This window comes from Hyaena hyaena, unplaced genomic scaffold (assembly GCF_003009895.1).
Source record: "Hyaena hyaena isolate Hyena2069 unplaced genomic scaffold, ASM300989v1 scaffold_1400, whole genome shotgun sequence".
In the NCBI taxonomy this organism is placed as follows: domain Eukaryota; kingdom Metazoa; phylum Chordata; class Mammalia; order Carnivora; family Hyaenidae; genus Hyaena; species Hyaena hyaena.
The window spans coordinates 300686-372774 of NW_024082029.1; positions in this window are offsets into that span (position 1 = coordinate 300686).

Here is a 72089-nt window from a genome sequence, read left to right on the forward strand (position 1 = left end):
GTCTAGTGTGGCCACATCTTAACTACATCTACAGTTATTTTCAAGTAAGGCCACATTCTGAAATTCTGGGGGAGAAATGAATTGATAGGGTGGCATGAGGAAAAACCATTCAACCCAGTACATCACTTTGGATAAACATTCTTTTAAGCTATTCTGTGGCTGTGGTGCTATCTATAATAGCAAATTAACTCATTACTAGAATCTTCTGTAACAACACTCAGCAGAAGCTTTAAAATAACAGCATTAATTTTTCCATATTCAAAATGAAAAATATACCCTGAAAGTCTGATTTTATATGCAGGTGATAACATATATGGAAATTTCATATTTTTTTCCATATGGAGGCTATTGCAAAACTCCCTGTTTTAATATATGGCCTTTCTACTACTCTCTTTGTAGCTTCCATGTAATTTTTTAAAAATAGTCATCCCTTTATTTCTAACAACTACTCTAAAGGAAGTTTAGTAAAAGTCATGATTTTCCTTTGTAACATTAACTACAACATGAATGATTGAATCTAAAATAGCAGTCTGGATAAAACAGTTTCTCAATATACTCTTTTTATCTGTGCTAAAAACAATAGTGAGTTTCATAAATTTACCTAGCATGTTTTTCCTTTCATTCCTTCCTAAACTTGTTTTTCAAGCCTCAAGATAAGTTCAGGTGCCTAGTATGTAAGTTTATAATTTACATATAATGTTTAAGGCTGTTGCCAATTTCTATCAGTTTATCCTCACTTATCTTCCCTCATCCCTTTCCCAGATCAAGTAAATTATTAACCTTAAACTCTGATTGCTTTCACTTTCCTTAGAAGAAAGTGAAAACTCTCACAAGTTTTAAGGAGGATATACGGTTTATGAGAGAGATTAATGTGGACCCCTCTTCTCTGTTGGGTTTCTATTACTCTTTCTGATGATGTCCACAGTCATGATGATGGCGCTGACTACAGAACAATGCATTTGTTTCTACATGGGGCAATGCAAATCCTGTCCCTAAATCATAAAGCTAGTTTGTGGCCTGCTCTCTTGTAAATATATACAGAGTTTAGATGATTTTTTTTTAAATTTTTAAATGTTTTATTTATTTCTGAGAGAGGGAGAGACAGTGTGAGCAGGGGAGGGTCAGAGAGGGAGGAAGACACAGAATCCAAAGCAGGCTCCAGGCTCTGAGCTAGCTATCAGCACAGAGCCAGATGCAGGGCTCGAACCCCCAAACCGCGAGATCATAACCTGAGCCGAAGTCAGACGCTTAACTGACTTAGCCACCCACGTGGCCCTAGATGATTTTTTCTTACCCTTGCTCATATTCAAAGCCAAATGAGACTTTTCTATACATACCTTGCCTTGGTAGCTCTTTCTGCAGCTGTATACCTATTTAAAAGGTGTTTTGTTATGCAGGAACTCCAGAACATATGGAGATTCGGGGTTTTGTGGTATTGTCCTTTTCCCAGATGAGGGTAAATAATTCTATGCCCATTAGCATCTGAGGAAGACTCTGCTATTACTTATTCTTATTTGTGCAGGAAAGTGCCTGTTCATCTTTGTTTTTCATAATTCCGTACTCATGACTAAACAAGCTCTCCCTTTCCCGACCTTAATTTAACAGTAATTCACATGCTTAGAATAATAGCCTTTGATGACGAACTTTTCAAAATCTAAATGAAGTCTAGATAATGTATATTCCCTAGCCTTAATTATTTTAGCTACCCATTCAAAGATCTAGAAGAGTCGAGCATAATTTCTCTTCACAAAAACTGGGTCTAGTTCCCACCAGAACGTCATACTTATTTAAATTTTCAGCATTCTTACCCTTTATCATGTAGATTTATCAGATTATTGGTTCCATAACTTTACACTGGATAAAACTTATTTAGTCCTAGAGATTTATTTACATTTAAAATGTTCATTGGGGGGGCACCTGGTTGGCTCAGTCGGTTAAGCGGTCAACTTCGGCTCAGGTCATGATCTCACAGTTCGTGGGTTCGAGCCCTGCATTGGGCTCTGTGCTGACAGCTAGCTCAGAGCCTGGAGCCTAGTTCAGATTCAGTACCTCCCTCTCTATCTGACCCTCCCCTGCTCGTGCGCTCTCTTTCTCTCTCTCTCAGAAATAAATAAAACATTAAAAAATAAATAAAATGTTCATTAGGGTCTTGAAATTGTATTTTTATATCATTACTTAATATATTATTTACACAAAGCTTATAAAAATATTTTAAGAAAATAAAATCACCCACACAATTTCTTCAGTAAAAGCCAAGGCATGAGAAAACTACATAAATGAAATGTTCATGGCAACATATTCAAAGACAGAATTCAAAGATAGAACTATCACTACTGAGAATAAATTCCTCAAGACTAGAGCTATTTTAAGCATGTAGTGACGATGAACCCAAAGTGTCCAAGATCGAAGAGTGGGAAGGAGAGGAAGAGCAAAGTAGTAGCAATGTATGGTGGTCACAATGTATGTTTCATCCTTCATCCCTCCAAGATTTTGTGATGTCACCTTCATCTGTCCAAGATTTTGTGATCCTATTAAATTATCCCCTTTTGTGTTTACAGTCTTCTACTGATCTCACAAGAATATAGCACTCTCTTTTTTAAAAAAAGGGGGGGGGTGCTGTAACTATAGTGTTCAATTTTGTTGCATTTTATATCTCATGTTATAAGTACTTAACTCCTTCCTAGGAAACTAGATTCTACTCCATGTGTTTTCTTATACAGTAACTTGAACATATTGTTTCTACCTTTGGTTGTGTTTAAGAATAAATGCAATGTCTTAAGTATAAAAGGCATTAGCATGTTTTTTTAAACAAAGTTGAAATTATTTCATGAATCATAGCATTTCCTTCTAAGACAAAAACCTGGCTGACAATGGAACAAATGTTTGTTTTCCCCTCATAATTAAATCTTTTTTTCTGCTATTTTTCAATAATATTTGTCCCCAAAAGGGCATTTGTAGTATTTTTTTTTCCACTTAGCATGAATACTCTAACATAAGTCTTCTTTCCAAACCACCATGAAAACTAATTGAAATAGCCAATTACTCTGCTCAATTACAACTCAGCAATTCATATTTGTATTTGCCACTAATTTACCATTTTTTCAACTCTCTTCATTATTTGAAATTTAATTTTGATTCCATCATTGTCCTCTCCCAAAACAAATTGACAATAAAGACAGTCTCTAATAACTGCCTAAGGCTTTAAATTCATAGTTTATTTTCCTGTTTTACAAGGCTCATACTAGAGTAACATTATTTTTCTTACTGGTCCAGTTACCAGTTTTCCTTCTGCACAATTACTCTTTTCATTATACTATATATGAATATGATTTTCATAAAAATTGAAGTGTTACAGAAGAAGCTAATGTCCTCTTCATATCATTGTCAATTCCACTCCTCTGATGTAATCATTATTTTTAAGTATTTGATTGTATGTATTTCTGTGTGTTTACATCCATATATCCACCCAAAGAAAATATGTAATAGTTATTCAGGTTTAAAAAAATTATAATGTCTTAAAAATCTATCACACTACCTCTTTCAGTCCTTAGATCATAACCCACAAAATGGATAGATCATCATTTATCTAGTCACATACTGGTGGACACATAGATATTTCAATTTGATTGTTTATCAACAACACTATAGTGAATATCCTTGCATCTGCTTTTCTAAGCTCACAACACTTAATATTCCTTCCCTTCTTTTTTTACCTGATTAAGTTTCTATCTAAATGTCATGCAAAGTATCTCAAATATTACTCATCTCTGACATTCTAATTGTATTTTTTCCACTTTCCTCAGAATGTGGTTGACCTTTTGACACTTAATATTGGCCAAGTTTTTCATTTGTTTGTTCTTACAGCTGTCTGCATATTCCTTGGGATAGTCCAGTGATTTTTCTTAATTTTTTATCCATTAACCAAATGTTTATGTGCATGTGCTATCCCACAAAGAATAATTCAAGGTACTAGGAATGCAACAAGAAACAAATTACTAGGGACTCTGCCAATATGAATTAGAAAGGACCATCTCCTATATCTTTAGCCTCTTCCAGTGCTGAGCACATGCTGTAATTGATATGTGCTCAATAAATCTTATAGTAAAGCTGACTTATGCACATGATATGATATAGATAAATAAGCTCAAATAACTATATACGTACTGTGATAGTTTTATGTGTCAACTTGTTTGAGCTATGGTATCCGGATATTATTCTGGATGTTTCTATAAGGGTATTTTTAGATGACAATAACAATTAAATTGGTGGACTTTGAATAAAGCATATTGCCCCCCTAAGTGGTGAGCCTCATCCAATCAGTTGAAGACCAGAATAGATCAAAAAGAATGACTTTTCCAAGCAAGAGAGGATTATGCCAGCAAGAGGCCCTTGAACTTGAACTGCAACAGGGACTCTTCCCTGTCTTCACTGTGGTGATCTTTGGAATTGAATAGCAGACTTTGGACATGCCAGCCTCCACAACCACATGTGACAACTCCTTAAAACACACACACACACACACACACACACACACACACACGTGCATGCCATTGATTCCATCTCTCTGGAGAACCCTAATACACCCTGGGGAAATAATAAAAGCATTTCTTTCTCTGAAGTCATGGATAGGCATTGTAGTAACCTCTATTATTGCTGCTTTTTTCTTTGGAAGGGCTGTCAAAATCAGGGTTGGCTATCTGTCTAGAGTGATCCCTTCCCACAGGAGAATTATACTTACCCATTCAATTCATAATATAAAGCTCATCCATGTGACTTGCTTTAGTCAACAACAGATGAGTGAATATGACTGGTGCTATTTGCAAACATATGCTATTTCCCTCTGCCACATGAACAGCACATCACAGAAAGAGATAGCTCCTCCATACTGAACCCCAAAGTGATTAGGCACAAGGACTAGAGCTGTGACTAATTAATAAGCACTGAACATAAATGTGAATGAATAAGTCTTGCTTGCTTTAATGATTTTGCAACTTCCATTACTATGACAAAACTAGCCTTAACAGACTGACACTGCCTTAATGGGTTACTGAACTAATGCCCTTTCCCATCACCAAAAACCTTTATATAAAGAAAAAAAAATGAAATTTGCCATTTGCAGTGACACAGATGGAGTTAGAGAGTATTAAGTAAAATAAGTCAGAGAAAGACAAATACCATATGATTTCACTCATATATGAAATTTAAGAAACAAATGAAATGAGCAAAAGGATGAAAAGGGGGGGCAAACCAAAAAACAGACTCTTAACTAGAGAACAAACTGATGGTTACCAGATGGAACAGTTGGGGGTTGGGTTAAATAGGTGATGGGGATTAAGGAGGACACTTGTGATGACCACGGATATAGTACAGAAATGTCAAATCACTATAGTGTACACCAGAAACTAATATTAAACCATAGGTTAACTAAGTAGAATTTAAATAAAAACTTTAAAAAGAAATGGGAAAAATAGATTGTGAGAGTATATAAATTAGCGAATAGGTTAAAAAAATGTATTCCTCCTTCTCCCACTTTGGAGAGAGGTTTCACACATCACTCATTGGATTCTCAAAGTGGTCTTTATATAAGAAAAAAAGATTCATAACTACTGCAAAATACAGGATGGAAAAGCAGATGTTCACAGTAAGTTGTGACAAATATCCTAAGGAAGAAGACTTCTGTTGTCTTCTGTATTATTCTGTTCTACCCAATTTTACAAGCTCTTAAGTGAGAAAAAAAATTCTGTGCTTGCTTCAGGTAGACAGCACTAGTAATTCATTTACTGAATAAAATATACACTGAGCACCAACTCTGCTAGACTGCATAGGAGGTACTAATGACAAAGATAGACATAGTCTCTGCACTACTGGAATTTCCAGAGAAATACTGTAGAAATCTAGACTTTTTAAGCATAGTAAATAACTCATAGATCTTAATTTTAGACTTCCTAAGAGTAATAAATTTAAGTTGAAACCTGGACATTTTCTACCAATTCTATCCATTTCCTGCCTATCCCTTACTGATTATCAGGTTGTGAGCTAGATGAAGACTAAGGTAACTTATATTTAGAAATAAAATAATGTAGGGGCACCTGGGTAGTTCAGTTGGTTATGCTTCCAAATCTGGATTTTGGCTCAGGTCATCAACTCATGGTTTGTGAGATGGAGCCCCATGTCAGGCTTTATGCTGAGGGCATGGAGCCTTCATGGGATTCTCTCTCTTCCTAGCTCTCTGTCCGCCCCCCACTTGTGCACATTCTCTCTCTCAAAATAGATACACTTTTAAAAAATGTAAATTTTCAATGAAATAAATATTTAATGTTTACTAAAATTTATATGTATGTAATTTCTGTATACTATGGCAATCATCGGATATATGATAAATAATATTCTTGGATAAATTTATTCTCTATTTATGTATCCAGTCCCTAAGAACAGTACCTGGTAAGCAAGGGCTCTAGTAACAGAGTTAGAACCCCATGAACTTAATCTATGTAAATTATATATATATGTTTACAAACTATATTTTATATATACATACATAATCAATTACCAAGTCTCATAGGCAGAAGTAGTGCCTTGAATTAGGCAGTAACCTTGGATTAGGTAAGAAAACAGTCGACATATTTCCGGGTCACAAATTCACTCCTGTTTTCTAGGAGTTTTATAATTTTACCTCTGACATTTGCATCTATTATTCATTTTGAGTTAGTATTTGTGTAGAATGGAAGGTAGTTTCCTGACTTCATTCTTTTGCAGGTGGATGTGATACCATGATATGATACTATACAAGCATAACCAACAAAAGAAAGAACAAATTATACATGATACTTAAAATTTTATGCAAAGGACACCATCATGAGAATGAAAAGAAAACACATGGAATGGCAAAAATGTTTGCAAATCCTATGTAATAAGGGACTTCTATGCAGAATATGTGTGTGTGTGTGTGTGTGTGTGTATATACATATATATATATATAATACTTTGCAGTAAAAAGACAAGTGACCGAAATTTTAGAAGGATACAGTGTTTGCATAAACATTTCTGTGAAGATCTATATGTAGCAAATAATTATAGGAAGAGTTCAATATCATCAGACACTAGAAAAATCCAAGTCAAAATCACAATGAATTACCACTTGACAACCACTAGCATGGCTAAAATAAAAATGCTAAGACAATGACAAGTGTTGGTGAGGTTGTGGAGAAATTGGAACCTGCATACATTGCTGTTGAGAATGTAAAATAGTGCAGCCACTTAGGTCCTCAAAAACATAGACATAGAGTTACAATATAACCCAACAATTCTATCTATATACTCAAAAGAAGAACCAATGCATTTCCACCCAAAAATTATACGCAAGTGTTGAAAGAAGTATTAGTTCCAGTAGTCAAAAAATAGAAATAAGCAGCATGTCCATGGACTATTGAAAGGATAAACAAAGAGGCATCTAGGTGGCTCAGTTGATTAAGCATCCAACTCTTGGTTTTGGCTCAGGTCATGATCTTACGGTTCCTGAGTTCGACCCTTGCATCAGACTCTGTGCTAACAGCATAGAGCCTGCTTGGGATTCTCTCTCCTCCTCTTCCTCCTCCTCCTCCTCCTCCTCCTCTCTCTGTCCCTCTCCCACTCATGCTCTAAATAAATAAATAAACTTTAAAAAAAGAATAAGCAAAACGTAGTCTATCCATGCAATGAATTACTATTCAGCAATAAAGAGAATGAAGTAGTGATACATACTGCAACATGAACAATCCTTGAAAATATTAGACTAATTGAAAGAAGCAGCTCACAAAAGACCAGATATTATATTATTCCACTTAAATGAAATATCCAGGAAATGTATCTCCATGGAGGCAGAAAGTTAATTAGTGGTTGCTAGAGGGTGGGGAGACTATAAGTTTGGAAGTCACTAATAATATGTACAGTTTCTATTTGGCTAAAATTCTATTATGATGATGGTTGCAAAACTCTGAAAACAATAAAATCCATCTAACTGCACACTTTAAATGAGTGAATTTTATAGCATATGAGAGATGTCTTAATAAAGCTGTAACAAAGGAAATTATTAGTATCACAAAGCAATCTATATTGCTAGGCAATGAACATAAAGGTTAATAGTCATTAAAAGCTCTATTAGACAAACTGACTCAATTTATGGAAAGACATTTTAGTCACAGCATTTAATAATTAAAGAGAATTTTAAATAGAAGTTAATGTTAAAAACACAGGAAGTAAAAATTAATGTAAAATACTGCTTTCATTAAAAGTATCTTAATTTTAATCATGCCACCAAGAATGTTTTGCTATAAATGAGACAATGGCATAAATATATATGTTCTCAGTAAATATTTATGTAAGAAAAAGTATATATATTGATAATAAATTCCACATAGCTTTGATTACCAAAACACTTATTAATTTAACCAATTAACATACTCATCACAGAAGGCAGAGTAGAAAATTAAAGAAGTGAATGACAGTCTACCACTGGCTTTAGTCCCCTATTTTAGTGCTTGGTAGGTGTAAGGTAGCATTCTTAATTTGAGACAGACCTCCTTCATATCATATCAAATATATTTAAAAGTGAGTACCTGTCGTATTAAATATATCAGCTATAAAATTTTGAAATTTTAAAGTAAACTTATTTTTCATCCCTTTGGTTGTGAATAACATTTATCATTGGCTATAATTTCCCAGTAAGCATTGTATGAAGTGAGAAATCTAATCATGAATTCCTTCTAAATGAATTCTTTTATGAGAACTAAAAGTAACACTTAATGAGACTGTTCAATTTAGTGATCAGTTAAATATTCATTTTAATTTTGAAGTTTTTACATTTTTGACACTTTTTTTGAGATGCTTTGAAACTCCGTGGCTCCAAAAACAGTATTTATAGTGTTTATTGGATATACTAGCATGACTATATATGTGACCTTGTACAGATTGTTTGCTGTTTCTAAAATAAGACTGAATAGTGTCTATATATGGTCGGTATGAGGACTAAACACTACCATACATTAAATACTTATTTAAATGCCTCACACATTGAAGATACTTATTAAATCCAAGTTAATGTGTTAATACTTTCAATTGTGCTTTGCACTAGAAATAAAGGAAGAATACAGGTAATACAGGTTTCCTTCTCTGAGGGACACCATTCAGCAATAAACAAATTATTTAAAATATAACAGGTATATTAGTAGAGATATACATAAAATTCAAAGTTATCACAGAATGGAGTAACTTTTACTAGGAAACAGGTGAAACAGATTTTAAAATTTATAGCATAGCTATTTGCAATAGCTCAATAGTTGAGACCTAAAAGCCCACCATGGCTAGACCTCCATGTGGGTGGATCCCCTCCCACTCACTACACCACAGATATTACTATTTACACTAGTAGCAAAGGACCGAAATGAACAGGAGTGTCAGAATCCAATCAAACTGATTCAAAATCTAGCCATTCCACAGATGCTCAAGTAGTCAAAAAGTGATTTGGTGTACCAGTGTGGTGAAGGATGGCGATAGTGGGGGATGCTATGTATGTGTGAAGATGGGGATATATGGGAACTTTTTGTGGGTTTCACTCAATTTTGCTACAAACCTAAAACTCTTCTAAAAATAAAGTTTATTAATTAAAAAAATTGATTCAGATTGTAGACTCCCATACAACAAGCGATATGAAAAGAATCTAACATAAGAAGTTTTTAAATCCTGATTTGACCTCTAACTAGAAAGAAAATGTTTTTCTACTTGGCAATATTCAAGTATTCCGATCTGAATCATTAAACATTTACTAAATGCTAACTATGTGCTAGATAACATACTATACACTGAAAATAGCACTATAATGATTACAACTTATCCCTGATAAACAATTGATGGAGAAGACAAGCATTGCATATGAACTCATTTTTAATATTAACTTAAATACGTATTAATCACAACCCTGCCTCTGCAGATTCACCTCATTTTTAATAAATTATCATATAAGCTATTTAGCAAAACCAGCATACATCTAAATCAGTCAAATCTTATTTTATATCAGAAAAAAATTATTCTAACTTCATTTTTCAATTCCAATTTAATTCTATACAACACACCAAAATAACTATGAGTACTCAGCTAGATAAAATACTAAAAGTTATATATCAAAAGTATTACAGATGTATTACAGATCTAATATAGTTAATCTATTTTTGTAATGTAGAAAAATACATCAACATGTTGTTTCTTATTTTATAATAAATCAGTAAAACAAGTAGCTAATATTATTTCCAGATGAGGCATTCCTTTGGAGTATGTACTTGTTTGCAGATACATTTGTTTCTCAAAAGTCTTGAGTTCAGCTTTTATGAATGATGAAAAAGGAAAAACAAAATTATCAACTTCATTTCATGAAATGATTGTACTTTTCTATTTTTTTTTAAATTTTATTGTAGTAAGAACATTTAGGAGATATACTCAAAATGTTTTAAGTATACAGTATATTATTGATTATAGATACAATGTTGTCTGCAGTTCTCTAGAATTTATTCATCTTACTTAACTGACACTTTATGCCCCTTGACTTGTAACTCCTCATGTGCCCCTCCACCCAGCCCTTGGCACCCACTATTCCACTGTTGGATTCTATTAACTTGACTAGATCTCCTATAAATAGAATCATCCAGTATTTGTCTTTCCCTGACTTGTTTGTTTCACTTAAAATAATGCCCTCAAGGTACATCAATGTTGTGGCATGTGTCAGAATTCCTTCCTTTTAAAGATCAAATGATATTTTATCATGTGTATATACCAGATTTTCTTTATCCATTAATCTGTCCTTGAACATCTAGATTGTTTCTATCTCTTGGCTGATTTTAATAATGCTACAATGAGCATGGGAGCACTAATATTTTTCAGGATTCTAATCTCAATTCTTTTCAAATCCTGAGAAATGGGATAGTTGGACCATGTGGTAGTTCTATTTTTAACCTTTAGAGGGAACTCCATACTGTTTTCTATTGCAGCTGTAACATTTTTAATCATCACTAATAGTATACATGCATTCCAATTACTCATCCTCACCTGCACTTATGTTTTGGAGTTATTATGTTTCTTTTTTTTTATTTTAGAGAGGGAAGGAGGAAGAGATGAGTAAGTGAGAGAGAGAGAGAGAGAGAGAATCTCTCCATGTTCAGCACAGAGCCTGATGCGAGGCTTGATCTCAAGACCTTGAGATAATGACCTGAGCCAAAATCAGGAGTCTGATGTTTAACCAACTGAGCTACCCAGGTGCCCCAACACATCTTTGTTTTTGTTTTTAAATAACAACCATCCTGACAGGTGGGAGGCAATATAGCTCTGTAGTTTTAATTTGCATTTCCATGTTAACTAATGACTTTAAAACTTTTTTCATACACTGTTAGCCATTTGTAGATCTTCTTTGGAGAAAAGTATGCTTAGATCCATAGGCCATTTTTAAACCTGGTTATCAATTTTTCTGCTACTGAGTTGTCAGATTTCCATGTGTGTTTTAGACATTAACCCCTGACATATAGCTGCAATTATTTTCTCCATTCCATAGGTTGCCTTTCCACTCTTGTTTCCTTTGTTATGCAGCTTTTTTTTTTAGTTTGATGTGTGTCCACTTGGTTATTTATTTATTGCTGTTAGCTGTGCTTTGGGGTTTATAATCATGAAATTATTGCCAAGACCAAAGGTGGAAGATTTTGCCATTTTCCTTCTAGGAGTTTTATAGTTTCATGTCTTACAGTTAAGTCTTTAGTCCATTTTGAGTTGCTTTGTGTATAGTATGAGTCCAATTTCATTTTTTTGCATGTGTTTTTTCCAACACCATTGAGAGATTATTCTTTCCCCATTGTCTGTTATCGGCACCCTCATGCAATATCACTTGACCTTACATGCCCAGGTTTATTCCTGGGCTCTTTTCTGTTCCATTGGTCTACATGGCTGTCTTTATATCAGTATCATACTGCCTTGATTCCTTTAGTGTTATAATAGTTTGAAATTACGAAGTTTGGTATCTCCATCTCTTTTTAAGGTTCATTTGGCTATTTACGGTTTTCTATGGTTCAGTGTGAATTACAGAGTTATTTTTCTGTAAAAAATGCTATTGATAACTTGACAGGAATTGAATGGAATCCACAAATCACTCAGGATGGTGTACACTTTAACAATATTAAGCCTTTAAATACCTGAGCACAGGAGGTCTTTCCATTTGTGTCTTAATTCCTGTCCATGTTTTGTGATTTTCAGCATATAAGTCTTTCATTTCCTTACATTTATCCCTGAGTATTTTAGTCTTTTTGGTGCTACTTTAAGTTATTTTCCTACTTTCCTTTTCAGAGTTTGTTGTTACTACATAGAAATGTAACTAATTTTTGTGTGCTGATTTTGAATCCTGCAACTTTACTTGATTTCTTAATAGTTCTGATGGCTTTTTAAATGGAGTTTTTAGGTTTGTCTCTATATAAGCACATGTCATCTACAAACAGGGACAATTTTACATTTTTGTTTAAATTCCAGTTGGTATACAGTATAATATTAATTTCAGGTATACAGTATAGTGATTCAACACTTCCCTACAACACCCTGTGCTTATCACAGGACATTCCTTAATCCTCATCCCCTATTTCTCCCATCCCCCCAACCACCCGTCCTCTGGTAACCATCAGTTTGTTCTCTATAGTTAAGAGTCTATTTCTTGGTTTGCTTCCCTCTTTTTTATGTTGCTCATTTGTTTCTTAAATTCCACATATGTGTGAAATCATATGGTATTGGTCATTCCCTGACAGACTTATTTCACTTAGCATAATACTCTCTAGCTTCATCTAGGTCATTGCAAATAGCACGATTTCATTCTTTATTATAGCTGATTAATATTCTAATATACACACGTACCACAACTTTATCCATTCATCAGTTGATGGGCACTTGGATTGTTTCCATAATTTCGCTATTGTAGATTATGCTGCTATACACATTGAGGGTGCACATATCCCTTTGAGTTAGCATTTTTGTATTCTGTGAGTAAATATCTAGTAGGGCAATTGTTCTTCTTTGCAATTTGGATTCTTAGAGGGGTTTTTTTTCCTCCTTTTTCTTAGCTAATGACTCCCTCTAGGAATTCCAGTCCTATGTTAAATAAAAGTGATGAGAGTAGATATCCTAGTCTTGATCTTGACAGAAAAGCTTTCAGCCTTTCACCATTGAGTATGATGTTATCATTGCAATTTTCATGCATTGCCTTTATTATGTTGAAGTAATTTCCTTCTATTCTTAGTTTAAAAGTTTTTATCATGAAAACATGTTGAATTTTGTCTAATGTCTTTTCTGTATCTGCTTAAATAATTATGTAATTTTATTCCTTATTCTGTTAGGGTGGTATATCCCAGTTGATTTTCATATGTTGAACTAATTTTGTATTCCAGAAATAAATCCCACTTGGTCGTGGCGTGTGATCAATTTTTGCATATACGCAATTCAGGGATAATTTTCTTGTGGTGTCTTTGTCTGGCTTTGGCATTGGAGTAATGCTGGCCTCATAAAAGGAGTTTGGAAGAGTTCCCTCTTCTTCAATGTTTTGATGAGTTTGAGAAAGATTCACAGAATTCACTAGTGAAGCCATTTAGTCCTGGGTTTTTCTGAGAGGCTTTTGATAACCAATTCCATTTCCATACAGGTAAAAGTCTATTGATACTTTTAATTTCTTCATGGCCTAATCTTGGTAGATTGTATAGTTTAAGGAATTTATTCATTTCTTCTAGGATATCTAATTTGTTGGCATATAATTGCTCATAGTAGTCAATTATGCTTATTTCTGTGGTATTAGTTGTAAAATGTCATGTTTTATTTTTAGCATCCTTTTTTAAAAAAAATTTAACGTTTATTTATTTTTCAGAGACTGAGAGAGACAGAGTGCAAGCAGGGGAGGGGCAGAGAGAGGAAGACAGAGAATCCATAGCAGGTCCCAGGCTCTGAGCTGTCAGCACAGAGCCTGACATGGGACTCAAACCCACAAACCTCAAGATCACGACCTGAGCTGAAGCTGGATGCCCAGCCAACTAAGCCACCCAGCAGTGCCTCAGTTTCCTTTTTCTTAAGTTACCTAATGGTTTGTCAGTTTTATCTTCAAAAAGCTAATTTTCTCAGTTTTTTCTTCATTGTTTTTCTCTTTATTTCTGCTCTATTCTTACGTCCTTCCTTCTGATAACTAAGTTTAGTTTATTCTTTTACTATTTCCTTGAAATAGAAATTTTACATTGTTTTGGTCTTTTTTTTTAAATGTAGGAATTTGCAACAATTGTTCCTCTATTACTTTTGCTGTAGCCTGTATGTTTTTGCAAGTTGTGTTTTCAGTTTTGTTTGCATTAAGGTATTATCTAATTTCTTTTTGGTTTCATCTTTAACCCAATGGTGTTCAAGAGTGTGTTATTTAATTTCCACGTATTTGTCAATTTTCCAGTTTCCTTTCACTACTGATTTTTAGTTTCACTCAACCATAGTCAGAAAAGATACTTGGCATATTTTAATATTCTTAGATTCAGTCTTCAAAAATATTAACTTTGTTAAGCTTTGTTCTGTGACCTAAGATGTTATTTATCCTGGAGAAAGCTCTATATACATTTAAGAAAGTTTATTCTGCTGCAGTTAGGTCCCATTTATTCATGTTATTGTTGAAGTGCTATTTCCTAGTGCTCTTTCTGGATGTTCTAGTTTTCTATGTTGTTAACCAAAGAAAAACTATAATGTACTGAAAATATTAAGTAGCCAAAAATTTGTGCTAAAAGACTTTTTTAAAAAAGCATAAACTATTAAGCAATTAAGAGAAGGAAATGTAAAGTTTGATGGATTAGAACATCCCATGATATGATTTGATAAGATCAGTTTGTGCTTATTTTTAAATTATACATATTAATTCTTGAAGAAATAACACAAATTTTATCTTTGGGACTTATCCAGTGTACCTAGATCATTTCTGTGATCCCAGAAAAACACTTTAGTGTGAAAAAAAATTAGCATCACTAATCTATTCTGCTTTGGCTTTTTGTGGCTATTTTTGTTTCCAGCTAATTACACATCCCAGGGATAAGGGTCTAGAATAGCTGAGAATTGCTTATGTTTAAGTACTTAAGAAGATTGCCTTTAGTAATTTTTGCTCTCAAGAACTCATCCATCCAGAAAAAAAAAACCTTTAAATGGTGAGAATTGGAAAGAAGAGAAGAGTAAGGAGACAAATTATCTAAAGGAAAGCTGTCATTATATCCAAAATATATACTTATTACCACTTAGCTGAATTTAGACTATCTGTGAAGATCAAAATATTCAATTTACACAAAAAGTCATGCTTCACTTTAAAAAAAAGAAACAGATGTGAGGGAGAAAATCAGGAAGCACTCAGGCTTTAGGATACCTTAATCAACCATTAAAAGATACCTCCCATTTGTTGGTGTCCCAGAGGTTTACACAGGAGAAATACTCCATAGCAAGACTGGGGAACAATAAAAGGGACAGTCAGAGAACGGAGGATCATCTTTCTTTTTTACAAGGAGAAGTGGCATTGTGAGGCAGGGAAGATCTCAGGCACAGTGATTTTAGGAAAGAACATAGGAAGTTGAAGGTGTAAAAATGTCTGTGTAGCTCTTTGTAATTTCAGTTTGATGATGACCAATTTAAATCATAAACTTTGGGAGTAGGAGAAATCTGAGAAAAGGGGAGAAAAGAAAAGCAGGAAGAGACAATCACAACTTGTGGTTGGCTAGAGCCTATTACAAAGCTGCACAGAGAGAGGCTCATGAGAGAAGGGTGACCAACAAACTTTGAACATCGTGGTGTTAGACTTCTGAGATGGCTCCCAATGGTCCTCACCTCCTGGTATTTATGTTCTTATGTAATGGGATCCCTTTGAGTATGTACTAGACCCAGTGACTTGCTTCTAACAAATAATCCTGCAAACGTGATTAGATATCATTGTCAACATGAGGTTACAAAAGACTGACTTAAGTTTCTATATCTGTGTCTTTCTCTTACATACACACACCTACCTGACTGGAGGAAACAAGCTTCAGTATTGTGAGCAGCCCTATGCACAGGCTTTACTGACAAACTGAGGTCTCCCATCAACAAACAGCTGACCTGAGGCCTGTCAACAGCCTATGTGAGTAAGCCTGGAGATAATCTTACTGGGATATTTGCAGCCCTGGCCCATCCCTTGACTGCAGCCGTGTGAGATTCTGTGTCCAAGGCACACAGCTAAGTGTATGGATTTCTGACCCCAGACACTGTGAGATAATAAATGTTTGTTGAGTTAAACTGCTAATTTGGGGGGTATGCAGTAATGGACTACTGCAGACATGGTTATCTAATATTCCATTTTTAGGTTAAGTGCTTACAATGCAATAGTTACACAGTAAGTAACTATTGTCAAGATACCAAAGACTAATGCAGAGTACCTAAGACTCCATAGCAGAAATTTTGTGATTTTAATATATAGATACATGCATATATACACAAAATAAAATCCAAATCAGTGAACTCTGATAAGGCTTTCCAATTCCAAGTTACAGTCACCCTTTGTCATGTTCAGTTCATTCCATGTGGTCTACACATTCACTCTTGCTTCCTCCACTGTAGATCTAAGTGTGTATATGGGCACACACACTGAGAAACAGGTTATATCATAGCCAGATTTACTAGTGCTGTTGGATGTGGGTTAAGTGTTTTATAAAAACACTTGAGAGGATTCCCATTATAATTTAAATTTAGAAAAAAATGCCATCTTGTTATTGTTTCCTGTAACCACCCTGACTCATGAAAATTAATATAAATAATTCCTGCCATAATTCATTTTTTAACCTATGAAATAAAATATCTGTCATCTTAAAAATGTAGTCCGTTAAAGTGACTACAGGTTAATAAAGCGGATAAGAACTTGGCTTACAGTGTATTTGACTCCTGATTTCTCATTTTCAATGAAATAGCATTTCCTATCCACAGCGGGAGTTCTCTTCTTATAAGGTTTCAGCAAAATGTCAGCACCTCCCATGGAGATAGATGTCAGCATTATAACCAAAGCAGAGATACTGGAAATTATTGGGCTACTTCCTTTTTTGAGGTTTCAAAATATTGTCAGGTAGCACTCATATTACAATTGTTCACTTAAGAATGGCCTGATTTATTCATATGTTTATACTTCTTTATGACACTGTTCTCCACTTCCTTGCTCTAAAACTCATTGCTTTGTACCTTTTCTCTTTTGACATTTGAGTAGTTCATACAGAGTCCATCACACTCATTTTACACTGCATTTGATACAGTGAATACGATTTTTTTAATGTTAAAACATACTTTATTTCCATTTCAGTAAGTTATGCTTTTATTATGGGACAATTTCTTCTGTAGTACAAGTGTACTATGCATAAAATAAACCACATTACTCACACTTAATCTATTTATCCATTTGGAATATGCTTATGTATAATAATTCTCCATCAAAAAAAAGAAGAGCCACAGATTTTGTTCTGAACTAAGAAATCCATTATATATTTGAGTAAATCAGACTGTTTAAATAGTCTCAATGTGTTGTAAAACTAAACTTGGCTGATTGTTTGTTTTCCAGGGTGATCATTAAAGGACAAAGCAGAATGTTAGAGCTACAGCATTTCTGGCAAGTTCTGCTTGTTTGCTTCTCTCTGTAAATGAGCAGCCAAAGGAGCTTCTGTGCTTATGACAGTGTTCCAAGCAGTGAATCTCTATCATTCTCATGTCTACTTAGCCACCAAGTCTTATCATCAATTCTTCCTCTTCTTTTTGTGTCCATTGCAGCTGCTTTACTTTAGATTCCCATCATTTCCCCCCTTTCTTTTAAATTTGTATGTTTCATATTTTGAATTTCAAACACATAGACAAGCAGCCAGAATTCCCATATCCCCTTCAATCAGAATACCCAATTATTAACATTTTACGACCTGTGCCCCATTGCATCCCTGTCTCTCCATGTACATATATACATATATGTATATACATCATGTGTGTACTATCAATGTGTATATAAATATGACACACGTATTAGTCTTTTCTCAGAACCTTTCGAGAGCAAGCTGCTGATGTGGTATCCCGTTATCACCAAATACTACAAACACTCCAGTGTATATTTCTCTAAAACTAGAACACACATCTGCATAATGACCATATAACCCTCCAAATCAGGTACTCAACACTGATATACCACCACCAACTTCTCAGACCTCATTCCAAATTTGTTTGCTGTCCCACTGTGCTACATCAAAGATGGTTGCAGTAACTTTGCTATTTCTCCATTGGGATGTTGTATCTAACTCCTCTACTCTTGAATCAGGGTTGACATTAATGATTCATCACCAATAAGATTTATGAAACTCTGAGTTGGGATACAGGAAGTCTGATTCCCTAAGACCACTAAGCTGGAGTGGCCATAGTTAAGCATTCCCTTTGACAGTCTCAGCTAAGCCCAGACTCCTCACCAGTTCTGCCAAGTCTTTAACAATGTGATTTAGGCCTCACTGGGCTCTCCATACCTGCCCACCTGCCAGTGTTTAATACCACACTGCACAGAACAACTGTTCAAATAAGTCTGGCCCAAATTCCTGAGCTAAAAAAATTGTGAGATATAATATAGTATCTATTACTTTGTATCACTAAGTTATGGTATATCATTTTGGCCAGAAATAAGTGGTCAAAATATTTCACAAGGTCTCACTTTTTGTTCTAGTTCAGCATGTTAGAAATAAGCTTCATTGAGTTATTGTGTATTACAGACTCCTATCTGATACAATTTTTGAGTTTTTCTTTTATGTTCATACATTTTTGAAGAGAAGGGTCTGACACTACGGAAGATGGTTTTTTAGCCTGGATTAATCTAGTGAGTTCTCATGAGGAGATTCAGATCATGTATTTTTAGCAAGAAAACCACAGAACGGATGTCATGTTCTTTGTGATGCATCACATCAGACACACATAATGTCAGCTTGTCCCAACATGAGTGATATCAATTTAGATGACCTGGTCACTAATTTTGGTGGCATCTAACAACTTTCTGTATCTTAAATTAACAACTTTTCTCTAGCAATTAATTAGTATTTGGCAGGAGGGATTTCAAGATTATAAGAATATCCTCTTCCTCAAATTCTACCTGCTAATCTTAGCATCCACAGGCTATCCCTACTGAATCAGCCTCATCTGATGGCTATCAATGGGTGATTCTCTACTTTCAGCATTTGCTCAAATTCTACTGTGAGGACTAGCTTTCCTATTTCTGTTATTTACTTACTTGCTTACTCATCACTGTATACTAGAATGTATTAGCTTTTATTTTATTAAATGAGTAGCAACCTATTACCATCATTATTTTGATACCCAGGTCACTCTCTATCTGTTCATTAGGAGCCCCTACGAACAGGTTACATTTTCTCCTTTTGGCTCATTTTTATTATTTGAGAACTGTTTTGCACAAGATGTTTAAGGCCCATCCTGGACCTTCCCAGCTCTCATCCTGGAATCAGCCATTTTTCTTTTAATGAAGGATATTTAGAGAGCAAGTTCTAGACACTGGAGGCCCTCATTGCTCCTAGAAGTCATGGTTTCTAGACCCTCTCAGAACTAGGAAATAGATGTATTATATCTATATAATTACATCTGAGTTCACATTGCTTCTTCATATTAGCATCTAAATTCTTTGAAGTCTTCCCCATAGCTATAATTATATCATAGATCTTCCAGCTGAGAAACTTGACTCGGGATATTTATTCCTTTACTTAATTTACTTATTTGTCTGAGGTACGCATCTCCCAGCACATACACTATCTCTTCCTGTCACCACCTCTGCAATTCCACCTGGCCCCATGTCCCCTCTTTACAGATGTTCAGTCTCCTACCTCCATGGGGACCCTTAAACTTTGGATTGATTCTTCATAGATCTCTATCACCCCCCCTCCTTGGCCCATACTCTTGGTTGCTGTACTAACTGCCTGACAGGAAGTAAAAGAAAGAGTCTAATAAAGGAGAAATGAGAAGAGAGAAGATATCTTCCCTTTTTTTTATGACATTGCAATACCTTCTCAACAGCACTCTGTCCTGATTTTCCCCCATTTCTTTTCTATCCTATCAACTGAAGACAGTCAATTCTTAGAAAAAGCACAACATGTAGCAATGAAATTTTCAATTTGAAACAATCTTCATATGTATCCTTACTTTTTCACTTACTTGTGTTACATTGGAACTTTAATTTAGCTGAGCCTCAGTTTCAGAGAGAGAAATAATGTTTATTTATAAGAAATGTTGTAAAAGTTTCAGATCAAATACAAAGAATGCCAAGAACATAATTGCAGCTGTTGTTAGGATTATCATGAGAAATTCCAACATGACTCCAAAATTCCTTTTAAAAACACTACATTGTAAAATTCAATTAAAAAAATATGTTTTGGGGTGCCTCAGTTGGTTAAAGGTCTGATTCTTGATTTCAGCTCAGGTCATGATCTCATGATTCAGGAGTTTGAGGTCCACCATGGGACTCTGAGCTGACAGTGTGGAGCCTGCTTGGAATTATCATGTTCTTTCTCTCTACCCCTCTGCTACTTGCTCACTCGATCAAAAATAAACATTAAAAATAAATACTTTTCAATATACCTCATCAGCTACAGGGTAAAAGTCAAAACTCTTGTGTCTCTTAATTTTCTGTAAGTGGTACTTGCTCTTACCTCTAGCCTCACTTCTTAAATCTTCCCAACTGTCATACTGTAGCCAACCTAACAGTCTTTCCTTTCCTGGACTTCAGTAGGTTTTCTTTTCATGCTTTCTATGTGTGATTGCCCCAAAATAAATTGTTCTTTTCCTAAATATCCAATTAGTGTAAGCCTTTACTTACACATCAGGACTCAGAGTAAGTTCATCTCTCTGTAAACCTTCCCTGACCATCTTCCAAACAAATACACAATTATCTTTTTCATCCATTGGACCTCGACTAGGATTCTTAATTGTCTTTACTATATATGTAGTATATACCTGTCACAACATGGCAGCTAGGTACACGCACATACACCATATTAGATAGACTGGATCTCATGAAGGATAAAGACTATATCTGGTTTCTTTTGATATTTGTATAAGATATACAGTTTCTAGCCAAAAGTTCAGTCTTGCCAAAAATAGACCTTCAATAAATATTTATCTAATGAAAAATTCTTATAATGGTTATAATGACCAATTACTGATCACTTATAACTATTATTACTCAGTATTATACTACATATTCTTTGTAGAAAACAAAACAGCATAACCCGTTTATTTTCTTTATAAAAATCTCTATCCTGGGGCACCTGGTGGCTTAGTCAGTTAAGCGTCCTACTTTCGCTTAGGCCATGATCTCGCAGTTCATGAGTTCGGGCCCCGCGTCGGGCCCTGTGCTGACTGCTAGCTCAGAGCCTGGAGCCTGTTTCAGTCTGTGACTCCCTCTCTCTCTGACCCCCCCCTGCTCACGCTGGCTGTCTCTCTCTCTCTCTCTCCTAGAAATAAATAAAACATTAAAAAAAAAGATCTCTATCCTATAAATTAGGAAATACTCAGAGGAATTACTAATTTGTAGAAGTTCAAAGCATCCAGAACTGACATCAGGACCTAACATATTAATATGTTTGTAATATAGAAGACATAGCATATACATGGATTCCAAGGTAAATATTTAAAAAAATTATTTTAAAAGTAGGCTTGTCATATTATGTACTTTATTTTCACTTTAAGACAATAAATCATCCAAAATATTGAAAGTAAACACTGAGTTTAGCTAAATACTGGCCTCAACCACATTCTGCATGGCTGTGGGCCCCAGGGGTCTTGAATGAACAATAGCCCCTCCCTACGGCATGTGACCTAGATAACAGCCTACAGAGCCAAAAATAAATATAAGTTCCTGGTTTGGATTCTCCAGTGACCTGTGTGATACAGTTTCCTCCATCTGCCAAGGTTTTCTTTGTCTGTCCCTTAAACAGGATTCCTATGAAGCTTATTAAAATCCAACTCTTTTTGGGGTAAACTGACCAACCTGGGCTTAGCCTGGAAACTCCAAAGCATTCTCTCTACCAACAGACCTAGTGAAGACCTAGGTCTCAGGTCCTTCTATACTCTGACTGTACCCTGCCTTGACCTCCTCATGCAGCCCCTCAAGGCATACCATGGACTTGTGAGTAATAAACTTCTTTATTTCAATTCCTTGTGATCTTTTATTAAACCACTAGCCAACATACGAGAGCTCTAGTTGGCAAATGATAATTTTACAAAGTTACAAAGGTAGACCATGTGCAAAGGGAATGTGCTGAACAGTTTCTAGGCATTAACTCAATGAATAGTAGACAGAAGAAGTAATGTTCAGAGAATTTGAACCTCATATCACCTGTGAATAGCAGAGTCAAAAATTCCTTGGGGCACTTGAGTGGCTCATCCGACTTCGACTCAGGTCATGATCTCACGGTTGGTGGGTTCAAGCCCTGTGTCAGGCTCTGTGCTGACAGCTAGCTCAGAGCCTGGAAACTGTTTCAGATTCTGTATCTCCCTCTCTCTCTCTGACCCTCCTCTGCTCACACGGTCTCTCTCTCTTTCTCAGAAATAAACATTAAAAAATTCCTTACTATCTAATTCAAACTTTATTTTGCTGAACCACCTTATAATCCTAGGATTATCAAAATATGAAATATATCAGTCCTAGTATCCAAAATTACAAAACATATCACCAATTTGGGTATAAAAAAATAGACAGGAAATAAGTTTTAGAGAGAGGAAATGATAATGGGCTACTGCAGAGCTTGGCAAACTTTTTCTGTAAAGGTCCAGATAGTAAATACTTTAGGCTTTGTGGGTCCTAAAATCTTTGTCACAACTAATTGATTATGTGGTTATGGCAATAAAGCTGCCAAAACCAATACATAAACTGATGAATTTGGCTATGTTTCAAGAAAACTTTATTTACAAAAACAAGCAGTGGGCCATGGTTTATGGTCCCCTGGGCTAAGGAACTGTAACCATAAAAAATATTCTTAACCATAAAAAATATTGCAAACTATTCAAACTCACATTATATTGAGACCTGCAAAAAATAAAGGAAGTATATGAATGACATGATGATGATGATGATAATTAAATACAACAATGGAAGTATAAGTGGACCCCCAAGGCAAATGTGAAAATTGTTGGCTTTCTTGAAAAGGAGAAAAAGTGAAACTGCTACTAGGCAGGTTATATGGAAAACATATAACCTTGTAAAAATACAAACTTGATGGAGTTTTGGAAACATGTAGTTACTAGTTTACAATCATTTGGAAGTTAGAAGTAAATACTTTTTGTTTCTTGGTACATATCTGTGTGGAATTATTTTAGTGTTAAGTATAAAATTTTAGCATAGAGGCACCTGGGTGGCTAAGTCATTTAAGCATCAGGTCATGATATCACAGTTCTTGAGTTCAAGCCCTGCATTGGACTCTGAGCTGACAGTGCAGAACCTGCTTAGATCCTCTGTCCCTGACACCACCACCACCACCACCACCACCACATCTCCCTCTCCCACTGCTTGCACACTCTCTCACAAAAATAAATATTTAAAAAAAGTAAAAAATGTAGTATTTTAGCATCTAAGAAATCTGTGAAAACTTTTTTCATACACAGGGTGGTAAGTTAGAACAACTGATCTCAAATGTTAGTATATATTGAAAACACTTGAAATTCTGATTAAATATGTTGATGTCAGAGTCCCAACCCCAGAAATACTAATTTGAGAAGTCTTAGGTAAAGTACCCCAAGTTATTCTCAGGAGGATGATCCCAGAACTACAGGCAAGACAGGGGCCTGTGTGGCTTAGGTGGTTAAGTGTCCAACTTCAGCTCATGATCTTGAGGTTTGTGAGTTCAAGCCTTGCATCAGGCTCTGTGCTGACAGCTCAGAGTCTGGAGCCTGCTTTGGATTCTCTCTCTCTCTCTCTCTCTCTCTCATCTATCTATCTCTCCCTCTCTCAAAAATAAACAAACATAAAAAAAGAACTACACAAAAGAAATCTTAACTAAAGCAATAATTATATATATGTCACGTATTGAACCAAATGGCAAGGAGCATCTGGGAAGCAGAAAATGGATTCTACTGGCCACCAGGGATAATCAACAACCAGGAATAAGACATAAAATAACACTGGTTACCTTATTATAAGATGGGATATGGCTGACAGAGACAGATTTCTGGGAAGTTCTGTGTATTGAGAAGCTGCTCTTATCCAGATTTATAGTAATCCAAGGCCCTGATTATTTAGCAAGCTATCTCTGTTGGCTTGCTAGGTTTTCCACAATGTTCATTTCCTATTATGCCTGTAGGAAAAACATAACTACAAATTTATTGGTTTAATAACTGGGGTGCTTGGATAGCTCAGTTGGTTAAGCACCCTACTCCTTTATTTTAAAATTATTTTGTAAGTTTATTTTTGAGAGAGAGACAGAATCCCAAGCAGGCTCTGCACAAAGAATCCAGTGTAGGGCTGGAACTCACAAATCCTGAGATGATGGCCTAAGCCAAAAACAAGAGTCTGACAGTTAACTGACTGAGCCACCGAAACACCCCTGTGTCCTGCTCTTGATTTCAGCTTAGGTCATGATCTCATGGTTTGTGGGATCGAGCCTTGCATCAGGCTCTATGCTCACAGTGTGGAGCCTGCTTGGGATATTCTCTTTCTCTCTCTCCCTCATCTCTTGCTCTCTCTCAAAAAATGAATGAATAAACATTTTTATAAATGTCAAATAACTTATTTTACATATCTAGAAGTCTGAAGTCTGAAAGGAGTCTAGGCTAAAACAAAGATCTGGGCAGGGCTGCATTACTTCTGGAGACATTAAAGGATAATCAGTTGCCTTGCCTTTTCCAACTTATGGAGGTCCCCTATACTTCCGTGGCCCCTTCTGCCCTCTACAAGGCCAGCAGCAGAACATTTACACATTTCTGACTCTGACCTTCCCTTCTATCACCTTCTACTTTAAAGGGATTTTGTGATTACACTGGCCCAAGTCATATAATTCAGTTAATCTCTGAACTTAAGAGTCAGATAATAAGCAACCTTAATTTTATATGAAGTTTAATTTTCTATTGCTATTTAATATAGCATAGCCACATGTTCTTGGGACCTGGACATTTTGGAGGGGAAGAGACATCCATTGTTCATTCTGGCACAACCATACCCACACCCTCTCTCTCCAACCACAGAAAGATAAGGTATAGGTAAAAGAAAAGAACTTCTATAAAAAAGTGAGACTAGGCTTCTAGAATATTAGGGGTATTGAAGCTGCCATCTAAGACAACACCTGTACATTTTGAGTGTGCATTGTTGCCTGGTGCAATTCAACAGTGAAAACACAAAAAAGAAGGAAGAAACATACCACATGTCATTGCAAAGTGAAATTAAGTGGTCACAGAGTATAAAAGGAAGACCTATTATCTGGGAAAGGGGAAATACAAAAGGTGTCAAGACAGAAGATTTATGTCCCCCCAAAATTTATACATTGAAGTCCTAATCCCCAGTGTGGTTATTTTTAGCAATGGTACCTCTAAGGAAGTAAGGTTAAGTGAGGTCATTTAATAACATTAGTGACCTTATAAGAAGGCGTACAAAGAATCTCTTGTGTGTGCACGCTCTCTCTCCCCTCAAACTTACTCCAAGAAAGAGCCATGTGAGTGTGCAGAGAAGAGTTGGCCTTCTGCAAGCCAGGAAGAGAAACATCACCAAAAACCAAATGAGCCAGAATCTTTGCTGTGGACTTCTAGCCTCTAGAACTGTGACAAATAAGTATCTTGTTTAGCTATGCAGTCTATGGTATTTTGTCATGATAGCCTGAGCACTGGTACAGAGGGAGAAGGAACAAAGGTAGGAGGTAAAGAATTATAGGCCCAAACAGGATCAGATTCACATGGGTACTTTATTGATCAGGAAGTTTAGAAAATATATTCCCATGATTAAGCTGCTTAGTCAAACCTTATGCCAGGGCAATGAGTCAATTTATTCTTTTTTTTTCTAAATAAATTTTTAGATCTTTTAGAAAACATTTCTGTACTAATAATTAAATACCTTTTCATCCTTCTAATGATGAAAATAATTTTTCATTTGGAAAAATAAGCAAGTGTACTGTGAATATTTGTGTGTTTATCCTTATAGGTTAATAAAGTAAATAGCATATGAAGGTAAATAAATCATATCAATATATTTGAATGCATTTATTTTACAGTCAAATGGAATGGATTCATTCAACAAGATCAAAATTACTTCATTTTCAAATTAAGAATTGATGATTTCTTAAAAGATAAAAAAAATCTATTCATATTCACAGGTCATTCTTCATATATTACAATTAGTCTTGAATAAATTTGTTTTCTAAACAGTTCTTAATATTCAGAACACCTTTCACAATATAGGAGGTCACAGAACCATAGAACTTTAGAATCTGAACACAAAAAGATATATTTTCAAAATCTTTCTCTTTAGGAATAAAAAGGACAAAAAGAATGCCTTATTAGTCTTATAATCCTCTGTTTTTCCTCTTTCCTGTACTTTTCCCACCATTTTCCTCTGGTTTTCTTCTCCTATATTTTTACAATAGACAGTATGGCTGCCATGTAGGAAAAAAAAAAAAAACTGAATACTGTGGTACAGAGTAGGAACTTACTTAGAAAGGATACACAGGAAATGGGCTCACTGGTACCTTGTTTGAACTTGAACCAATACCACCTTGCAGGTGTCAGTGAATCTAGTGGGCTAGATCTGAATAAGTCAAAACTACATATAAAAGATGCTACAAAGTTGTGTCCAAGAACACTGGCCGTTTGTTGGACATTCCTTTTATACAGTGCCTACCAACTTTTGCCAAGAAGTTACAGTCATGGTGAAGGAGGAGATGGGCAGGGCTCAGGGAAGTAACATTGATACTTAGATATTCAAACACACCTGAAACAATCATGAAAACTTTAATATTTCTATTTATATCTAAGGAAATGCAGAGTTGTGGACTATCTTCTATATTTCCTGCTTATGGCTGACTTTAAGAGAAGATAAGGTTCTAAAGTGCTGGGTCAGGAGGCAAATTTGGCAGTACTCATTTGCTATTTTCTGAGTCCTCTTAGGAGACCAAGAGCTTTGATTAAGAGTGGCACATACTCCTTCAAAATGCTCAACATTCAGGAAGAATGAACATCAGGCAAATAATTCATACTGATCATGCCAGTTGGTTCCAAAGTTTCATTTTTTTTATACACAATGCTGAATGTTTTTGAGTGAGTGAGTGAGCATGAGAACAAGAGCATGAGTGAGCTAACATTCCATTTTCCTACTTCCTTTGACATATAAAAGGAAATCCTTAAATACGGTCACGCTGCCACACCAATCATATATTCCTGAATATTACAGTGATCATATATATTACTGAATTTGCCACATCCATAGAGATTGGGCTTGGTACTTTGTAGCTTTGCATTGGGGTTCGACTACCAAGAAAAACTATTCAAACCAACACTTTCCGAAACTTGCTTCTTTCTTTGACCAACTAATTAGACTAGCCAATCAAACCACTTAAGCCATTTGCCAACATGGATACCTCCCAAAATACACTATGAGAGCATTGCCTGGTTTTTCTTTCATTTACTTCTTCTCTTGTAGCTCATTACATTTTAATGAGGTAAAAGTAGTAAAACAATCATCCTCATTTAAGCAACCACCTCATTCTTACCATTAGCAAAAACAGAAATTTTATAGTGAAAATACTAATGAAAAACAGAAGGGGTCAAACCTAAATTGAAAATTTTTAAAAAAGAATAGAGGTGAAATTGAAAGAAAAGCAGAATTCATTAAGATCTTAAATTTTATTTGTGGGTTTAAAATTAAGTAAATATATATTGAGTTTTTAGTTTTCTAATGATAGGTATTTAAGAGTGTAAATACTAAAAATGATATACAACCATTATTTATATAACATTAGCAGTTCCCTAATCAGAAGTGAGGAAATAGAATAGGAAGAACCATAGCCACACCTCAAGTAAAACTCTTCATTGTATTACAAAAATCTCAAGGGATATATTCAGAATTTGTAATTTCTTCATTAGCCTGAGAAAGTCATGAGGAATTTGTGCTAAGATATCATGCCTGTGTTATACATTACCAGTTTGATATCAGGATGGTCAGACCAATTATTAATTTAGTCTACTGAGATGCTGAAAGGATATTGGCACCATTCATTCTTTCAGACTTTTTCCATTTCAAAATTTCAACAGCACCACCTAAGCACTAACTTTAAATACAAGAACCCCAATTTTTGTTTTGTAGGTTTCATCCACATGCTGCATCACTGCTGCTTTATTTGCCTAGGATACTTTTTTAAAATGATCACCAACCATTGTTTGTAAAAGACACATCAACTACAATAGCACTCACAGAAGTTTTAACTTGTATAGGGGGCATAGTTTTACTTTACTAGGTGCAAAGAATAGAAAAACATTTAAAAAGCTAAATCCTGAAGGATTATACAAGGAGATCACAGCATAGCTATGGAGGAAGACATTTTAGGAGTCTGAGGAAGCTCAAGAAAAACTCCACAGGGTTTATAGGGTAGAGGATTGGACAAAGTTCCAGGAAGGGTGGAACTTAGGAAAATTCAAGAGTAAACTTAATGCGGCAGAAATGTGATGTACAACGATTTTGAAGCATGTCTGGTAGAGAACACAAACTCAGCCTCTCTAGAAAACCGGAGAGAATTTGAGAGGCAAAAAGCAAAATGAGGGAAGCTTAGATTTCATAGTTAGGATTTGGAGGTTTGTTCTTCACCCACATTCCCAAACCTGAGTTCTGCTCTCAACAAGTAAATAAATGAAATTCCTTGGCCTGGATATGAAGGTGGTGGAGAACCTGAGCGATGACCAGGATACTCAAAAGATAGAGTAAAGGAGCAAACACACTCGGGGTGGGGGAGGGGAAGGCTGCCTTCCTAGCTTATAGGTCAATAGCTGGGAAATATTCTAGACACTGGGAACAATCACAAGCATAATAACTTAAATGATGCATTAAGATTTTTTAAACATTCTTATATGGTATTTCACTTAATCTCTCAGGAAGGAGTGGTCCTAGCAAAGCAGTGTTTTGGAAAATTTGGGTAAAACTTATAAAATCTATGAAAAAAGAAGAGACTAAAGGCAGGAGGCATTCTAGAACACTATGACTTGAAACAAAATAAAAGACACTAAGACAACTGTCAAGGAATAAAGCTGGTACCCCTGAGAGCAATTAAGAATTTTAAAGTTATCTTTGAAATAGCAACGGTTCAGTGAAATTTAGAAACATTAGTAAACTTACTGTTGACTTCCTGAAGACTGGATTGGTATACACCTCCTGCTCAGATTTCTGTTCATCCTAAAGATGGAAATAGGAAGAAACCTCAAACCAGTAGTCTCAGAGGCAGACACCTTCAGGTCTAAAGAGAGAAAAAAACCAAGATTCTAGAAGCCACACAAGGTTTATAAAGCAATGATACTCAAAGCTACTTTATCAGCATCACCGGAGAACTGTGAGATATTCAAATCACCTGGCTTGACCTTTCATCTACTAAAGCAGTTATTCCTGCAGCAAGGCCCCCACTTTCTATGTTTTCACAAGCTCTCCAGGTGCTCAAGTTTGAGAGCCACTGGTACAGCCAGTGTCACAGATGTAACAGAAGTTACTGATTTTGGTTAAAGGCTTGAGAAAGCGTCTTGGTGAGAAAAGAGGCCTACTCAAGAATTATAATTTGCTCATTCTGTGGGTAATTAGGTATTTCAGTTTGCACATGCCCAAAGGATGCAATCCTGTTAGAAATTATCCCCCTGAAAAGACATGTAGGACGATAAATTTATTACCGAAATCAAAATCAAGAATACTTTAGAAGGCAAAATCAATTTTATTTTTTATTGTGCCTTCTTTGAGACAACCCGTTGCTAGATCCTGCTCTTAATCATACAATCTGTTATGTTGCAAATAAAAGAACTCTTATACCCAGGAAAAGAATGGCATTTAATAATGTTTCATTCTATCATAACATGTAGTAATACTTTCCTACATAGTCAACAGATTCAGCTGAAGAATATGCTTTTGATGAGGGAGAATGAGGCAGGCTGAGGGACAAAGCACAAGCTAGCACCCAGGTGGGGTCTGCGTGATATTCCTTGGATACTCCTGGCTACCCTAGAACAAAGGAAAGGGGTAGAAGTACTTGCCATGGTGATGTGGAGAACTAAGGCAAATGAAAAATTAAATTCCTTTACTGCCTACAGCCCATTGACAAGTCCTTGAAACCCGCAGAGTGACCTCCCTCTATGAACTCAGACACTGTGCTAGGGGCAAAAGAGACTCGTGGTTTACCATTGTCCCAACCTCAAGGATCCTGTAAGTCTACTTCCTGCATCTTAACTGCCCCAAGATATATGCTGGCAATCATACGGCAAGCTTATGGCCCCCTGATGTGCATCTGAAGGGTCTCATGACTGAGGCTTTATTAAATGGTAATAAGTGGTGTTTCCCTATCAACAGCTAGCCCCTCAAGGTCCTGGAAACCTTGCTTCCAAAATGCCTTAGACTTACTCTATCCCTAACCCCCTCCCAACCTGAGGGTATATAATGAGTTATGTGTCAAACCCCAGTGCAGCTCTTCCTGCCCATGGGTCCTGTCCCCATACTTTGGTGCAAATCACCTTTTTGCACCAAAGATGCCTTCAAGAATTCTTTCTTGGCTGTTAACTCCAGACCACCCCACCATCACCCAAAACGTCATCACTTTTATACCATTTTATTTAACAATATTGTTTATTATTATCATACTCAGAATTGCTCAACTCCTGGGAATTTTTTTTTTTAGCACAGGCCTAGCCAATTGTTTCTAAACTAGTTTGACAAATACAATAAAAATAAAAATAGGGGCGCCTGGGTGGCTCAATCCATTGGGCGGCCGACTTCGGCTCAGGTCATGATCTCATGGTTCATAGGTTCCAGCCCTGCATCCGGCTCTGTGCTGACAGTCAGGTCAGAGCCTGTTTCAGATTCTGTGTCTCCCTCTCATAACCCTCCCCTTCTCATGCTGTCTCTCTCTCTCAGAAATAAATAAAAAACGTTAAAAAAATTTTTAATTAAAAAAATAAATTCTATCTTATAGTACCTATGAATCCTCACTATAAGATGATCAGTATTATATATTGACTAAATATATAATTTTGTTTTGAAGTATGTATTGTTCTAGTTTCTCTATAGAACACCAGCCTTTTCAAAAGAAAGCAGAGAAAAACGGAGGTCATTAAGGCTTTGATCTTTTACTCATTTCATTCCATTTCTTTTTTTTTTTAAATGTTTTATTTATTTCTAGGAGAGAGAGAGAGAGAGACAGCGTGAGCAGGGGAGGGTCAGAGAGAGAGGGAGTCACAGACTGAAACAGGCTCCAGGCTCTGAGCTGGCAGTCAGCACAGAGCCCGACGCGGGGCTCGAACCCACGAACTGCGAGATCACGACCTAAGCGAAAGTCGGACGCTCAACCGACTAAGCCACCCAGGCGCCCCTTCTTTACTCTTATATAGAATTTGGGACTTATATCAAAGGAAATATTTTTTTTTTTTTACAAATAGTTTATTGTCAAATTAGTTTCCACATAACAGTGCTCATCCCCATAAGTGTCCTCCTCCATGCCCATCCCCCCTCCCCCCCACATCCATCAGTCCTCAGTTTTTGTCAGCATTCAAGAGTCTCTCATGGTTTGCCTCTCTCCCTTTCCCCCACCATTTCCGCCCTTCTTCTCCCCCTTGTTCCTCCGTCAAGTTCCTCCTAATCCTCCTATACGTGCAAACATATGATATTTGTCCTTCTCTGCCTGACTTATTTCGCTCAGCAAAACACCCTCAAGGTCCATCCATGTTGCTACACATGGCCAGATTTCATTGTTTCTCATTGCCATGTAGTATTCCATGGTATAGATAAACCACATCTTCTTGATCCATTCATCTGTTGATGGACACTTAGGCTCTTTCCATGTTTTAGCTATTGTGGAGAGTGCTGCTATGAACATTGGGGTACATGTGCTCCTATGCCTCAGCATTTCTGTATCCCTTGGGTAAATTTCAAAGGAAATATTTTAATCATTCCATACTCTAGGTTAGAATGATGTAGCTTTTATTTATTTTTAAAATTTCCTGTCCTATAACTATCCAAGCTTTATTAAAATTGGTAATTTAAAAAGAAGGGCCAGTTATCAAATATACACAGATTATGAGGGTTTACATGAAAATATGTATCCTCCTACTCTAATATAATTGTTTTAGGGACCCCAATAAAATTAGCCAGGAAAACCTGTGCTTCCAAAGAGTATGCATATAAGTTCTTTTGTCAGGAGCAGAGATGCTCAGAAAGTCCTCCCTGAGAATTGCCCTTTCATTGTTAAGGAAATTCTTCCTGCTGTCATTTGAAAGTTGTTTTAAACCCTACACAACCCCCCCCCCACACACACACACACACAAACCCTGGGAAATAGCTATCACCATTACAACAATTTCCCCAGGTAGTCATCAGGACTCTAAGAACAGAGACTTCAAAATGTGCAAATGTCACTAAAATAATAATCTTGCTTTCCTAATGGGACAAGATAGGTTGAAATACTTTTTAAATACAGAGTTTTATCAAATTTATTCAATTTAATCATAGGTTTGTTGCACTCATATATAATGGATAGGAGAAATGGGATTTCAGAACATCACATTTCTTCTGATTATTTGTCTATTTTGAGTGAGAGAGGGAGAGAGAAAGTGGGGGAGGGGAAGAAAGAGAGAGAGAGAGAGAGAAGGAGAGAGAGAGAGAGAATCCCAGGCAGACTCCTCATTGTCAGTGCAGATACCCATGCAGGGCTCAAACTCACAAACCAGATCATGACCTGAGCTGAAGTCAGATGCTTAACTGACTGAGTCACCAAGGCATCCCAGAACACTACATTTCTGTAGTATAAGCAACATTGAGTCACTGGGTCATGCTATTATACAAATAATATAGACACCAAAGGAATAGCCATGCTTTAATTTAAAACTAAGCCAAAGTTAAAATTGTTAACTAATAAAGTGTTATCACACTTATACTTACCAAATTTATTTTTAACTCATTTTTATTTCGGAGGAAACAGTATGAGCCCTAAAAAATCCTTAATTCCAACATGTTAAATTTAATATCTTCTCATCCTCTTTCCCTTCCAACAAAAGAAGAGGAAGTCTCCTATCGCTAATATTTCAAATTAGAAATACATGCATGGGGGTGCACTCACACACACGTGCACACACTTAGGAGTCAGGACATATATCACTTTATACAACTCAAGCAAACGAGAATGCCAGACAATATTTAAGGCACTCTGTTAAATGTTAAAGTAAAAGCATGTGAGTAATAAGGAATCTCTGAATCACAGAGAGCAAGATTTAATATTATCAAAAAGTTAATTCTCACCATTATGTCCTGTAAATTCCACATAATTATCATTAAAGCCCCAGGAGATTTTCTTATAAAACATAAGATGGTGCTGAGGTATATATGTACAAGATACTATGGGATAATACTACAGATGTAAGGAAAAAACAACACCCTTATTTAACATTGGGAAAATAATACAGGCAATTAACAGAAAAAGAAATATAGAAAGTGGATGTATTTGAAGATGCTCATGGACTTTATAAGTGATCAGATAATTATAAATCAAAGCAATAATGGCATTTTATTTTTCTATCCAATGGTAAGGAAGGAAGGAAGGAAGGAAGAAAGCTGATAAAAGTGTGATGAAATAGCTTCCAGTAGGGGAATGTTTCACACTACCTACCAAAATTTAAAATATTTACAACTTTTGATATAGTAGTTGTGCTACATTAGATGGGGGGTGATGCAGGTGAAGTCAAACTGTTCCTCTTATCTTCTTTAATGCATCCAAACTTAATTTTTTTTTTCTCTCCAACAGTGTGTTGAAGCGTCTTTGCTGGAAAGCCATGCTTCCACAAGGCTCTTCCATCCATGGGTGATTGCCTAAGAGAATGTTGTCCAAGGACTCCTAGACTGCAAGTGAGAGGGACTAGAACCAATTCATAGACTACTGCATGGTCCACAGCCAGGACCAAGGTGTGTATGCCTGTTACTCAATGCAAAGGTAGGCAAGATTCTCTTTGGGCTTCTTGATTTACGGTGCTGGATTCCACAGGTCTTACAAAGGTAATTCTGTCTATGGGTGGATACCAAATTATTACTGTTGTGGGGAGGGATATGATGAAAGATTCAGCCATGTTGCTGATGTCACTTAGGGGAGGTCTTTAATTCCAGTTTAAAATAAAGAATATATGAAAGGATTATTTTAGAACAGTTGAAACCTCACTGCAAAATGAACAGTTATTGCATTTGCTAGCAGTTAATCACAGTGGACACATGTGAACCACTGCTCCACATAGATTATCCTTGTTCCCTTGTAGCTATCCCTGAACTGACTCTGGAAAATATCCCCCTCATCTAGTCAGTCATGTGACTTCTGTGGAATTGTGTCCATCTTCAAAACTTGCTGAGGGTTCTCAGTGCTTAATACAAATGTATAACCTAGTAATTGCTTTAGGGAATGGTAAAGTTGAGAGATTATATTATTTTGGCAAATATTCACATACTCATGCCCACATGCAAGGATTCCTCCTCATCCCAATGGTGTTCATCTTGGCCACGTGATCTGTTTTGGCCAATGCCAGTAGAATGTAGAGAGTGGGTTTCTATGCCACATCCAAGCAGTCACTTTAAATGTAATCTTTTTTTTTGCCTGTCAGACTACAAGTGTTTTAGTTAGGATTCAAATGGGGGAAAATTTTATAGAAGAAGAGATTTATTTTAAGAATTTGAAATTATACAAATGTAGAAAGATATTTTAAAAGTGAAGGACTTGACAAAAATTTTTGAGAATCAGAGAAGACATTAATAAATTTGAGAAACCAATCACATCTAACCACGAAGGGGAAGAATGTGGGGAAGTCTTTGCCATATGCATTCACAACCAAGCATTTACTGGTGAGCCTGAGGCCAGGATAGCACTCAGGAAGGATAATTAAATTTAGAGCAGGAAAGAGCATGAATAAACTAGAGTGCATCCAAAACTTCCCTATTTACCATAATGGTATATTATTTTAATATTAAAAAAACAGCCCATGATTTTGCTTGTGGGGAAAAATAAAAGTATGTGAGAACCTGAATTTCCCAACTGTGCGGGACACTACCAAAACAACCTATTTCTCTTTTGCCTTATGCATGGCACTGCATCATGAATTGCATCACAGTGGGACAGAAAGAAGGCTGGTAGAGTAGTAGATAGGACTCTTGGAGGCCATTAAAGGGGCATGGATCTTGCTAATTCATATCAAGGACTCTATCAAGAAGCACAATTACAATAGCTGGGGATGCATCACATGTAGGTTTTCTCATCTGGCCAATTGGCAGCCTTAGTCCTCTGCATACCTCACCCCCACACACCCCATACCATATGGCCAGCTCCCTGGTTCATCCTCTCAACAGCAGTAATAGCAAAGGTGCAGAAAGTCAGCCAAAATATGTGGGCCAGGGAGAGATGTCAAGTTTGAGTTTTACCTGTGCTCTTGGGAAATCAAAAGAGAGGCTGTCAGCACCCAGACTGGTACAGTGCAGGATTAACAAAAGCATATAAACTTAAGAATTTTTCCACAAGAGGGAGCAAGAAGCCCGGGGCAGGCATATAAATAGAAGGTTGAGAAAGCTGCCAAATCTCTAGCAGAGCTGATTGAATTTATTTCTCTCCTCAAGTCTGTTAGTAAAGGGTAGAAGAGATGACTCCTACTTCAAATGTGAAAACAACAATGCAAGACTTCAAGGAATATAAAAAATCAAGGAAACATGACACCACCAAAGGTTGACAATAATCTTCTAGGAACTGACATGAAAAATATGAAGGCCTGCAGTAGGCCTGATAACGAATTCAAAATATGCGAATTTAAAAAATCTGAAGCTCATTGGGCTACAAGAAAACACAGAAAGGCAATTCAATACAATCAGGAAAATAATACGTGAAAAAAATTAGACAAAGAAATAGAAATTACAAAAAAGAACCAAACAAATTCTAGAGCTAAACAATACAGTAAGTCAAATTTTAAAATGTAATAAAGCATTAACAGTGGTCTGGGTCAAGCAGAAGAGAGAATCTATGATTTAGAGGACAGGGACTTTGAATTATCTAGTTTGAGGAGAACAACTGCAACAAAAAAAATGAAAAAGGGTGAAGAAAATCTATGTGATCTATGGGAGTCCATTGAAAGAAACAATACTCTAATTATTGCAGTCCTGTAGAGGAGAAGAAGGAGGAAGCAAGTTTATTTAAAGAAATAATGGCTAAGAACTTCCCCAATTGGGGAGATATTTGGATATCCACATTCATTAAGTTCCTAGTTCACCAAAAAACTCAAAGAAATTTTCTCCAAGAGGCATTATAAGTAAGATTGTTAATAGCAAAGACAAAAACAAGTATCTTAAAAGCAGCAAGAGAAAAGAAGCTTATAACTAACAAGGGAAACTCCATAAGGTTATCAGAAAATTCCATAGCAAAAATTTTATAGACCAGGAGAAAGTGGAATGATATATTTCAAGAGCAAAAAGGAAAAAAAAATGACCAACCAAGAATACTCTATCCAGCCATGTTGTCCTTCAGAAATGAAGTTTGGATAAAGACTTCCAGATGAATAAAAGCTGATGAAGGTCATCACCACTAGACTTTCTTTATAAGAAATATTGAAGGGAGTTCTTCAAGCTAAAGTTAAAGGATGCCATTAAGTAATTTTAAAAAATGAAAATATATAGCTGCTAAAAGTATAAAGTCAAATTCTGAATACTCTAATACTGTAATACGGCAGGATATTAAACACATAACTCTACTATAAAGGCTAAAGGAGCAAAAAGTCTTTTATTAAACATAACTATAGATATGATAATTGTTAATGAATACATAATATAAAAATAAGTAAATTGTGATATCAAAACCAAAAAAATGGTATAGAGTGGGGGTAATGAAAGAGTAACCTCTCTGTATGTGATCAATGTTAAATTGTTATCAATGTAAAATATCCATACCTATGACATGTTTTTTGTAAGTGTCATGGTATTTACAAAGTAGCACCTACAATAGATACATAAGAGACAGAAATCAAAGCATACTACCTTGGAAATTCATTAATTCCCAAAGAAGGAAGTAAGAGCTGAAAACAGCAAATTAAAGAAATAAGAGCCACAAAACAGCCATATAACAATCAATGAGATGACATTAGTAAGCCCTGACTAACAAAATTACTCAAAATGTAATTGGATGAGATTCTCTAATCAAAAGACATAAAATGGCTGGATGGAAAAAAAAAATACACACTATATGCTACTTACACGATACTCATTACAACTTTAAATACATACAGGCTTAAATTGAAGAGATGGTAAAAGTTACTCCATTGAAGTAGAAGCCAAAAGAGAGCAGAATCTGCTATTCTTATATCAGACCAAATAGACTTTAAGCCAAATACAGTACCAAGAGACAAGGAAGGTTATTATATAAAGATAAAGAGATCACTGACCAAAATTATATAACAATGATATATGCACCAAATATCAGAGCACCTACAGATATTAAACAAATGCTAACACATCTGAAACAAGTAGACAACAGTATATTAATAGTAGAAGATGTCAATATCTTCCATTCAACCATGGCTAGATTATCCAGACAGAAAATAGAGAATGAAACATTGGACTTTAACTATATTTATACAAAATAGGCCTATACCGAACATTCATATACAGAGATATACAGAACATTCAATCCAAGAGCAGCACATTTAATCCTTCTAAGCACATATGGAATATTCTCCAGGATAGCTCATATGATAGTTCACAAAACAAATTTTAACAAATAAGAAGACTGAAATCATACCAAGTATCTTTTCTAATCACAATGGTATGGAACTGGAGATCAATAATAAAAGGAAAAGTGGAAATTTTACAGATATGTAAAAATAAAAAAATATTCCTGAGCAACCTGGGTCAAATAATAATTTATTTATAATAATATCAAAAACAATAAAATACTTAGGAATAAATTTAATCGAGGGGAAAATTTGTACACTAAAAACTATAAGACTTTGATGAAAAATACTGAAGACTACACAAATAAATAAAAGATATTCTGAGTTTGTGTATTGGAAAAGTAATATTGCTAAAATGTCCATAAAGCCCAAAGCCATCTATAAATTCAATGCAGTCTCTATTAAAATTTCAATGTGATTTCCACAGAAATAAAAAAATCCTAAAATTTATATGAAAAAAAAAACAAAAAAAAAACCCTTCAAATAGCTAAAGCAATACTGAGAAAGAAGAACAAAACTGGAGGCATCACACTTTCTAATTTCAGACTATATTACAGAGCAATAGTAATCAAAACTGTATGGTACAGGCATAAAAATAGACACAGAGGCCAATGGAACAAAATTGATATACCAGAAGTGAAGCTTCCCATATAAGGTCACATCATATTTGACAAAGGAGCCAAAAGTACACAGTGGGGAGAGGATAGCTTTTTCAAAAAATGGTGCTGGGAAAACTGAACAATCACATGTAGAAGTATGAAACTGAACCCCTATATTATGCTACACACAAAAATTCACTCAAAGTGGATTAAAGGCTTAAACATAGAATGTGAAACTGTAAAACTCCTAGAAGAAATATAGGTAGCAACCTTTTTAAAAAAATATTTACCTATTTATTTATTTTGAGAGAGAGAGGAAGAGAGAGATCAAATGCATCAGCAGGGGAGGGGCAGAGAGAGAGAAAGAGAGAGAGAGGGGAAGAAACAGAATCTCAAGCAGGCTCTGTGCTGTCAGTGGAGAGCCAGATAAGGGATCGCTCTCATGAACTGGCAATCATGACCAAAATCAAGAGTCAGACACTTAACTGGTCAGAACCACCCTGGTGCTTTTTGATATTGATCTTGGGCAATAATTTTTTTAATACAACACCAAAATCATAAGCAACCAAAACGAAATGTAATAAACGGGACTACTCAAACTAAAAGGTTTCTACACAGCAAAAGGAACAATTAACAAAATAAAAGCAATGTGTAGGATGGGAATAATATTTATAAACTATATACATGATAAGAAATTAATATTCAAAAGATATACAGAACTCATAAAACTTGACAGCAAAATAACAAAAAAAATCTGATTAAAAACTGAGAAGAACGGAATAGACATTTTCCCAAAGCAGACATAAAAATTACCAACAGGTACATGGAAAGATGCTCGACATTGCTAATCATGAGGGAAATGCAAACCAAAACCACCATGAAATATCACCTCACACCGATTACAATGGCTGTCATCAAAGAGACAAGAAATAACAAGTGTTGGGAACACTGTGCCTGGCTGGTAGGAGTGTAAATTAGTGTTGTCACTATGGAAAACAGTATGGAGATTTCTCAAAAATTTAGGACTAGAACTACCCTACGACCCAAGCAATCCCACTTTTGGGTATTTATCCAAAATATCTGAAATCAGGTCTTAAAAAGATTTCTGCACTCTCGTGTTCATTGCAGCATTATTCACAATAGCCAAGACATAAAAACAACCTAATTGTTCCTCTATAGATGAATGGATAAAGATGATGTGAATATTATATATATATATATATATATGCATGCACACACATATATTATACACACATGTATACCCATAAGCAATGAAATATAATTCAGCTATGAGAAAGAAAGAGATCCTGCTATTCGCAACAACATGAATAGACCTTGAAGACATTATGCTAACTGAAATAAAATCAGGCAGAGAATGACAAATGCTGTACAATATCACCTATATGTGAAATCTACAAAAGCCAAACTCAGAAACAGAAAGTAGAGTAGTGGGCTGCAGTTTAAGGTAAATGCGATGGTGGTCAAAGGGTATAAACTTTCAGTTTTAAGATGAGTATGTTCTGGGGATCTAATGTACAGCATAATATAGTAGCTACAGTTAATAATACTCTATTATATACTTGAACATTGCTGAGAGAGTATATTTTTAATGTTCTTGGCAGAAAAAAAGATTGCAATTACCTGAAGTGATGGAGGTGTTAACTAATCCTACTGTGGTAATCATTTCTTGATAGATAAGTATCAAATTATCACATTGTACACCTTAAACTTACACTATGTTTTATGCCAATTATACCTCAATAAAGCTGAAAAAATTAAAAATTAAAAAATATCCCAAATCTATTTTTAAGGATAATTATTTGAACTAAAGATACAAAGTAGTGAAACTCTATTCTTTTTTTTTTTTAATGTTTATTTATTTTGAGAGAGGAGGAGAGACAAAGCATGAGTGAGGAAGGGGCAGAGAGAGAGGGAGACACAGAATCCAAAGCAGGCTCCAGGCTCAGCACTGACAGCAGAGAGCCAGATGCAGGGCTCGAACTCATGAACCATGAGCATGACCACAGCCGAAGTCGGACGCATGAGAGACTGAGCCATCCAGGTGCCCCTGTGAAACTCTATTTTTTTTTTTTTTTATTTCTAGGAGAGAGAGAGAGACAGCGTGAGCAGGGGAGGGTCAGAGAGAGAGGGAGATACAGACTCTGAAATAGGCTCCAGGCTCCGAGCTGGCAGTCAGCACAGAGCACGACGCGGGGCTCGAACCCACGAACCTCAAGATCATGACCTAAGCGAAAGTCGGACGCTTAACCGACCAAGCCACCCAGGCACCCCATGTGAAACTCTATTTTTATCTGAAATTTGGTATATCATGTAAACATCCCTTATTATCAAAAATATTTGTTTTTTGGAGGAGTTGTTTGGCCCCTAAAGTAGCACCATTCATGTTAGTGAATGTTATTCATAGTCTAGAGGGCACCCTGGTCTCTCTGTAAATGTTATATGTGCTTAAACAAGAATTTAAAGGCAACAGCTTCATAACAGAAGAATGCTATTTCTCCATGCTAGTATTAGCACTTCTTTTTCTACTGCAGTTAAAATCATACTTCTGAAGCAGGGATCTTAAAGGATCTTTATTGGATGATACTTAGTAACACAGAAACTCCTTCAACATGCTCAGGGACAAACCAAACAACCTAGTTCAGGTGACAGAGAAGCTACTTCTTCAAGGTTGTCCCCTTCTGTGCCATTTTAATTCTTTCTGAGTTTCACAGAAAGCTGACATTTTCAATGAAGATATCAACACCAAGGTAAAGCCAACCCATGGCTATATACAGCCTCACATTTCAGGCTTTTACCAATATTTTTAGCTGGATCAAGTCCATAGTACTAAATATGCTCTATTACATCCATTCCCATGGAAACACATGACATCACAAACACAGTATTACAAATTCACTGCCTGATTGGGAGAAAAAAATAAGAAAAGAAAATCTCTCTGGCCAAAAGGACAAGAGCTCTTATTTGAACAGCAACAACAACAAAAACCCTAGGGCAGCAGCGAGGAAGACATAGGAAATGAAAAAAGATATCTTTTCTTTCAAATAATTGAGCTTTCCCAAATGGGGAAAAAAAAATGTAGTTTGAAAGTTGGAATTGACCTATTAGACACATATGTAATGAGAAATAATTCGAAGTGATGTCAGCTACTTAAGGCTGGCAGCTATTTTCAGGGCCAGTCATCCCATTATTTTACTGAGCAGCTGCTCGTAAGGAAACCCATACTCAGTAAAATAGCCCATTTCTGAACTATTACACCAGTCCTGTAACTCTGCCTCTCCCTTTTCAACTATGTCAGTCAGAAGCCCTAATGACTCTCCTCATCTAACAAAGTAACAGGGAAACTCTTTCATCTGGCCTTCAAGGCTCTCCAGAGTCTGACTCCAAGCCTACCTAGTAACATCAACCTTTAGGACTTTTTTATATGCACTTTCTATGCACGTCAAAAAGAGCTGTTTAGGGGCACATGCGTGGCTCAGTTGATTAAGCGTCTGACTTTGGCTCAGGTCATGATCTCACGGTTCATGGGTCTGAGCCCCGCTTCGTCCTCTGTGCTCCAGCTCAGAGCCTGGAGCCTGCTTCAAAATTCTGTGTCTCCTTCTCTCTCTGCACCTCCCGCCCCCAACTCATGCTCTGTCTCTGTCTTTTGAATTAAATATTTTTTTAAAAAGCTGTTTAATTGTGCACAGTACTTGTACATTTCACTCATCCATATTTTGCTCCTGTTTCTCCCTCTAAAGTAAAATTCTGACCCATCACCTCCATATTTAAAATCCTACCTATTTTTCAAGTCACACATCAAATGTGGCTTCCACTTTGAAGCCTTCCTTCATTGTCCTAGCCAGAAAAAATTTCCTTCCTATCGTTTCTTATTTCTAACCCTCTCATAAACCCAAGACACTTCTTTGAATTGCCTTTCCTCTTAGACATTTTTTTCCCTTTATCATTAGACTGTAAGCCAATATAAGGAATTGGAAAAATAGACATAATTAATGTTTAATAAACATTACCGAAAGTGGCAAGCAATTGAGATATTGAAATTTTTCATCTATATAAAAATTTAATCTAAATATATCAAATCCAGGTAGAATTAAACCAGGGAAAAATACACTGTACTTGTAAATCTCAGTGCTGTATTGAAGTGAATGAGCAAATAACTCATTTGGAACACTCATATTTCATTCAGAAGAGTTCTGTAAGCTGTGGTGAGAAGGGTTGATGCATTAGCATCCTCCTTTTATAGGTAAGAAAATGTATGTGCAGAGAGGCTGTCTGGTTTACCCAAGTCACAGTGGAAATCAGAGTTAAAGCTAGGATTAGAGCTGACAGCTTCCTGGTCAACAGCTTCATTCACTCAGCTATATCTCTTCAGAAGTCATTTCTAAGCTTATAACAGACTGGTTCTGAACTCTACCATAATACTGAGTAGTTTTTGTTTTTAATTTGAGTAGTTCAAATACTTCAATGTCCCCACTGAAAATCAGTCTGATAATCTGCAGCATTCTATTTAATTTAGAATACTTTTAATTATTCTAAAGAGCATAATTCCCATGTTTCTCACATATTTGAATAATTCAGATTAAGAATTTTAAATCATTAAGGAGCACCCTGAACCTTTTGCAATTAAGTGATAAAATATACCTCCCAGAACAGTGACAGTCACAGAATGCACACATTATAACTAAATATTGATATATAATAATTGAGCTAAAATAAACTGCAATGGAAGCAGCAGATAAACAATTCAAGAAAACATCGACACAATTTAATTGTATTATGACTGGTTTGTAATAATTAAACATCAAACTCAACGTGTATAAAAGGATACTTCTGAAGCAGCAGCACAAATTGCCTCAAAGGCAACTTTATTTGAAGATAAGCTGTAAAGTCTAGTAAATAGAAAAATTAAAAGGCCTCTTGAGTAAAAATGTTTGGAAATTGAATGCAAGTTTAAACAGCTTTTGAACTGTATAAACTGTTGGGGGGGGGAGGATTTTCTATAAACTTCAAAGAATTTTCAAACAATTCAATATTATACTCTTTTCTACCTAATTGCCCAATTTACTAATAAAAATTTCTATTAGAATACATTACCTAAAAGAATCAGAAAATTAAATCTGAAAGTTACAAGAGCAAAGAAAGGGCATGCAGGTCCTCATTAGTGAGAAAATGGATCACAGTTTCTCTTCTGTGATGGGAAACGAGGTCTGCACAGCCACCCACCTCAGTGGCAGACCAGTTTCCATGGTCAGTGTCTTTTAAAATGGACAGATCACAAATAATATGAATGAAATTTTTTGACCTGTGTGAAGAAACCATCAAAATTTTGAAAGTTCTAGAAAACTCTAATATTTTTCTGTAAAATTACAAATATTAAGTATTTTTATAGTAACATAAAGAGTTCTACTGAGATAATTACCAAGAAAAAAATGTTTTCCTAAAATCGATTTAGCCAATTCTACTGCTAGAAGGTAAAGTAATTAAAATTTAAAGAGAGCTTAATATGTTCTAGGTATCATTTCAATATCAGTTACTTGAAAATAATGGTTGTGGTGTTGAACTTTTGTTATTATTATCTTTCTACATTTTTCTACATCTGGTGACATAATGCACCCTTTCTCCCCACCTAAAAACTATCCCCTAAGAAAAGAAGAATTCCTTCTTAGAATAATTCTATAAATCAAGTCATAATAAATCAGGACTGAAATATACAAAGTCACCATAAGAATTCTGAATGCATTCCAAGTCAGGAAGTCTTATTAACATATCTAAACACAGTCTGCCTGAGTCAGAAGCAGAGTTGGCCAGCTATGGAATCATAGGTAAACCAAGAAGCAGAGTGGTACCTTCAAGGACTACTCAGACCATCATGTTTCCATAGCTGTGTGGGTCTCTAACTTGCTGAACTTTGGAATCACCAGGGACTTTTTTTAAACTATTGGTATCTAGGTCCTACCTCCAGAAATCCCAATTTGAATTGATCTGGTTTGTGCCTACGACACTGTAACTTTTTAAAACTTTCCAGAACTGCTACCTTATTGCCACGCTGTGAACAACTATATTGTAAAAATGAGCCCATCAAGTTGTTGGAAGAAGTAAAGAATGTTTTTCCTTATGCATTTTGTTTTATAAAAGCATGGTATAGAATACCATGTCATGTTTTGTTTGGATTATTAAAGAATGAGCAAGGCCATTTGAGAAGAAAGTATCTAAAAGCTATTGAGATTCAAGGTAAAGTTTAAAACAACAAATTCCTAGGTGAGACTTTTTCTTTTACTCTATCCTCACCCTTTACTGTGAATCTTCTGATTACTATAGAAGAAGGAAGAATTGAGAGGAGACTAGAAAAAGGTTGATAATTTATTAAATGAAACTTTACTTAACTTCTATAGAGTATCATAAAAATATGGCCACATCATCATCATCATCATCATCATCATCATCATCATCAAAGTTTCCTCCACTCAACTGGTCTCTGTTTTAATTTACATTAATGTAAAACATGAGTAGCCATAGCTGTATGATGAATAAGGATGGGCTTTGTACATCTTATCTGATCAAGTGAAACAAAGAGAATGAACCTTGGAATATACCAGAAATCATTAAATATTCTCTTTTTTTCTATACCACAAGGGATCTAGGAACCTATATGCGAGAGTTGTGATCATAACCCTTATATGAGCTTAGTTCAACTTTTTTTTTAAACCTGATATTTAGATATTTATTAAGTGTTAAATATGTGAATTATTTTTTTACTCTATGTATGTTATAAGCAAATAATGTAGAAAATACTTAAAAAGTTCATTATATGATTTTTAAATCCACCCAATATTGAGGAAAAAGATCAGAGATATGTAAATGTAGGAAAAAATAAATAGTTGCCTCATATAAATCCCAGCATCAGAATTTCTTTCACTGTTTACATGCATGTCCTCTCTAAGGTTATAATCTCTTTTTGTAGAATTACACATCTTCTCATTGTTATTAAGAAATAACCTATGTTAAATCAATATGTAACTAACATTTTCTCAAGTTCAACCACCTGTTGGATTCAAAATAAGTAACACAAATAGTAATAATTCAAATTTTAGTTGTACATTGCTACCTCCTATCTAGTCCTAGATCTCTAGTCTCATCCCTAGGTTATCATCCTTAGGGCATCTCAGAGGTATTAACCGACACTCTATTTTGCCTCAGTCTATCATTCATTCCACACATATGTTTGAACACTCTAAATGTACCAGATAAATCCTTTCATTACTTTTTACCCCTTGAAGATGATGACTTCCATAATCTCCTTCCACTGATTTATTCTGGAAAACCTTTATCATCTATTTAGGTCTCTCATTTATCCTCAGAAGTTCCAAAGGAAGAGGTGACAAAAGTCGAACTGAATGCACTTTCATCAGACTGGCCTCAGTCTATCCTGTCCTCTACAGATCTGAGGAGGACACTCAGCTTTTTAAAGCTTTGTGTCATCTTTCATTATCTGACCACTAAAGCCATAGAATTTTTGTCTCTACCTTCGAGAATCCCTTATAGAATTTAGACTTGGGATGCCTCAGTGGATCTTCAGTTAAGTGTCCAACTCTTTATTTCAGCTCAGATCAAGATCTCATGATTCATGAAATCAAGCCCTACGTGGGGCTCTGTGCTGACAGTGAGGTGATTCTCTCTTTCTCTCTCTGCCCTTTTCCATCTGTCTGTCTGTCTGTCTGTCTCTCTCAAAAATAAGGAGACTTTGTAAAAAACTAGACTTTTCAGCTTTTACCTACAATCTTTGTTTTAATCAAGGCTCATACCCAAGTTTTCTTAGCTATAACACAAAATACTCATCCTCCCCTAGTCTCTGTCTACAGGTGGTTACATACTCTAGTTTCCCTTCTCCAGTTCAAACGAATGCATCCAAATAAAAGTCTGGAAACAATTTGCCCTACCATTTTATTACTTACTTCCAACTCTAAATTACAGTTTTGTCTTAGAGATGGCTTTGCTGTATTTGTAAATTTAGGTAACAAAACTGATGCATATAAATAGTAAATAATATTTGACAGAATAAAAGTACTTTCTACATGTCCTAAGTTAATACAAATAATAAGTAAAATTATCCTAGTTTTAAAAACTATGAATCTAATCTAAAATAATATCAGGCTGGTTTCTTTGCAAGTAGTCCAAAGTAATCTGCAAAAGTGAGGAAATTACATGTTGATATAGATCACAGTGTTCCTGGATAGGCATGCTTTGGCCAGATCTCAAGCAAGCTATACAAGTAGTTAAATTGAGGAAAAAAGCACATTTATAATGAAAGTGTGTATTTGGCATAGTTAAAAATGTAGCACACAACATGTCTTTATACTGAAGAATATATTATGCATTGTTTCCTATTTTAAGGAAAGCTGTTTCATGACTCTGCCATCCTTGCTACAGATCATTGGCCCAGGTATGGACATCAGACTAAAAAGCTAGACATCTGTATAGATTACTCCAAAACTAACTCAAAATCTAGCAATCTTATACAGATTGATATTGACCAATGGAACTAATGAGACTCAACATCACAGAGAGTTTGATGGTATGACTTCTAGAGAGGGCTAGTAGGTTTTAGAAAATACAGACAAAAACAAAAACATGTAAAGGGAAAGAGTAGAAAAGATTGTTGATAATGACTAGAGAGTCATCAAGTCACCACTCTGATGCAGGGGATGGAGAAAGAGTGGCAGAGTGCATGTGGTAGGGAAATTGACACTTAGGACTTATTAAGTGCCAGGCACTGCTCTATGTACTTAACAAACAGTTAAGAACTGCTCGAAGAACTCCTCTATTCTTATGAAAACAGTGAGAAGGGCACCTAGGTAGCTTAATTGGTTAAGTGATTGTTTCTTGATTTCAGCTCAGGTCTTGATCTCCTGATTTGGTTTGTGGGATTGAGCCCTGCATCAGGTTTCACACTGACAGTGCAGAGCCTGCTTGGGATTCTCTCTCTCTCTCTCTCTCTCTCTCTCTGCCTCTCCCCCACTCACACACACTCTCTACCATTCTCTCTCTCAAAACAGACCAAAAAAATAAAAAAAGTGAGAAATATATCATTTTTATTGGCATTTAATAGCCTGATATCTTAGAGGCAAAAATGGGTTAAGGGTATGGGCTCTGAGACAGTCTGCCTTGGTTGGAATACTGGCTCTGTTGTTGCGAGAACCAAATGTGTTAATATTTGTGAATATGTTTAAAATATTGCCTGGCACATAGTAATCACTATATAAATGGGTAGTAATTATAAAAGTATAAATAAACATGTAAAATGTCAAGTCAGTCAGTTATTAGTGTTTACCAGAGCCAACAGGATATGTAGAGACATATATAAGGGATATTTAGGAACTGGCTTTTGTGTTAATGGAGGAGACGAAGTTCTGTAATCTGCTGTCTGCAAGCTCTAGAACTGGGAAAGTTCATAGTATAATTCATTCTGAGTCCAAAGGCCTGAAAACTAGGGGAGCTTATGGTAGAACTCCCATTATATGACTGAAGACATGACACCAGAGAGAATGATGGTGAAAGTCCCAGAGTCTGAAGGCCAAAGAACCAAGAGCTCTAATGTCTGAGAGCAGGAGAAGATGGACATTCCAGCTCAAGAGGAAAGAGAGAGAATTCACCTTCCTCTACCTTTTTTTTTTTTTTTTTCCTATTCAGGCCCTCAATGAATTGGATGATGCCCATCATATTGGTAAGAGTGGGTCTTCTTGGGGCACCTGGGTGGCTTAGCTGGTTAAGAATCTGACTCTGGATTTTGGCTCAGGTCATGATCTCACAGCTTGTGAAATCAAGCCCTGTGTGGGGCTCTGTGCTCATAGTGTGGAGCCTGCTTGGAATTCTCTGTTTCTCTGCACCTCCTCCACATATAAGCACTCTCTCTCTCAAAATAAATAAATAAACATAAAAAAAAAAATGGATCTTCTTTATTTAATCTACTGATTCAAATGCTAGAATCTTCTGGAAACACCTTCATAGGACACAACCAAAAATGATTTTACCAGCTATCTAGGCATCATTTGGCCCAGTCAAATTGACGTATAAAATTAAACATTACAGACTCCATATGCATGCTCTTAATAGTTGTGCTGAAGAGTGAGAGGAGAAATTGACCACTGCTATTTTAGGAGACAAAATAACCATATGTATTTGACCTTTGTGTATTGTACAAGAGGATGCTTTGTACAACTCCAGGCATTGGGGGAGCTGTCCACGTAGGCTACAACATAAATGATGTGCTTACCAAGTACAACAGTGTAAATGGTGTCCCCTACATTTATTCAATATCCAATCCAGATCCTGAATGAAGTCCCCATTCTTGTCCCATGAAGACTGTAATAGTATTCCCATGAAGTTGGTTTAGAGTGAAGAGTTCAGTCCACCTCTCTTGCCAATGGACCCTTACTACAAATGATTGTTACTCTAGGACTTAAAAATATTTAGATAAAATGAGAATGGGTTTCTTCCTTGCAACCCCAAAGAGTCATATTAACATACGCTTATTGAAATAAAAGTTTAAAAGGAAATTATTCCCATCCCTCAAATTCGGACTTAATACCTGTTTCAATTTTGTGTAGTTGATGTGCATATATTTGAATGGACAGACACGCTCTAGAAATGTATTGTACACTTAAGTAGATTTAATTAATATCTGTCAACCAAGGTGTTAAATAAAATGTAGCCATTTTATGGTCTTCTGACTTTTTAATGAGAGGAAAAGAATAAAGGCAATTTGGCAGTCCCTATAACCTAATGTCTTAGAGCGTTTCCTGAAACTAGCAAGTCTGCTTTTGTTTTATTTTGCATCAAGCTATCAGTAAGAAAACTTTACAGAATGTATTCCTAAAAATATCTTCCTTCTTCACTCTGGATGTGTGAATGATTCTCCATTGTAGCAAATTTCATTGTTTTGTTATGTGGCAAATAATCAGTACTGGTAAATAACTTTTTCTTTTTAAATGCCTTAGACATTATCAAAAAAAATCATGCATAGGCTTTTGACCAGTGAAAATACATACAGGATGTATATACTTCAATCAAGATATACTCTGGAAAAACTATTTTGGGGAAAAGAATTTAAATTAACATACTTCTTTTCTTAAAAAGTCAACATTTTAAGCATTGCCCTTCTATCTTATCATTAATAATTATTAGATGTACATGAAAATAGAACATTTGAATGTATGAATTTTATATTTAAAATTTATTGAATGAGATATTGATAAATTATACTTATGGAATATAACTATTTCATAATATTTTCGTACAGAGCTATAGTAAAAGACTTAGAATAAAAAATATACTTTATATATTTATAAAGACAATAAGTAGGGAATACATGTACAAAATTAATATTAAAACAATTGTTAAATAAAGTCTTGGCAAATACCAAAAAATGAAAGGTTGGGCTTAAAAACAGAAGTCAGAATAACAGCCCCACTTTTTCTCAATTATGTGCATAATTGGGTAATAGAAAAGACTGTTCTTGAATTACCTAGACATTTGTGCCAAATTGCACAAGACTAACAGTATTATGTCTATAGCAATAGGAATAGACTATTTTTTATCCTATTTAACATTTTATGTAGGGTGTTAGTAATCCATTCATCTGTACCTGTAAACACAAGTCAATAAGGCAGAATGGGCAACATTCAGATAGATCCTAGGCTGGAGCTATGGAAAAAGAATTATATCTCTGTTTCCTGACCCTACTGAGATAAGAGAGATCTCAATTTCAATGACATTTTACTTAATTCACATGTGTTTCTCAGGCGCTTGGAGCAGAATTAGATATTGTTTGATCTAATACCAAATTTATGTATCCTTTCTTCTACATGAGCTGGTTGCTCAAGTTCAAATACAACTCATCTTTTATTTAATATGAAATTAAAAAAGGAAATATTATTTCTGTATCTTCTTTTCTTTCCATTGACTTATAAAACAAGACAAAGCAATGGTGGATACAATCCTGATTGAGAAAACAACTTCAAAAAGGAATGTTTTCTAAATATCAGAAAATCTCTACAGGAATAAAAATATAATGAGCTGTTCTTTCTGAACATAAATTGGAAAAAGACAAATGATAAGATAGTATTGTAAAACTGTTGATATCACTTTTAACCCCTTCATTTTGTTCCCTGTTTTATTTGACTTGAGAAATCAAGGCTATATTAGTCTCAAATCACTAAATTAATATCGACTGAGTAGAAAGAAAATCACACTCACATATTTATCAGCTTTAACAAAAAGGGCTGAGTAAAAATTATACAAAGCTTCAGGCTTAATAACATAATTTAAGTAAGATTAGTGTATTTGAATATCACACAAAAACAATTTGCCAAGTTTTGACTCACAAGAAAATAAATACTCAATGCCCAGGCTGTGATTGACATCTATTCTTTGAAGGGAAGTTCAATTATTGCCTATAACATAAGTTATAATATTTAAGTCTATTATGTAAATTTGGGGATATGGCATTCATGAACAGCTTAAAATAATTAGATTTGCGTCCTCAACTACTATATGAGGTCAATACTGGCATTTATTCTTGAGAGCAGAAAGAAGAAACAATCTGCCAGTAGAATTATCTGCTTAGAAAAATACATATGATTGAAATGGGAGATTCTAAATAATTTGTTACTCAAAACTAGATAAACTGAACAAAGCAAGCAAATTATTTATTTCTGTGATGAACCATATAGTATAGTAGTAAGCTTGAGCTGGCTCATACCTGCTTCTGAAATCTGACTGTTTAATTTTCAGGAATGTTTCAAGCTAATTGTTAAACACAGCTACTACTAAAAATTAAGTCATATAAATATATAATTCAGTAAATTTGGTCTGTATTAAATAGTCAAACCTCATCACCTCCTAATTATTTTAGTATATCTTACATTATATTTGCTATTATTTATCTTCCTCATTTCTACATGGAAAAAAAAATTTATAGTGTGCCAGGGCACACCTGTCAGAGACCAGCTCCGGCCGGGGTCCAGGGGTCCCTGAAGGATGAACGGTGTCGGTGAGGGAGGGGTGAGAGAGGCCCAAGAGTCTTTCTGATCACCAGGCAGGGATCTCCGCTCTGACTGGGACTCAACTTTACTTTATCATTAAGTGTTAGGGGACGGCACCGAAGTGGCATTTGCCTTAGCCAATGATTTCTGATAACAAACTTCTTTGATATGTAAGAATTTCCCAGAACATAGATTTGTAGAAGACTCCTGTATAACCTTTATCAATAGTGATTGAGGTAGGTGATTTAGATGCTTATCCTATGGGGAAGGAAGGTATCTTTAGCATACCAGACAAAGTTTTTACCATAAAAAGGTTGAGGTTACTTCTCTGTGAGCAGGGGTCAAACAGATCTTTCAGGAGACACCTCTGCTCCTATAATCACAAAAGAAGAAGTTCCTCAATAGGTTCCTCCACAGGGAGCAATCAGCATATTCAAGGCCAGAATAAGTCACTCCAAGAACTTGATAACAAATGCCTTGGGATGGGGGGTGGCCAGTGCTCCAAGCAGAAACAATTGGGTGGGGGTGAATATCTGCCCTTAACTCTAAATTAGGCTCTTTGTCTCAGGGCCAGACTCAAGCCCCCTTTATTATGTAAATCTTGGATCTGCAAGACCCTTAGGAAGAGTCTTTTAACAATCATCCACAATGTTTTCATCTGAAATTTCTTTTGAAAAAGCAGAGACATGCCTTTCCTTATGAGCAATCTGTGTGGGGAATATCAGTCTGATCTGGAATATTGTGAGGCCTGGTCAATACCAGCAGGCTCATTTCCAACATGAGCCAGTAGTAGCAGAAGGAGATACCAGTTTTTGCTTCTCATGGCAGGAGCTGTGCAAATGCTACCATTTCCTCGCTGTGACTGTCATCCAGCGAGGCCAGTGCAGCTACCAGCACACACCTCTTCTCAGTATTATCTTCTTTGACAAAGTAGCTGAAGTAAGCCACTGCAAGAATATATCACAGTTTTTGGAAAACATTACAAATCAAGGCTTCACAGAGCAGAGTAAACAAAGTATACTATAGCTGTTAGATTGTAAATAGCAGAAAATATTAGGAAATAGTCTTCTAGAATTTAAAAGCTATTTTTCAAATCAGCAAAGAAGTTGGTCATGTCACTGGCAGTTGAGTGAAATTCCCATATGTGTTTACAGTTTCATTTCATCTTATTCTTAACAAAAATATCAACCAACAGTAATGTTGAAATACAATCATCCATCAGTTCCAACTACAGATTCTCTGTAGATACATAAATTTGGCAAAAACCAAACAAAGCATTATGTGAGAATCAATTGGCTTTATGAAATCTACAGTAAAGACTATTGCATACCTTACTATTACTTGTAAACTGTGTGCTACATATCCTTTATGTTTGTAAATTTTATAATATGTTTATAAATAGTCACTGTTTTAGCTTGTTTTAGGGAGACCAGTTGCTAACTTTTTACCAACACATTTGAGATTTTGTCTTTATCTTGGCCTATATAGGTGGGTGTAAAGTTTTGAGGGGGGTGGGGAGTTGGTTGTTTTGTTTTGTTTTTTAAGTGTTCTGAATCTGTATGGAGCAGCTGAATCTGCTTAAAATGAGTAGCATCTGGCTCTTCCCTAAATGCTATAGGAGTCCCTGATTGTTTGCCCATTAGAGGAAGGAATCTTTTCTGCCACAACTGTGCCTACATTTGATTGTGTAGAAAAATTTATTATAAACTGAGGTGAACAATGGCAGATAAGGTATTGCTCTAATTAAATCATTTATGCCAATAAAAGGGATTAGAAAATTTCAAAGGCCAGTAATAGTTTAGAAAACAGTATAGTCATTTTCTTCCATCTTTCTCCCCTGCCATTCTCCTTAGTTTGGTTTTTATCTTTAAAATGGTTGAAACATGGGGTGCCTGGGTGGCTCAGTTGGTTGAGCCTCTGACTTTGGCTCAGGTCATGATCTCATGGTTTGTGGGTTCAAGCCCTGCCTCAGGCTCCGTGCCGACAGCTAGCTCAGAGCCTGGAGCCTGCTTCAGATTCTGTGCCTCCCTCTCTCTCAGACCCTCCCCTGTTCATGCTGTCTCTCTCTCTCTCAGAAATAAATTTTTAAAAATAAAAAATAAAATAATAAAATGGCTGAAACAGTACAATCATATTCTTACAGTGAAACATTCAAGTGGTAGAATACGAACCCTTTCCTTAATTTAGGGAAGAAAAATCTGCAGTAAATTTGACACTTACTCTCATTTTGCATTGTATCACATACACACTCCTAACTCAACTACAGACAAAAGAATTGAATTATCCTGACTGATTCCCTCTCTGTCTTACACTCTTCTGAAACACAAAGCACCCTGGCATTTAAACAAAACTGAAGTTCAAAGAAGACAGTGAAGTTTGTAACTAACATGGCTGCTGCAAGAATAATTACAAAGATAGAAGACCCAACTTTGGCCTCAGAGAACACAATCTTTTTTTTTTTTTTTTTTAATTAAACAGGTAAATGAGCAACTACAAATCATTGTGATCAGAACTCTAATAGATATTCTCCTGGCTAGGCCATCTCAACATTGACTGTGAATTAAAATGGAAATGAAATCTGAGACATATGCAAACATAAGTTTAAAAAAATCCTATATGAATACATACATTCTGATGAATGAGAACTCTACAGTTAAAATCCCTACTTCTTCCCGTAACTTCGTGTGTAACACTGAGCAGTTTCTTTAGATGCTTGGTAACTCAAATTCCTCATCTTTAAAGAGTGAATGTACGTAGGTGTACCTGGGTGTCTCAGTCATGGTTAAGAAGCCAACTTCTGCTCAGGTCATGATCTCACTGTTCTTGGGTTGGAGCCCTGAATCAGGTTCTCTCCTGCCATCCAGGACCTGCTTCGGGTCTTCTATCTTCCTCTCTGCCTGCCCCTCCACCGCTTGTGCTCTCACATACTCACTCTCTCTCCCTCTCTCTGTCTCTCTCTCAAAAAATAAAAAATAAACATTAAAAAAGGAGGGGGGAGAAGAGTGAATGCACATATTAAATTTAATTTAAAAGCAAGAGAAAAAAGAAGTAATATACATGAAGTATTAGCTTGTGGAGCCACAATGAATGATCACTACCTTCATAACAATAGTTTTTTTTTACCTCTCTACCAAGAGGAAATTTATATAATTGTTAGAGCAGAGGAACATTTAAAGTGCAGGAATATTATCAACTAAATTGGAACAATTTTGTTAGATTAACTTGAAATTAGGGCTCTCAGAGAATGAAAAGTGTATATGGAAAATAAAACGCAAGAATGTGAGAGACAATTTGTCAGAGAATGCTCCACTGTGGCATCAATACACTTTCACCTGGCTAAGACTTCCATTGTTCAATCAACAAATATGTATTGTGTGAGATGGTTGTCAGATTATCTACTGTCTTTTCTACTCATCAAGACTCCAGAAAGTTCCTGGCTTTGGAGGAAAGAAACGGAAAGCTCCTAACTGTAAGATGATTGAATAAAAGAAAGAGTGAATGAGTGAATTACTTGGTGGTGGTGTACTGTCTGCCACCTTACAGCTAACAAGCCAAAATGACAGGATCAGCTTTTTAAGATGTGAGCCAGAAAGTGAATTTCTTCTTTCCTTTTCTTTTCTTTTTCTCTTTCTCCATTCATCTACATCTTAATTTCAGGCATCATATTGTGCTAGTTTCTGGGATTGCAAATAATTTTAGCCATGAACTTAGCTGTCAAAAAGTTACTATCTACTGAAATAAAAAAATATATAACCAATGCAACATACTGAAGATTTCAAGAGATGCATGTGCAGCATGGTATAGCAACCCATTGGAGCCATCTATAATTTTAAAAAAAGATATTAGATGACTGTTTATAATAAATACAATCATAGAATCTTATCATCTGTCTATATGCTTAATTTTTGAAGAAGCAACTATATCTCTTTGAATATGCTATGCCTGTTTCAATAAAATCACTGAATCACTAAATCATAAATTTAAAAAAATTACAACTTTCATCTCTTCTAGGGATTTAGTATCAAGCACCACTGTCTAAACATTCAAGTCACATAGTTGTCTATCAAAACTTAGTGATTCCCTGGGGATCAAGAATTCACAACAAACTAACAACCCTTGGCAACCTATGTCAGTGTTTGATCTATCATATTGGAAATCACATTTTCCCTATTTCTTTCCTGACTTAACAATAAACACAGGCCATTTCTGCCTTCAGTTCAAACCTAGGAAGATGAAGAACAGGTGAGTAAGAAAATGTTACCTTATAAAATAGCTTTTTTGTATTTAAAGTGAGTTATTATTAATTTACTCTTCTGATTTATCTTTTCAGAATAAATAATACCAACTTTTTTGGATTATTAACTTAAAAACATTTTCCCGCCTGTCCTATCATGTTAAATGGTCTCTAGCCTTCTTTCTCATTTCCTGAAATGTATGATTTTAAACTGGATACAATAGTTAAATAAAGTTCTCTTTCAAAGATTTGCAGAAAATGGTTTTCATAGGTGGAAGTACAATTACCATTTTTTTAATTATTAAAAATATATACAAATTTGGTTGTTAAAATAATATTGATTTTTAAAAATCTAAGATAGAAAGACATTTACAAAGTTATTCCTCTACTGTAAAAAATTCAAAGGGTATATGAGAGGTTGTGTATTTCCAAGAGTCAGCCTATGGTAAATCATTATTATGTGCCTTATCAAGCACTAGTTTTCTAGAAAAGTAGAATTCCAAAAAAAAGAACCTTTTAAGTGATTGGTAATATCAACTTATAACTTCTTTGTGAGTTGCTTTTGAAGTGTTGACACACTTCATTTGGCTTGGCCTACTCCCTTCCCATAACTTAACTTTTTGTTCTAAACTCTGACTATTAATCTCCAGTGATAGACTTATTGGCTAAGAATAGCAAACTGTTGAAAGTTTCTAAAGAAGTTAGAAAGCTTGGGTATGCAACATTTATTCATCTATGTATATACAATTGTTATGCACAAAAATGAGAGACACACAAGAAAATAGAGATAAAAATAGACTTCATTTTTGTGTTTAAGTTCCTTGATAATCAAAGGGAGAGGAGAAAAATATGTTCAGTTCCATAGCTGCATATCTCAGAAAGTTTTATTGTTTTTGTTGCTAATAGTACTGAATTGTACAGAAAATGACTTACATAATATTTTAAGTCTACAATCTGAACTGGTCACATGGAATAAAACCTCAAACTATTCAGAAAGCAAATATAGCAACAGAATTTCACAAGATGCCAACTTTTGTTAACATTAAAGTACTGCTCAGTGAACATGTTCTTTGGATACAAGAATGGGGCTTTCCAATACAGGGCTGGTCATCCTGAAATAACAAGAATAAACACAACCAATACTTGAAATGCTTGAATCTATCGATAACTATAATTTTATGAAATATTCTCTTGTTTCTGATAATCTCATCTGTTTTCTTTTTAGTATTTTTGCAACTGGAAAAATAACTTTTCAAAAATCTTTTTAGGCTTATAGCAAGAAGATGTTTGCCTCAGACCTCTTTTTAGGTAAACTGCAAGAAACTGCTGGACACCTGCATAACTAAAGATATTTCTTATCTGGTATGAGATAAGAGATCAAGAGATAAAGCCCTCTTGTCACTTTCAACTTAAACTAGCTGTCAGTAAATGTGCTTCCACATTAAGGAGCAGATAGCACAGATAGCCCTTATATTTTATAATACATAAATATAATAAAAACAGATTTCTCTTAATTTGCTTCTAGAAAGTAAGCGACTCAATCAGAATGAAGGGTGAAACAATAAAACTCCAGTTCAAGAGCACACCTTCAGAAAGTGAGCAACTGCACTTTCAAACCACTTATCCAGGATGAATTGGGTACCATGAGTTAGAATTCTGTACAAGAAAACTGCTAATGTGATATTCTAGAAGGGAGTCCACTGACTCTCCTTTATTCCAACTAAACCTGAAATGTTTCTTTGTGAAATTGTCTGCAGTGTAGCCCATGCATTATTGGCAACAAATGCAGAGATTGTTTAATGTCAAAATAACTTCATACATTAACACACACACCTTTACTATTGTTATCATTTCCCTCTTACCACCTCCAAGAAACAGAAAAGTTAGCATAATTCCATGTATTCAAAATAGAAAAGTTTGTTATATTCTCTGTCTTGGACACACATGTTGCAATGCAAATTTTAAAGACAATAAGATACTGTATTCCTGATTTATCATATCATTTTTAGTGCTAGAGACTAGATTTCCTGCCCACATTTTAATGTTTAAAATTACCTAAGATTACCCAGAATAGCCAACACAATATTGAAAGAGAAGAACAAAGTTGGAGTTCAGACACTGTCTTCAAGACATACTATAAAGCTACAGAACCCAGATGAGTGGTACTGACAAAAGAATAGACAAATCAATGCAACAGAATAGAGAGCCCATAAATAGACTTCTTGTAAATATCATCAGTTGATCTTTGACAAAAAAGCAAAAGGAACACAATGAAGAAAAAACAGTCCTTCCAACAAATAATATGTGGGACAACTGGATAGACAATGTCAAAGGAAAAAAAAAGTATGTAGTGATAGATCTTATACTCTTCATAAAAGTTTACTCACAATGGATCATAGACCTAAATGTAAGACACAAGATTACATAAGAGGTAACCCAGATGATCTTGGGTTTGGTGATGACTTTAGTGACCCAACATCAAAGGTATAATAATTTAAAGAAATAATTAGGCTGGTCTTCATTAAAATTTAAAATTTCTGCTTTGCAAAAACAATGTTTAGAAAGTAAAAAGACAAGACACAGACTGGGAGGTCATATTTTCAAATGACATATCTCATAAAAGACTGGTACCCTAAATATACAAGGAGCCCTTAAAACTCAACAGTACAGAAAACAACCTGGTTAAAAAGTAGGTCAAAGACCCACTTTACAGACACCTCACCTAAGAAGATATATAGATGGTTAAATGAGCATATGAAAAGATGCTCCATATCATATGTCATCAGAGAAACATAAATATAAATAACAGTAAGATACAACTACACAACTATTAGAGTAATCAAAATCCAAAACACTGACAATACCAAACACTTAAAGAATATGGAGCAACAGAAATGTTCATTTATATTTGATGGAAATACAAAATGGGACAGACACTTTGGAAGATACTGTAACAGTTTCTTACAAAAATATTCTTATTATTCAGTCTGGTAGTAGTGCTCTTTGATATTTACCCAAAGGCATATGAAACTTATGTCTACACAAAAACTTGCATGTTTGTATCAGCTTACTCATAACTGCCAAAACTTAGAAGCAAACAAGTTAAATAAACTAAAATAAAAAACTAAATAAAAAATAAAAAAACTAAATAAACTATGATGTATCCAGACCATGTTATATTACTCAGTGCTAAAAAGAAATGAGCTATCAAGCCATAAAAATACATGAAAGAACTTAAATGCATATTATTAAATGAAAGAAGGCCAAGAAAAAGATACATATTTTATAATTTTGACTATATGACATTCTAGAAAAGAAAAATTATGAAGATCAATGATTGTCAGGGGATAGCAGGGAGTGACAGATGAGTAGGTGGAGCACAGAGGATTTTTATGATACTATGTTGATGTATATCTACCATTATGGATTTGTACAATCCCATAAAATATACAACACCAAGACTGAATCCTAATACCAACTGAGGGCTTCGAATGGTAATAATATGTCAATGTGGGTTCATCAGTTGTAACAAATGTACCATTTTGGTGAGGGATATTGATAATGAGGGAGGTTGTGCATGTGTGGGGGCAAGTGGTATAGAAGAAATATGAATATCTTCCAGTCAATTTTACTGTGAACCTAAAGTTGCTCTAAAAAGTAGCCTATTAAAAAAAAGAAAGAAAGAAAAGACCTAAGATTTACTCCCAAGAGAGCCAGGTTTACTATGAGGCTCAAGTAACCATTGAGAAAATATCCTAAAATCACATTGCTGAAAATTTTTAAAAAATAAGGTATATGACTAGATTGATAAAGATTAATTCCATTTTAAAAAGTGAAATTTAGATCTTTTGAGTACAGCAAGTTGTAGCGGACACCGCTGACTGTTTCCCTTTGGGGCACTTCTTATCTACAATCTGATTTAGTTTCTTCTGAAGTGAGCCAGTTCATCCCCCTAAGCCTGTTCTGAATAAGGAAGCAGCCGCTGAGCATCAGTGGAGCCCAGAAGAGCCCGGGCTGTGGAGCCGCTTAGCAGTCTCTGGAGACCCAGCTTTGGAGGAGCTGCAAGCATGCACCCTGGGTTGTGGCTGCTCCTGGTTACCTTGTGCCTGACCGAGGAACTGGCAGGAGAAAGTCACTTCCTGCCTCCCTCCCCGACGGCACCCCGCTCTGCAGCAGTACTGAGAGAAGGACACCTGCTACTGGTCACACTGTGAGGTGAGAGTACTTATCCTGGTGTACCAATCAGAAGGAATCTGAAGTCATAAACTTTACAGGCCCTCACACTTACTCTGGTACTGGACTCCAGGGTGACCGGGTTTTGAAAAAACAACTTTACAGGGCTACCTCAGGAAACAAGCCAGAGTAAACATGGTGGAGAGTCCCAAATACCACTACGAGTAGGAAAATAAAATAACCAAGGTCTCAACGAGACCAAGAGATACCATTCAAAGAACACTTTCTGAACGGACAGGCCCTGGACAGTCAAAGAGCCTTCTTTGGTACAGCAACACTCACAGGTGCAGAGTGCATAACAAGCTTTTAAAACTAGCAAGAGATAGAAAGCTAATCAAAATGATGAAATGAAAGAGCTTACCTCCAAAGAAATTCCAGGAAGAACTGACAGTTAAAGAACTGCTCAAAACAGATATAAGCAAAATAACTGAACAAGAATTTAGAACAATAGTCATAAAATTAATCGCTGGGCTTGAAAAAGGCATGGAAGACATCAGAGAAACTATTGCTACAAAGACTATGGAGCTTAAAAATAGTTGTGATGAATTAAAAAATGCTATAAATGAGATGCAAAATAAAATAGAGGCGTCCAATGCACGGACTGAAGAGGCAGAAAGAAGAATGAGTGATTTAGAAGACACAATTATAGAAAAAGAAGAAGCCAAGAAAAAGAGAGGTAAACTGATACAAGAACACAAAAGGAGAGTTTGAGAGCTCAGCAATACAGTCAAACAGAATAATATCATGGGAATTCCAGAAGAGTAAGAGAGAGGGAGGGGCGCTAAGGAGTCCTTAAACAAATTAAAGCAGAGAACTTCCCCAATCTGGGGAAGGAAATAGACTTTGAAATCCAAAAGGCACAGAAAACTCCCCTCAGACGTAACTTGAATCGATCTTCTGCATGACATATCATAGTGAAACTGGAAAAATATAAGGACAAAGAGAAAATTCTGAAAGCAGCTAGGGATAAAAGGGCCCTAACATACAAAGGGAAACCTACCATGGTGACAGACCTATCTACTGAAACTTGGCAGGCCAGATGGAATGGCAGGAAATCTTCAATGTGATGAACAGAAAAAGTATGCAGCCAAGAATCCTCTATCCAGCAAGCCTGTCATTCAGAATAGAAGGAGAGATAAAACTCTTTCCAAATAAACAAAAATTGAAAGAACTCATCACCACTAAACCAGCCCTACAAGAAATCCTGAGTGGGACACTATGAGGGAAATGTTTAAGGAATGCAGGAAACCAGAGACACCACCACAAGCATGAATCCACAAAGAACATGATGACTCTAAACCCATATTTTTCAATAGTAACACTGAATGTAAACGGACTAAATGCCCCAGTCAAAAGACATAGGGTAGCAGAATGGATTAAAAAAAACAAAAACAAAAACAAAAACAAAAAAACAAGATCCATCTATTTGCTGTCTACAAGAAACTCATCTCAGACTGAAAGACACCTTCAGATTGAAAGTAAGGGGAAGGAGAAATGTCTATCATGCTACTGGAAGTCAAAAGAAAGCTGGAGTTGCTATACTTATATCAGACAAACTGGACTTTAAAGTAAACACAGTAACAAGGGATGAAGAAGGGTAAAGCAGCCTTCAATAAATATAAAAGAATTGAGATCATACCACGCACACTTTCAGATGACAATGCTATGAAACTCGAAATCAATCACAGAAAGGAGTCTGGAAAACCTCCAAAAACATGGAGGTTAAAGAACACCCTACTAAAGAATGAATGGGCCAATCAGACAATGAGAGAAGAAATTTAAAAATGTATGGAAACAAATAAAATGAAAATACAACAATCCAAACTCTATGGGATGCGGCAAAAGCAGTCCTAAAAGGAAAGTACATTGCATTCCAGGCCTATTTCAAAAAATTAGAAAATGTGCAAGTGCAAAATCTAACAGCTCGCCTAAAGGGACTAGAGAGAGAGCAACAAGAGCACCCCAAACCCAGTAGAAGAAGAGAAATAATAAAAAATCAGGGCAGAAATAAACAATAGAAACCAAAGAAACAGTTGAACAGATCAATGAAACCAAGAGTTGGCTTTTTAAAACAATAAACAAAATTGACAAACCTCTAGCCTGGCTTCTCATAAAGAAAACAGAGAGCACCCAAATAGACAAAATCATGAATGAAAGTGGATTGATAACAACCAACCCCTCAGAAATACAAGCAATTATCAGGGAATACTATGGAAAACTATATGCCAACAAACTGGACAACTTAGAAGAAATGGACAAATTCCAAAAACACACTCACTACCAAAATTCACACGAGAAGAGATAGAAAACCTGAACAGACCCATAACTAGTGAGGAAATCGAATCAGTTATCAAAAATCTCCCAACAAATAAGAGCCCTGGGCCAGATGGCTTCCCTGGGGAATTCTACCAGACATTTAAAACAGAGTTAAGACCCATTCTTCTCCAGCTGTTCCAAAAAATAGAAATCGAAGGAAAACTTCCAGACTCATTTTATGAAGCCAGCATCACTTTGATTCCCAAGTCAGAGAGAGACCCATCAAAAAAGGAGAACTACAGGCCAATCTCCTTGATGAATACAGATGCAAAAATCCTCAACAAGATACTTGCAAATTGAATTCAACAACACATAAAAAGAATTATCCACCAAGATCAAGTGAGATTCATTCCTGGGTTATAGGGCTGGTTCAATATTTGCAAATCAATCAATGTGATACACCACATCAACAAAAAAAAAGATAAAAATCATATGATCCTGTCAATAGATGCAGAAATAGCATTTGACAAAATACAGCATCCCTTCTTAATAAAGACCCTCAAGAAAGTTGGGATAGAAGGAACTTACTGAAACATCATGAAAGCCATCTATGAGAAGCCCTCAGCTAACATCATCCTCAATGGGGAAAAACTGAGAGAGAGCTTTCCCCCTGAGATCAGGAACACGACAGGGATGTCCATTCTCACCACTGTTGTTTAACATAGTGCTGGAAGTCTTAGCATCAGAAATCAGACAACAAAAGGAAATAAAAGGCATCAGAATTGGCAAAGAAGAAGTCAAACTTTCACTTTTGCAGACGACATGATACTGTACATAGAAAACCCAACAGACTCCACCAGAAGCCTACTAGAACTCATCCAAGAATTCAGCAAAGTTGTAAGGTACAAAATCAACATACAGAAATCGGTTGCATTTTTATACACCAACAATGAAGCAACGGAAAGAGAAATCAAGAAACTGATCCTATTCACAATTGTACAAAAAAACATAAAATACCTAGTAAAATACCTAGGAATAAACCTAACCAAGGATATAACAGATCTCTATAATGAAAACTATAGAAAACTTATGAAGGAAATTGAAGAAGACACAAGGAAATGGAAACACATTCCATGCTCATGGATTAGAAGAATAAATATAGTTAAAATATCATTACTACCCAAAGCAATCTACATATTCTATGCAATCGCAATCAAGATTGCACCAGCATACTTCTCAAAACTTTAACAAACTATCCTAAAATTTGTATGGAACCACAAAATACCCTGAATAGCGAAAATAGTATTGAAGAAGAAAACCAAAATGGGAGGCATCACCTGAGACTTTAGCCTCTACTACAAAGCTGTAATCATCAAGACAGTATGGTATTGGCACAAAAACAGACACATAGACCAATGGAATAGAATAGAGAACTCAGAATTGGACCCAAAAATGTACACCTAACTAATCTTTGACAAAGCAGGGAAGAGTATCCAATGGAAAAAAAGACAGCCTCTTTAAAAGATGGTGCTGAGAAAACCAGACAGCAACATGCAGAAGAATGAAACTAGATCATTTTCTCACACTCTCACACTATACACAAAAATAAAGTCAAAATGGATAAAGGACCTGAATGTGAGACAGGAAACCATCAAAACTCTAGAGGAGAAAGCAGGAAACAAACTCCTTTACCTCAACCGCAGCAATTTCTTACTTGACACATCCCCAAAGGCAAGGGAATCAAGAGCAAAAATGAACTATTGGGACCTCATCAAGATTAAAAGCTTCTGCACAGCAAAGGAAACAATCCAGAAAACTAATAGGCAACTAACAGAATGGGAAAAGATAGTTGCAAGTGATATATCAAATAAAGGCTAGTATCCAAAATGTATAAAGAATTTACCAAGCTCCACACCTGAAAAACAAATAATTCAGTGAAGAAATGGGCAGAAGACATGAACAGACACTTCTCCAAAGAGGACATCCAGATGGCAACAGGCACATGCAACGATGCTCAGGGTCCCTCCTCATCAGGGAAATACAAATCAAAACCACACTGAGATACCACCTCACACCAGTCAGAGTGCCTAAAATAAGCAAATCAGAGGACTCTAGATGCTGGCAAGGATGTGGAGAAATGGACACCCTCCTATACTGTTGGTGGGAATGTAAACTGGTACAGCCCCTCTGGAAAACAGTGTGGAGGTGCCTCAAAAAATTAACAATAGAACTCCCCTATGACCCAGCAATAGCACTGCTAGGAATTTACCCAAGGGGTACAGAAGTGCTGATGCATAGGGGCACATGGACCCCAATGTTCATAGCAGCAGTCTCAACAATAACCAAATCATGGAAAGAGCCTAAGTGTCCATCAACAGACGAATAGATCAAGAAGATGTGGTTTATCTATACCATGGAATACTACATGGCAATGAGAAAGAATGAAATCTGGCCATGTGTAGCAACATGGATGGAACCTGAGGGTGCTATGATGAGCGAAATAAGTCAGGCAGAGAAGGACAGCTACCATATGTTTGCATGTATAGAGGGATTAGGAGGAATTTAACGGAGGACCGTGGGGGAGGAGAAGGGGGGAAATAGGGGGAGAGATGGATGGAGGCAAACCATGAGAGAGTCTTGAATACTGAGAACAAACTGAGGACTGATGGGTATGGGGGGAGGGGAAGGAGGTGATGGAGGAGGGCACTTGTGGGGATGAGCATTGAGTGTTATATGGAAACCAAATTGACAATAAACTATTTTAATAAAATAAAATAAAATAAAAAGTGAAATTTACATTTCTTACAAATATTGTATATATTCTTACAGAAATGTTCTTGCTATGTAATGATATATTGAAATAACTAACAATAGTATGTTAACAAGTTTAGATATTTACTATTTATTTACTAAAAGTCAATTGAATATTTTGTACATGGTTTCATTTAAATTCCATAATAAATTTAAAGACAAGTGTACTGCAATTTTCCCCAATGTACAATGACCTTTGTTGTGATGAAAGATATTTCACTTTACAATAATCCGCTTAAAGTTACTTCTATTTTTATTTTATTTTTTACTTTTGTTTTTTGTTTTACAGATACAGAAAATGTTTGAACCTTCTGTACAAGTTCTCTAAATAAAATCTTCCATGTTAAAGTTGATTTAATATTCCTTCCTAAAAAAAAAATCTCATAATCAAGTTTTGTTCAAGAGCCCTTTCTTAACTTCACTCAGAGAAAAACCAAAGTGCTTATTATAACCTTTAATTCTACATGGTCTGGTGCCTCATTAAGTTTCAGATCTTTGAAGATCATGTTATTTAAAAATGTTAGACAAACTCCTATCTCAGGGCATTCATATTTGCTGTTTACTCTTTCAGGAATAATCTTTGTCCAGATATCCACATGGCTTGCTCTTTCACATCCTTAAGGTCTTTATTCAAAACCTTTCTTCTCAAGGAGTTCTTCCCTGACTATCCTTATCCTATCTAGACTCAATCTACCCAAATACCTTACTCCATTGTCTAGGATTTTTTTGTTTTGTTTTGGATTTTTTGTTTGTTTTATAAACCTTAACATTTAGCATTGTCTAAATTAATATATCTACTTATATACCTTGTTTATTCTTTAGCTCTTTCTCTAGGAACTCTAGATTACCTGGCATAAATTAGGAGCTTAAAGATTTTTGAGTAAATTGTGTCAACAGCAGCCAATATTCTGCTAAAGAATGAACAATTAAAACAAGGAACAAGAAAATGATACTTGCTTTTATCACCATTTAATAGTACTCGAGAAGTTCTACATATGTATTAAAACAAAACAATGACATATAACAATTAGAAAAAAAGATAAAATCTGTTTTGTAGATGGTTCTGACCATCCTTGTGTAAAACTTGCAGGTTTTGTAAAACTTATAAGAATAGAACTGTAAAATATTAAAATTAGCGATTTTAAGAAGCTGATTAATTATATATGTAGATAGATGAATATGTAGCATTTATATGTAATTTATATTTGGCCTGTAGTCTAGAATAAAATTAAAGTTTGGAAAGCCAATATATCTTTTTCATAACAGCATCTAAGGTACATAATATTTTGAGATGAACTTGAAAAGAAACTGTAGGCTTCATATAAAGGAAACTATGAAAACAGTGAGAAGCAAAAGAAAACATTATGTAAACTAAAAAAATTCAATATTTTAAAATATGCAAATTATTTAGTATCAATTTTTGCCAAAATATATTCCAGATCAATTATACTGTGAAAAAATTTTTATTTTTTTCCAGTATTGATAGTAGCTGTTCTCAACATGAAAATAAAGGAAGAAACTATCAAGGTAAAATTTGATACATTTGAACTTATTTAAAAAATTTTATTTAGAAACCATTTTAAGCAAAACAAAAACAAACAAAACTAGGAAAAATATTTATAACTTATGGGAAAGTCAAGGGTTGCTTATTCTTCCTAGAGAAATGATGCTTGGAATACAGTAATAAGAATATGTTTATTTCCCATGCCAAAGAAAATAGACATTCACAGAAGAAATTAAAACAGCCTAATAACACAACAAAACATTTGCCCTTGTTAGTTACAGAGAAATGTGAATGAAATACCAGTGTTGCTGAGCTCATAGAGCGAAGAGCACCTGTTCACTATTTGTGGGAATATTAAGCAAGACTACTTTGAGGAGATAGTCTGCAAAAGCAATTCAAAACTGCGTATGTGTTTATAAGATTTGTCCCATAAATTCACTTTGCAAAATGTGTTCTAAGAAACTGATCACAGGAATGGAAGAATATTTTTCAGTACCTTTACCTTGAGCTGTGAAAAGATGGGAACTATCTAAAACTTCATATAATTTACAATATAAGGTTATATTTTAAAAACTACTCAAGTGGAAAATTCTCATGATATAGGTTTAGATGAAAAGTTAGACCTCCACATTGTACTTCTTTATGATCTTAATTTTACATAATACAAATAAATATTAAATATAAGATATGTTTTATATACGCATCATACAAAAACTTATTTTTAAATGCTTTGACACATTTTTTTTCTCCAATAAGCATAAACTTACCAATTTGTTTCTGCAATGGAAGCTTATCTACACATTTCATGAGAGTTGGGTTAGGGAAGGATGGGAATAAAGTGACAGTATCCCCCTTCCAGCCCAGGAAATTATGGTGTCAAGTGGAATGGTTAAAAGAAGCAATTCAGTTGTCAAACTACTAGGCTCAAATCCCAATCAGCCCCTATGAGTTATGTGAACTTGGATGATCACTGAAAGTCTCCACCTCAGTTCTCTTAACCTATAAACGGGATAATAATAAAAGCAGGTTCATTGATTTGGAAGGACTGAAAACAGTTAATACCTATAAAGCCCTGAAAACCATCAGGGGACATAGTAAGCACATAGTAAGCACATATTAAGTGTTAACTATTATCTTCACTGCTTGCACAATTCTACTGAACTGAAAGAACCCTCAGGCAGTCATTTATTCCAAGCCCCTGTGTCTAGTCTCCATCTTGTGCTTTGAATATTTTTACATCAAGGAGTAAAGATGTGTTGTGAACAGTATGCCATAGTTGTAAATGGCAGTATAAGTAAATTAAGATCAAACTGGCAACTCAGTTTTAAGTGTTCTGCAAAGCCAAATATGTCTCAGAGGAAGAATTCTTTCAACAGATGTCTGAATACAATGGAAGTTGGATGGTGGACTACCATTTGTAAGATTTCATACGTGGTTTGGTAGCCATGAACTCAGTGATAAAATCAGGATTGTAGAAAGGTACAGCTCATGTAGAAATATACACAACTAGAAACAGCATAACGTCCACCTCCAGTGTGGTTCACTTGCCTGCTGAGGTTTCTCTGTGAATCAGACACAAAGCTACTGGACTGGAAATGGCTGAGCCAGTGTACATTTTCCCCTATGTGAGTGCCCTATTTCTTCTTCTGAATGTATAATTCCAAACTGAACAATGGGTACTGAAAATTCCAGGTGAAATTTTTAAACAATGAGGCAAGGTAATTTATTGAGCTATTAATTTGTGTTCTGTTCTCACTGTGTTTTTCCATCCCCACATTCCCGTAAGGTATCCAGATTTTTTTGCCTCTTTATCTCAGAAGAGGTTTGAGGTTGCCAGGCTCAAAACATTAACTGACTACAGATCTTCCCAACTTTTGTGTTTTGAAAACTAGATTTCAAGGATCAGAGAACAATCGTAGGGTAAAGGGGAAGAAGCATATTTTTGACAGGGATAGGGATGAGCAAAAATAAGAGGAAAAATGCTGGAAGTCCTTAAAACTGAGGGTGATGGAAGTTATTGGATCCTGAGAAGAGTGGGATGCCATTTTCTGTCTCTGGCATCACCCCATTATGTGGCAGAATTTCACCTGTGGGCTACATTTGGGAAACCTGGCCCTCCATATGAAATTATGGACTCAAAAAAGATTCCCATGTCCACGTTTGGGATAAAGTCGACATGGATGATTAACATGCAAGCCTCCATGAGGAATGATTCCACGAGGAATCAGCAGCTATATTGATAGACTTAAGTCTAGAAGGCTACATTCAGTTTGCCAGATTTCTGCACGATACCAAGAAGGAGGGTTGCTCCCAATAATCAAATGATTGAAATTTTATTCCTTTGAAGCTCCAAGTCTGATCTAATTCTATGTGTATGTGTGTTTATGACATTTCTTGTCCTTCTGAATTTATGGACGATGATTCATGGCTGATAAAATGTAACATAAATATCAATATGGTTACATATAAGCAGAAGGAAGTGTATATTATTAACACATACAAAAGTTCCAAACCTATCCATCCATGATTCCCAAGTTGTTGCAAGATGGAATGAGAGCTTATGTTGTGTCTGGATCAAACGTAGTATAAGAGTAATAATAAAAATATGATCATATTCTATCTTCCACTTTAAAGAAAATGATAGGTTTCTTTTCAAAGTCACAAGTTAAATTGCCATACTGTGATTTTTTTTAAAGGAGCAGAGTCAAAGTGAAATCATTTGCTGCTTGCTTATTTTATGAACTATCTACTGAAAGGAGTCATAAACTGAAATTTAGCATCTCTTTATTATCTACTGAGCAAGTTGAGCCCATTCTTTAGAAAAGACTGTGTGATAGCATTGTGTAATAAGTATCAAATCATTATGATTTCCTTTGCTATTCATTCAAGGGATGCTAATCATAATTAATGTGCATGTAATGTGTAATTTCATAGGAGTAAGGCCATACATTAGCATTAATTATAAGACTTCCAACTCCTTCATCTATTAAAATACTTAGCAATTTCCTTTAAGCCTTAGCTTTCAAAGAACCACTTGGTTAATTTCATGCTTTCAAGGTGAATCTTGGGTTTGCTGGATCTTTCAATCAGCAAGAGATAAAAGGAAATGTAAATTGTTTTTCCTAATCTCTGTGCTATCCCTGGATCTTATTTGAGAAATGTTGCATAGCTTTCCTAGTCTGGTACAACCTATAACTGACAGGGGAACGAATTTTTTAACTTGGAAAACACCCCCTTAATGACTGGAAAGAAGTGAAAAAAAGATACTTGGTCTTCATGAAGCAACTTTTCCTTACTGAAAGCATCCCTACAGGAAAACATGTCATTTGAAATCCTGATTTTTGGGTTATATTCCAAAGTTGCCTATCTTGGTACCTAAAAGTGACTGCTCTAGTGGACACTGACAACTATGAATATTACTGACAATTATTGTCGCCTTAGAGATTTAAGACCACGTTCAAATAGGTAAGTTAACTTTACCTAAAGCAATCCTATCACCTTTTATTTTTGAAACAAGCCACATAGTGATTCAGGTGCTTAAGTCAGATTATTTTCTACAGTTGACAGTGCAGGAACTTCAGACGGCTTCTCCTGTCCAAAGGCATGATGCACTGTGTCAGTAAACCAGGAGCCCTGTCACAGCATATTACAACGTCTGTGATATGTCTTACTGACAACATTACAGTCTTTTGATTTACATGGACTGGACTTAAAATAAATGAGTGGAATATTCCCTAAGGCATATAATCAATTGCATCTGTTGCAATCCTGGTATTTCCTTTGCCCTGTTTATACCATTACTGCCTCTACTGAAGCAGTATTACCGTTAAGTGTTTCCATGAACGTATCCTGGCACCAGCCCTTAGAACCCCTGCTACAGTACAAACCCTTCCAGTCTCAAAGGACCACAGCAGCATTAGCATTGCCCCAATACTGCACTGATGTTGATAAATGTTATGAGAGAAAAGAATATACATTTCTTATTATATTTCTTTATATTTTTGTGTTTGATGAAATAACAGCAAACTCTGGTGGAGATAAAAACATCTGTTAACAATGGTGAGGTAATCTTGCTGTACTGCAAAATAATGTAAAAATAAATTACTGGGTGTTTCTGAACAACATTCTCTGAAGTCTATAAAAATTGGAAGCATTTGACTTTGTTGCAGTAAGATTAGAAAATATCAGACAGGAAAATGTGCTTTGCATTTAAAGCAACATATGGTGAATTCAGACGCTAGTTGTGCAACAAGATATATTCCTAGAAAATGACTCTATCGATGTATATATAGTTTAATCAGTTTACCTTACTGGTAGGCTCTACTAATTTACATCCCCTATATATAGTTTTGTTATCCAAATGGATGGAAAAGTTTAAGCTGAAAACAAGAGGAAAAAAAAGATGAAAGAAAAGCTATTATTCTGTCAAACTAAACAATAGAAATGAAGCCTATAAACTTTTTAAGTTTCCCTGATTATTTTCTTTAATTTAAAAATAGTATCATATATCTTATTGTATGTTTTAGTATATACAATCGTTCATAAATAAAGACATGGTTTCACAAAGAAAAATTTTTCCTAATTAAATGAGTCATTATTCAAACCTATAAAAGATTTTCCTAGTATAAATGAAAAAAAAAAAAAACCTAGTAATGAAATGATTCCATTCTGTTCAATCTAAAAATCCTTTTTATTAAACTTTATATAGAAATAACACTTTGCTTTTCATGTTGGAAAATATATTAAAGTTTTATTGATCTACAGGTTTTAAGATATATTCAGTAGCTTATGTTAAATTTAATATGTCATTGGAAATGCTTACTGAGAAGTTAACAAAGTTGTAGTGATAATATTTCTAAAAAGAAAACTTTAATTCTAAATTAATGTTAAATATTTTGCCTTAGTCTGAATATCATAAATGCAATGCAGTATCTTCTTTAAATTTCTGCTAATATTTAAGATTTAAAATTCTCTAAATTAATTTATCTAACATTGACATCCTGTGTTTAAAACGTTTAAAAGTGAAACTAACCATCGCTAAAATATTCAAATGTTTAAAATTTAAAATATTATATAATACAAGTGAATGTTATTTAAAATATAAACTTTAGATATTTTCACTTATTTTATGTTCATTTCTTTATTTCTTAATCACAAATGCAACCAAATACAAGTAAAATATAAGTTAAAACTATATTTATTAGTGGCGACCTAATATTCATTAAAATAAAAATAAATTTAAATAGGTATAAATACACATAGATATGTATAATGTGTATAATATAATATTCATACTAAGGGAACATCTTTGATTGATTTATGTCATCAGTTTCGGCACTGTCACATGACTTCATCATTATGTCATGGCTGAAACTATCTTAGGAAGTTTTGTCGTTAGTCAGCCTCACATT